Genomic DNA, 65,311 nt, shown 5'->3' with positions numbered 1-65,311 from the left:
GTTAGTCGACCGCCCCTGCTGAGTTTCCTTCTGGGACTTCCATGGAAGAGGGGACTGAGTAAGCTGGAAGGACTCCTCCTGCTGGATATGAGCTATGTAATTTGGGGGCCTAGTGCAGCATGAAAATGCAGAGTCCATCTTTAAAAATTATTCAGAATTTCAGATACACAAAATGTAGTGTATCTGTAAAATGGAACATTATTCATCCTTTAAAAGGAAGGAAATCCTCACACATGCTGCAACACAGATGAACCATGGTAAGTGAAATAAACCAGGCACAAAAGGGCGAATGTGGTAAGATTCCATTTACGTGAGAGCCCTGGAGAAGTCAAGTCCATGGAGACAAAGTGGAATGTGGGGGCCAGGGGCTGGGGGAGGGGATGGGGAGCCAGTGTTTAGTGTGGACAGAGTTTCAACTGAAGATGAAAAAGTCCGGGCGATGGTTGGTGCGGATGGTTGCAGGACAGTGTGAATGTACTCAATGCTGCTGAGCTGTGCACTCTTTTAAATGAGTTTTAGGTTATGTATATTTTACCACACTTAAAGGTTTTTAAAAGTCTGTTAGGAATTTCAAGACGACAGGACTTCCCTGGTGGTTCAGTGGTTAAGACTTTGCCTTCCAATGCACGGGGTACAAGTTTGATCCCTGATCGGGGAGCTAAGATTCCACATGCCTTGTGGCCAAAAAAACTGAAAAATAAATGAAAAAAAAAAGCAGACACAATATAGAAAATTCAGTAAAGACTAAAAATGGTCCACACACACACAAAAAAATCGTTAAAAAAAGGGGGGGTTAGTGTACCCCCCCTGGTGGTCTAGATGGTAGGATCTGTCTGCGAATGCAGGGGACACGGGTTTGATCCCTGGTCCAGAAACTAAGAGCCCACATGCCGCTGGACAACTAAGCCCACACACCACAACTATTGAGCCCGAGTGCAGCAACTACTGAAACCCACATGCCCTAGAGCCCATGCTGCATAACAAGAGAAGCTACAGCAACGAGAAGCCCGCAAACGGCAACTAGAGAGTAGCCCCACTCGCTGCAACTAGAAAAGGCCTGCACGTAGCAACAGAGTCCTAGCACAGCCAAAAATAAATAAAGTTATTTAAAAAAAAAAAGAATTTCAAGATGGCAGCCGCAAGGCATGAAACAGCAGGTGCTACCCTATGGATCAGACGTTGCCCCGTGGGCTGCCTACATCCTGCACCACCTGCAGACAGCAGACCTCCCAGTGCAGCCAGGTGGGGAGAAACCTGCTCACGGCTGGTGTTCTCATTACCTGGATGAATACAGTCCAGGTCTGTCTATGAAAATTCACAGCATGCCCTTGCTGGCAGACATAATCGGTACAATGAAAAGTAAGCTGGGTGGTGACCAGCGCCTAAGGGCAGAATTCTGGTTTCCCTCCTGACAAGGTCTGGGTGTTGCAGGCAGATGACTTGCCCTTTTTTGGGTCCCAACCCAAGGACCCCAAGGCGGGCCTTCCCTGCTGTGGTCACATGGAAAAGGGAGCATGTCAGCCCCACCTCTGAGCCAGGACAAAGTTTGCTCCCCTCCCACCATCACTTACCCCAAATCCCCCCTTACCCATGCTCCCACAGCTGAGTTAGGGGTCCCCACTGGACTCCTGGCCCTGAGGCAGGGGGTAGTAGGACCTGGGCCACTGATGCCTCTGTGCCCACAGCTTGCTTATCTCAATATCCTTCCAAGCATTCTTATATTCAATCCACACATATTCACCAGGTCAAACACTGCAGGATCATCCACACACAAGCAAAAACCACAATATAGTCCATCCATATGATGAAATATTGTTGTTGTTCTTCAGTTGCTCAGTCGTGTCTGGCTCTTTGCAACCCCGTGGACTGCAGCACACCAGGCTCCTCTGTCCTCCACTATATCCTGGAGTTTGCGCGTGTTCATGTCCATTGAGTTGATGGTGCAATTAAACCATCGCATCTCTGTCACCCTCCTTCTCTTTTTGCCTTAGTCCTTCCCAGCATTCAGCTGTAAAAGGAAACAAATCCCTGACACACCTGAGACAATGTGGATGAACCCAGAAAACATGATGCTCAGGGAAAGAAGCCAGACACAAAAGGCCACATAGTGTGTGAATCCATTGATAAGAAATGTCCGGAATAGGCAGATCCACGGAAAGTAGGTCAGTTATTACCAGGGGCCTGGGGGCGGGGGGGGGGCGCGGGTGGTGGGAATGAGACCTGCTGCTCACTGGGCATAGGGCTTCCTCTTGGGGTGAAGAAAATGTTTTGGAACTAGATGGAGGTGGTAGTTGCTGCAACCTTGTGAATGTAGGAAAATCCACTGAATTGTTTGTTCAGTGTGAACTGGAGAATTTTCTGGGAATTCCTAGCTGTTCAGTGGTTAGGACTGTTTTCACTGCCAAGGGCATGGGTTTCATCCCTGGTGGGGAAACTAAGATCCCACAAGCCACACAACATGGCAAATAAAGCAGAGTAAGACAAAATAAAACTAAAATAAGGGAGAATAAAATAGGCTCAGCGAATAAAGAATAGACCTGCAATGTAAGAGACACAGGAGACGCAGGTTCAATCTCTGGGTCAGGAAGATACCATGGAGAAGGAAACGGCACCCCACTCCAGTATTCTCGCCTGAGAAACCCCATGAACAGAAGAGCCTCGTGGGTTCATGGTGTCATAGAGTCAGACATGACTGAGTACATGAGCATCTTTTCACGTGACCATTGCCCATCTGCATGTCTTCTTTGGAAGCCTCTGTTTATTCTTAACAGGTAATGTTCACCATCCAAAGCATGCCATGTCCAAAGATGATTGAATGAAAACTCCCCTTCTCTCTGCTTTCCTTGCCGCCTGGCTTTCCTCTCTTGAGCTGCCTGTGTGCACATGCACTTTCAAATCAGCTGTGTGTTGATGTTTTATTTTAAATAGGTGGGTGGCGAAGCCACCAGGTCTGTGTTTTATACCCACCAAAATGCTGAGAGGGGCATGTTTTACTGCTTGTAGAGTGTCCTGCATTTCAGAAACTGTAAGCTTATTTAACAAGTGTTTTCAGATTCATCCATGCTGTAGCATGTCTTAGAACTTCATTTCTTTTGAAAGCTGAGTAATATTCCATCATATGGATGGACCACGTTGTGTTTATCCGTTCACCTGATGTCTGATTGCCTTATAAGCTCTGCATCTGCTACCTGACTGTTCCCCCCACAGTCTACATGGAATCTGATTGGCGCAAATAATCATGCTTCTACCTTTGGGTGAAGATGACTAATGCTGCTATGAACATGGGTCTGCAAATACCTCTCTGGTTCCACTGGGTTTTTTGTTTTTTGTTTTTGTTTTGGGTCTCTTCCCTTTTTCCCTCTCCACCTCCCCTTCCTGGATCATGGTAACAAAAGAGGGATTGATAATGGTCCTTAAGATTGAAGAGACAGACCCTAGCATGATAAGGCCCAAGAAATATGCCAAAATCGCCCATTGTGACTTTCATCAGCCCCACGCAATTTTGCCTTCATAGGTTCTATCCCCCATGGAAAAAGGAAGAAAAAAATACGTTTTACAACACTGTTGGCATAAAGATGACTGAAACTCCAACTAGATTATATATTTTTTCTTCTTATTTTAAAAGAAAGCAAAACATTTGCAAAAAGCCCCCAAGTATGGTAGGCCCTAGTCACCTGGGAGGAAGGTCACCCCTGCTAAGAGGTCAGGCCTGGTTCTTTTTTCCTTTTGTTTACCCTGGAAGTGTATTTGGTTTTGGGTGGGGGTAGTTGCGTTTTTGTTTGTTTCTGTCCACACGGCATGCAGGATCTTAGTTCCCTGACCAGGGATGGAAGCCACGCCCCCTGCAGTGGGACCGTGGAGTCTTAACCGCTGGACCATCTTGGAAGTCCCCGGGAAGTCCCAGCCAGGGACCATTTGAGAAGTCCCAGTTCTCGTTCTTTGAAAGGTCTGGTTGCCTTATAAGCTCTGCATCTGCTACCTGACTGTTCCCCCCACAGTCTACATGGAATCTGATTGGCGCAAATAATCACGAGAATAGAGATGAGGCTCCAAAGAGAGAGGATGAAGGACCCTAAGCACCACTGGAGATGCTAGAAGCCCCTTCCGATCAACTACCTGCTGAGGGCCCTGCACAGCACAGCCAAAGGCACCACCCTGCACCGTGCCTGGAAGCTGACGGCCAGGTGTGCCCCCGCCCTCCACCTGCACCATAAAAGACAGGCTTCTGTGACCCAGAGTCCTGAGAGTCCTGACCCCTGGCTTTTCCACAGGTCCATCTATTGGTCCCCCTCATTCGGGACACTGTGGTCTCCTAGCGACCACAGCGGCCTCAGGATCTTTCCACAAAACAGAGCTGATCGGATGGCTCACACAGCACCCCGCCATGCCCTCTTTAAAACTCCCCAGTGCACCTACTTAGGCAACCCTCGTGACCTGGGCCCCACCTATCCTCTCCAGCCAGGCTCTCCTGCTCCCCCTGACATTTCCATGATCTGTCACCAATCCCTGCTGGCACTGTCCCCACAGCAAGCTTTCCCGTCTAGCTGCTCCTTTATTTATCTTGTTTTGGTGGCACCCGGTCTTTGTTGCGGCACTCAGGATCGCTAGTTGCAGCATCTGAACACTTAGTTGTGGTGTGTGGCATCTAGTTCCCTGACCAGGGATCAACCCAGGACCCCCTGCTTTGGGAGTAGGGAGTCTTAGCCGCTGGACCCCCAGGGAAGTCTCTAACTGCCCTTTATGGCTTCTTTCAAACACCTTCGACTTCCCCATCCTGGCCCTTGAGTGGATCAACTTCTGGAGGCCTTTGCTTCCTTGATAGAAAAGGGAACGATAGTGCCAGCTTCACAGATTTTAAGGAGGATTCAAATCCTACCTTACCAACAGCCCTTGCTTTTCACATCACCCAGCCTGGCCATGGCCTCTGGGTGGGGGTCTACACTGTGACCTGGGCCAGAGGCTCAGCCCTAACTCTCCAGCTAGATTCTCTTTGTTGACGTGGTTGATGTGGGCCGCTTCCTCCCTGCCTGCGAGCTGTGGGTGCCTGTCTGTACAAGAAGACTAATGATAGCATCCGCCTTGGGGGCTTGTGGGCTGGCGCTAAATCAGAAGCTGCTTCCTGGAGCCTAGCGCGCTGTCTGGAACAGGGGAGGCGTGCCGCCAGTGCCAGCAGCTATTATTACTCCTGGGGAAGGAGAACAGGAGATGGAGAAGAGAGTCAGCCGGGTAGAGGGGGAGCAGAAGTGGGAAGAAGGCCAGACAGAAGGCAGACAGATGGCGGAGGTCCGTGGGCAGCAGAAGCTGGGCGTGGAATCTTAGATCCCAGGCCAGGGATGGGACCTGCGTCCCCTGCATTGCAAGGTGGCTTCTTAACCACTGGACCAGCAGGGACCAACATTAAGAAACGTGTAAGTGCACAGTACAGGACGATCAGCGGTAGGCCCTGAGCTGGCTGTATACCAGAGTTCTAGAATTCATGCACCTTGTCTATCCACACCCAGCCCTAGGCAACCACCCTTCTTCTCTTTGTTAAGCCGTAACATTTGGGGTCATTTGTTACAGAGCAGTAGATGAAGAATACACAGAGTCTTTCTGTGATCATCTTAGCTCCAAACCTCGCCCTTCCTGGGGTCTCAGTGCACACACTACCCAACATGGGTTTTCTGGATGCTCCCCCCAGAGGGTGACTCCCCCGTGTCTTGGTCCCTGTTCCACTCCTGGCTTCGCGGTGGACCGTGCCTGGTCGACTGTCACACGCACTCACCCGACAGCACTGGGAAGGTTTCCAGACAGCCTGGGGTTAGTCTACCATCTGGGAGAACTGACTGTTCTAGTCAGCTGGGGCAGCTATAACAAAATACCACCCACTGGCTGGCTTAGACCACGGGGTGCTGGTCTGCTTTGTAGGAACACGTAGATCGGGCACAATCACCAATGACACACCAAGTCACAAGGCGAGGCGGACGACCCTGTAACCGAGGTCTCCTCAGGGAGCTGGAATCACAACAGTTCCTTCCCTTTTACCTTTTCTGCCTTTGGTAACCTTGTGCCCGGGCTCCAGAAGACCTGAACAGACTTTTCTCCAAAGAAGACAAACAGATGGCCAATAAGCACATGAAAAGATGCTCAATATCACTATTAGAGAAATGCAAAACAAAACCACAATGAGGTGCCACCTCATACTGGTCAGAATGGCCATCATTAGAAAGTCAACAAATAATAAATGATGGAGAGGGTGTGGAAAAAGGTAGGTACAAACCTAAACGTTAGTAGGATTGTAAATCAGTGCAGTTACTATGGAAAACTATAGAGATTCCTTAAGAAAACTAAAAATAGAGTTTCCATATATCCAGCAATCCCCCTCCTAGGCATATATCCAGAAAAGACAAAAGCTCTAATTGGAAAAGACACATGCATCCCAATGTGCAGAGCAGTACTATTTACAATAGCCAAGACATGGAAGCAAGCTAAGTGCCCATCAAGAGGTGAATGGACAAAGAAGATATGTATAATAAGTAATGGAATATTACTCAGTCATATAAAGAGTAGGATAATGCCATTTGCAGCAACAAGGATGAACCTGGAGAATAGCTTACTAAGTGAAGTAAGTCAGAAAGAGAAAGACAAATACCATTTGATACTACATATGTGGGATCTAAAAAACAGTACAAATGAACTTATTTACAAAACTGAAACGGACTCATAGACATAGAAAACAAACTTCACTTACCAAAGGGGATGCTGCTGCTGCTGCTGCTAAGTCACTTCAGTCTTGTCCAACTCTGTGCGACCCCACAGACGGCAGCCCACCAGGCTCCCCCGTCCCTGGGATTCTCCAGGCAAGAACACTGGAGTGGGTTGCCATTTCCTTCTCCAATGCATGAAAGTGAAAAGGGAAAGTGAAGTTGTTCAGTTGTGTTCGACTCTTAGCGACCCCATGGACTGCAGCCCACCAGGCTCCTCCGTCCATGGGATTTTCCAGGCAAGAGCACTGGGTGGGGGGATGAATTGGGAGTATTGACTTAACAGATACACACCACTATATAAAAATGGCTTCCCAGGTGGAGCTAGTGGTAAAGAATCTACCTGCCAATGCAAGAGTTGTAAGAGATGTGGGTTCAATCCCTGGGTTGGGAAGATCCCCTGGAGGAGGAAATGGCACCCTACTCCAGTATTCTTTTTTTTTTTCCCCATACCCATAATGCTACTCCAGTATTCTTGCCTGGAAAATTCCATGGACAGAGGAGCCTGGTGGGCTATAATCCATGGGGTTACAAAGAGTCAGACACGACTGAGCATCTGAGCACATATATAAAAAAAGTAAACAATGACCTACTGTATAGCCCAGGGAACTATATTCAATGTCTTGCAACAAACTATAATGGAAAGGAATTGCTAAAAATAATTATATATATGTATATAATCGAATCACTTAGCTGTGCACCCCAAACTAACACAAATTGTAAATCAACTGTCAGTTCTCAGATGCTTAGTCATGTCCGAGTCTGTGACCCCATGGATTGTAGCCCATCAGGCTCCTCTGTTCATGGGATTTTCTAGGCTAGAATACTGGAGTGGGTTGCCATGCCCTCCTCCAGGGGATCTTCCCAACCCAGGGACTGAACCAGGATCTCTTATGTCTCCTGCATTGTCAGGCAGGTTCTTTACCACTAGTGCTACCTGGGAAGCCCTCACATGTACATAGCACGTGCTAAAGCACTGTGGCAAAACAAGCGTAGGTAAAGGGTGTACGAGTGTTCATTATACTATTCTTGCAACTTTTTTGTAGCTGTGAACATTTTCAAAATGAAAAGGTAGGGAAAACATAAACCGCCCTCACGCTACCCCATATGTACCTCCAGCTGTCATCATTTCACTTTCTAAGCACGGCAAAGATTCCTCAGAGGCATCTCTGTTCTCCTTCTCTATGTGCCTGTTAAACATTTAATAACTGACTCTCCAAACATGCCAGAAAGTTCTCGATCTGTAGTGTTTGTCAATTCCTATGGCATAAATACCCCCACCATGGCCAATTTCGGGCTACTAATGTGGTGCATTAGAGACAGAATTGGTGGGGACTTCCCTGGTGGTCCAGTGGCAAAGACTCGGTGCTCCCAATGCTGGAAGCCCAGGTTCGATCCCTGATCAGGGAACTAGATCCCACATGTCGCAATGAAGACCTGGCTCAGCCAAATTAAATAAACAAAAATAAATATGAAAAAGAATCCCTAACTCAGTGACCAAGATGAAGTGGACCTGTGACTTGTCTCCCATTTCCCTGTGTGGCACCCTGCAAATAAACCATTACTTTAGGGGAAAAAAAAAAGACAGAATTAATAAGAGGTATAGCACATCTAACATGGTATTTCCAGCCTACAGAAAAGACATATGTAAATAACTTCAGTAGCATAGACAGGGACATAATAAGAAGTGTTGAGTTTTGAGAATTTATTACCTTTATGTTAATATAATCCAGTTTATTGTAAGTTTACACAATCAGTCTTAAAATGACCGTGTTTAACGACTAGCTCCAAAATTCCTGAAAATTTGACAATTGGCTCTTGCCAGGCAGTCCAAGCTGGTTCCAGCACACCTCTGTAAAAAATGAAAGCTCAACCACTTGAAATCTGGCTTCCACAGCCACCATTCAACCAAAATCTTCTAGCTTCTCTACTCAGGGACCTCCATATTACAAAGTACAAGGGCCGATGGATACCATTCTGACCTGGTCCGCCTGGCCTGAGTTCTCTGCTGCATTCAGCACCGCTTACTCCACCTGTCTTCTCCAAGCGACTCCAGGTCCTCTTCTGACCTGTTGACCAGTCCTGCCCAGTCTCTTTTAAGGGCTCTTTTTCCTCCATCTGACTATGGAGTTTTGATGTGCCCACCTGACATATTCTCTCTTGGTGCCCTTGTCTAACTCCATGATTTCAGCTACAATTAAGAAACACTTAGACCTTCTCAGCGGCAAACCTGTATATCCCAACCTGTTAACTAGTTTGCTCCTCTTCAAATAAAGGCATTTCCAACAAAGCCAGAGTGGAAGCCCTCAACACTTCTTCTCACCTCCAGGTGGCGCTCCTGAGGGACAGAGAACGCAGATCGGTCCAACCCTGAAGCCAGGGAGTGTATGCTGCCTCCCTTCCAAGTCCCATAGACCTTATCACAGTTTTAGTAAATGACAAAGGTTTCAATAGGGCAAAGGCAACGTACATTAACTCTCCCCATGGTACCAGCGAGAACACCATGTGAAATGCTGGGCTGAATGAAACACAAACTGAAATCAAGACTGCCAGGAGAAATATCAACAGCCTTAGATATCTAGATGATACCTAACGGCAGAAAGCAAAGAGGAACTAAACAGCCTCTTGATGAAGGTGAAAGAAGAGAGTGAAAAAAAATGGCTTAAAATTCAACATTCAAAAAACTAAGATCATGGCACCCAGTCCTATCAATTCATGGCAAATAGATGGGGAAACAGTGGAAACAATGACAGATCTTTTCTAGGTCTCCAAAATCACTGAGGATGGTGACGGCAGCCATGAAATTAAAAGATGCTTTCTCCTTGGAAAAAAAGCTATGACAGACCTGTGTTGTGCCTAGTCACTCAGTAGTGTCCAACTGTTTGAGACCCCATGGACTGTAGCCTGCCAGGCTCCTCTGTCCTTGGGGATTCTCCAGGCAAGAGTACTGGACTGCGTTGCCATGCCCTCTTCCAGGGTATCTTCGCAAGCCAGGGATCGAACCCAGGTCTCCTGCATTGCAGGTGGATTCTTTACCAACTGAGCTACCAAGGAAGCCTAGACAGCGTATTTAAAAGCAGAGACTTTTTCCCCACAAAGGTCCATATAGTCAAAGCTATGGTTTTTCCAGTAGTCATGTACAGATATGAGAGTTGGACCACAAAGAAGGTTGTGCGCCAAAGAATTGATGCTTTTGAATTGTGTTGCGGGAGAACTCTTGAGAGTCCCTTGGACAGCATGGAGATCAAACCAGTCAGTCCTAAAGGAAATCAACCCTGAATATTCATTGGAAGGACTGATGCTGAAGCTCTAATATTTTGGCCACTTGACGCTAAGAGCTGACTCACTGGAAAAGACCCTCATGGTGGGAAAGGTTGAGTGCAAGAGAAGGGGGCCGACAGAGGATTAGATGGTTGGATGGCGTCATCAACACAATGGACATGAGCTGGAGCAAACTCTGGGAAATAGTGAAGGACAGAGCAGCCTGGCGTGCTGCAGTCCACGGGGTCAGGAAGAGTCGGATACGACCGAGAGACTGAACAACGCTACCAACGCGCCACCTCTTCCCAGCTGCACGACCATGTCCAGGTACCGCCACTTGGTGGTGGATTCTCTAAATGGAAAAGAGCATCTGAGCGCTGACGTGAAAGAGGCATGACCTTCTTCCGGTCCAGGTGTATCAATTCACACTAAATGGATGGAGGGAAGAGTGGCTCACACTCAGCCAGGTCTCAGCTTCCCGTTCCTTTTCTGGACCAAAACCAACAGGTGCCTTCCGAAAGTGCTGTACAAATGTGGGCTCATTCGCTCTTGCTCTTGAAGCAACTCACTTGCTCGTCTGTTAGTCAATGTCAGTCACTGTCAGTGAGTCAGAGTCAGTGGCAAAGGGTAGGCCCATCGGTCAATCAGTCAGAACCCAATTGAATCGGTTCTTATGGTGGGTCGCTCTGTACCGGTTTTTCCGGCCACGCGAACCCTGGGCTGTCTGTAGGAAAATCTTCGCTCGTGACAGACTCCACATCCTCAGGCTCCGCCTCTTCGCTTTCTTATCCAACCATAGGTCTCTGCCACACAGGAATACACGCCCCCCAGGTCACATCCAGTCATAGGCCCCGCTCTTCCGAAACTCTGCCCTATCAGAGGCCTAGCTCTCCAGGACTCTCCCGCCCGCTGTGAGGCCACGCCTCCATTGTGGACTCCCTCCACGGCCCCTCCTTCCTTGGGAGCACTGTCCAATGATACGCCCTTCCTTTCACAAACCCCGCCCCCAGGACTTGCTTTTCCCAGGCCCAGACCCTACCAGGCAGACGCGGCGGATGACGGTATCGAGTCGCGCCCCGAGAAGGTCACACGGGATCCTCCAGCATGGCGGCGGCGGCGCTGCGGGCAGGCTGGTGCCGCTGCCCGCGGGTGAGCAGATGTGCGGGGCCAGGAGGGCGGGGCTAGGGAGCTCCGGACCGGCGACCTCCAGGATCTCGCTGTCCTGAGATCTTTGACCTCTTTGCGCCTTCCCTGGGCTCCGCAAGAGACTCAGAGTTTGGTCACTGGGTCAGCCGAGGCCCGGGCGGGGGCCCGGTAACGTGGGGCCTGGAGCTAGGCCTGAGGGCTGGGGAGCCGAGACTGTCCGGCCAGGGGCAGTAATGCATGGAGCCGGCAGGGAGAGGATCACCCCTCATTTCTGGCTGACCCCACGTGTACCGAGGAGTGAATGGTGACCGTGGCGCTCCGTGAAGAAGCAGTGGCGAGGAAAAGGCAGAAACCGTGACAGTCACGGCTCGGCTTTATAAGCTTTGTCCGCGACCGGGAGCACTTTCCGTCTCTCCTCCTAATCCTCTGAAAGTACGGGAGGTAGTTGTCGCCCTGGTTGAGAATCTGGGCTCACAGATGCCTTGGGGGTCAAGGCGTATAAAATGCATTGGGACAATAGTACTCACGTTGCTACTGTTTGATGCTATCTCAACAGGTTAGGAGACTGGGAGCTCAGTCGTGCTAAGCAAGCTGCCCACAGTCTCAGAGCTAGCAGGGTGGTTGACCTGGCCCAAACCTCAGGTCAGGAAGGAACGAAACGTTATCTCACAGGAATCTGAGTGTTAGGAGAAACAAGGTATTTCTGACTCAGGGCAGAGCTTTTCTTCTGGACTGATTGTCTTTTGAGTCAGAGTTTGAAGGCTGCGTGTACAGGTGTTTGATTTGGGCACAAGACAAAAGAGGAGCCACCATCAGGTTCCATCCTCCTGTGGGGTTTTCCTTCCCAATTAGAGAGCGATCTGCTTCAACTTCAGACTGCTGCTGACATCGGTGGCTCCAGGACCAATGGCTGTAGGCATTTAGAAGAAGAAAACAACAAAGCAATTAAAAGTTTCGATAAGTCACAGGAGTTACTCTTGAGTAGCTATAGGAGATCATAGCATCTGTGTAAGTCTGTATGTTGCTTAGAGTTCCTGGAGACAGGAAGCATGGAACAGGATGAGGAGAGGCCCAGGGACTGTAGAAATGGAAATGTGATTTTGTCAGGTCACTGACATCCGTGTTACTGGCTCCATGCTGGGTGCTAGGATGCAGCACTGAACAAGACCTACATGGAGCTTCCCTCCTGGAGCTTAAGTTCATCATTGGGTCAGAGAAGAAATGCCTTTCACATGAGATTAGCAGCATCTCTGCCCAGGTGACTCCCCTAAGTTGCTCTGCTCTCACATCCTAACCCTGGATTAGGACATGGTAGGTTTATTGCCGGGTCGTGCCTGGGACAGTAAGTTATCAGTGTGTACCTCTGAAAGCCCAGGCCTCTGGTCCTCCAAGGCTGGCAGAAGTAGAGAAGGCTGGTGAGAGAAGACTGGTTGCCACCAGCATCAAGGCTCCGCATGCCCATTTTCAGACTAAGGCCTTAAATCAGACTGGCACATTTAGCCTTTAGTGTTCTTCCACCATAGGTTGGCATTTCCTAGGACCCATCTGGTTTCCCCTAGGTTCAGAGCCAGGAGGGTACATGTAGGCCCTGCAGCTACAGTTCCAAGATTTTCTACCAGATTCCACTGGCTTCTCAGAATTTGAGAAGATGGTCAAGCATCAGGCATGCAGGTGGCATGGGATAAAAATCGTCAGATGAGCCTTAGCAATCTCTGCTCTTTTAGGTGGCCTATGTCATTCCTTCCTCATCACCCTCTGGTCTAAATGGATCTTTATCTCTTCTCCCTCGATTAGAGATGTGTTGGCAGCGGAGTCCATCTCTTGTCCAGCCACAATCTAGTGCCACTGCCCCATGGTACCTACCAGCTGCCCCGGCCTAGTGGAGAGCTGACCCTGGTGAGTGACTCAAGACGTGAGCGAGCTGGCTGGAACGGGCAGTCTGAGGGTCAGGCATAGGTGAGAGAAGAGCCCTGCAGGATGCTGCCCACACTGCCGGGCATCTGATGGGCAGGCCTTCTGGAGTCAGAGAGCCCCAGGGCCTGGTGCTCTTGGTATCTGGAAGTGCTCGGCACACTTGGGGGCGGGGCTCCTGCCTCCCAGAGTGGAGTGGGATCCCTGTAGCGGAGCTGAAATGCACCGCCTACTGGGTCGCACGTCTGGGTCCTTCAAGCAAAGCTGGGCCTTGCTTCTGGGAGGCGGCCCCATAGGCATTTGCGTTCACAGAGTCACACATCTCCTGGACTGGGTTTCTCCAGGCTAGACCGTCCTTACCTTTATTTTTTTTTTAATTGTATTTATTCATAAAACTTACATTTATATTTTTGTACAAAATTTCTATAATTTTTTAATATAATTTTATGTTTATATATTTATATAATGTTAGTTTTTATATTTTTATAAAATTTATATTTAAAAATTGCATACTTTTATTTATAGCTATCCTGGGTCTTGGTTGCTATGCTTGGGGCTTGCTCTAGTTGCAGCGAGTGGGGGCTCCTCTCCAGTTGCCATGCACGGGCTTCTCGTTGTGTCGGCTTTTCTCGGTGCAGAGCATAGGCTCTAGGGCTCGGAGGCTTCGGTAATTGTGGCACCAGGGCTTAGTTGCCCCACAGCAAGTGGGATCTTCCCAGATCAGGGGTCAAATCCATGTCCCCTGTGTTGGCGGGTAGATTCTAAACCACTGGACCACTAGGGAAGCCCCGATATCTCTCTTACTCTTGGCGTTGTTTGTCAGAAACAGCATTTTCTAGAGCTTTTGCCCTCCCCGTCACTCCTCCTCAACCATGTGTCTGCTGGTGTTTCACCACCATGGGGAGGAAAGCCCCAAACCTCACACTGACTCCACTTCCACATCCTTGAGCAGCCCACACCCTCCCTTCCCTTTTGAGTCTCAGCACAACCCTCTAGTTACCTGTGCCAGCCTGTCTCCCCAGCTGTGTCCTGGGGCTGTTGTAGGTGTGGGACGTGTCTTTCCCATTAGTTGTCCACGTCTCTGATCTGCCCTGCCCCCCACCACTGCCACCCAGTCCCCAGCCCTGGGGTGAGTGGTGGGGCTGCTGTGAGCTGATGTAGTCCCTGACACTCTTGGAACCTGGATTTCCCGTGGAGAAGGGCTGGCCAGGACCCATCTGGACCAGACAGCTACGTGCCAGCACCAGATCTGGCCACCCCACCTCTGGGGCAGCACCCAGACTTTCCGCCTCTTTTGCTGGGGCTCGATAGCAGACAGGGAGGCTGTTGCCCCTGAAACTAGTAGGGTGAGTCCCTAGGCCTAGTGGTGGACGCCGTGCACCCTCAGAAGTGGGAGGCCAAGCGCCCGAGGCCATGTCCCCGTGACTTGAGTCACTCGCTCACAGTAATTTTTGAAGCTTTCTCTTTCCTGAACCTGCGAAGGAGGAGAAGCCAGGATCTAAACCCAGCTGTGTCTGACCCTAAAGCCCGTGTCTTGGGCAGGGCAGTGCATGGAGCGGGGCCTCATGTGGGATCTTCCTGGACCAGGGATCAAACCCATGTCCCCTGCATTGGCAGGCAGATTCTTATCTTCTGTGCCACCAGGGAAGTCCCTGGCCTCATTTCTTTTTATCGCTGAATAATAGCTTGTCGCCTGGGTGCCCCACAGTTTATCACCTAATAGTTTTTCAGTGTGCCTCTTCTACTCTTCTGCAAAGAGAGAGCTCTTCATTGTTAAACCTGTATCAACAGAAAATAGAAAATTAAAAAAAAAAATCCTTTGTCTCTTTCTACATTCTTTCTAGTCCAAACCCTATTCCTCTGGAAGCAGAAAAGGCTTTCTCTCCGGCTTGCTCGATAACATCAAACAGGAATTAGCCAAAAACAAAGAAATGAAAGAAAGTATTAAAAAGTTCCGAGACGAGGCCAAGAAGCTGGAAGAGTCAGATGCGCTCCAGGAAGCCAGGAGGAAATACGTGAGTCCCCTTCGTGATTCGTCTCTGAACAGACTTATTGGCCAACCCAGTATGTTAATCCCTGATCAACCTCTCTCACCTCTTACTTGCTCCCTGGAGCCAGGAATCCCTGTAGCGCAGGGCCCTGGCTGTCAGGGTCCCTGACGATGGGGAGTAAGGGGGCGGGGGCGCCACTCAGCCTGTCAGGTCTGTGGTGAGCCTGTGGCATCCTCTACACACAGAGCAGCACGTGGGGGGCTTTCTGGACCTCCTGCATCAGAAGCTGCATTGTGGGGGAGGCTCAAGAGAGGGGGACATGTGTATACTTATGGCTGACTTGCACTGCTCTACAGGAGAAACCAATACACCATTGTAAAGCAGTTATCTCCAATTAAAAATAAAAATAAAAGAATCTGCATCTCCATAGGTCTCTCAGGTACTAGGTTTGAGATGCATACTCTGGAGGGCCTCTGAGTGAAATGGGTAGAAAGTGGGTTCCAGGGCTAGTGTAATTGTTACATGGTCGCTTGCCCAAAAACTTGGATTTTTCCATTAGAGCGTACGGAAACACCCAAACAACTTTCAGCTGCCTGAGAACGGGCCTGTGGCCCTTTGTCTGCCGGCCTGTGAGGGCTCTGCCAGGTGGATGCAGAGCCCCGCCATCTCCTCTGTGGGCGGCTGAGCCTGGGGTGTGGGCGCTTGTCCCAAATGCCCCAGGTCCCTTGGTGTTTTGCTGTGTTGATCCCCGATCCCAGGCTGCTGGCACAGTGAGGCCTGTTCCCTCCGAGTCTCCGCTAAACTCTCTGTGGGGGATTCCACCCTATGGGAGAGCGCCCTTCCTTGTCATTAAGGAAGAGGAGTGGGCTGAGGGGCCACCTGGGGGCAGAGGAGGCTGAGGTTGGGGCAGGGTGCCTGGGTGGGGGCAGAGTGGGAACAGCACCCCCCCACTACCGCCCTCAACATATCGCTGATGAGAAGATAGGCAAGTTCACCCACTGCGACCCAGAGAGAGATTCGGGGCCTAGGGCTTTGTGCTCAGGCGGGTCCCTGTGCAGGCTTCATGCCAGGCTGCGGGGCAGCCAGGGACCCTGCCGGAAGGGAGGGACCCGTTGGGCAGGCTGAGGGGGAGGGGCAAGAGAAGCAGAGGTGTCTGGGGAGGAGGTGACTGCTGAGAAAATGCTGCTTTGGACTGTGCATCACAACGCGGAGACACAATGTCCTTCCCCCTAGAGAACCATTGAATCGGAAACCCTGCGGACAAGCGAGGTGATCAGGAAGAAGCTGGGGGAGATCACAGGCACCGTCAAGGAGGTAATGGCCTCAGGGCTCCCAGGGCCTCTTAGCCGAGGCTTCAGGCCCGGTTTGCTCTTACCTCTGGCAGAGGAGTTGGGGGGCGGAGGCAGCGCTGGGAGCCTCAGGAGGAACTGGCAGCCAGCACTGTGTAGGCTGGGGTGGTGAGCAGCCTGTCCACTCCAGAGGCTTTCCAGAGATAGAGTCCAGGATGCCCTCAGGAAGGAGGGCGAGGTCAGACCAGCCCACTGGCCTGCTTAAGTTAGAAGCCTCTGTGCTGCAATCAGGAGGGTCAAATGAGGATGTTTTTCTTCCCTCCTTAGGATAGGAGGGGAGCACTTTGCCTCCAAGGGTGGAGGTGGGAGTGACTTTCCTGGAGGGCTTTCTTTGTTGCTTCTGTTTGGTTTTTCTGCTCTCCTGGGCTGGAGAGAGGGACCTGCCTGCTAAGTCGCTTCAGTCTTGTGACCGATGGACTGTAGCCCTCTGTCCAGGCTCCCTGTTCATGGGACTCTCCAGGCAAGAATACTGGAGTGGGTGGCCATGCCTTTTTCCAGGGGATCTTCCCAACCCAGGGATCGAACCTGAGTCTCCTGCATCTCCAGGAGAGAGGGGCAGGGCTTTGAGGCCAGCCCAGCTCCATGCATACCTCCTCACCTTCTTCTTGCCTCCCTGCCACCCATGGCTGCCACTCCTGTGTATCCTGGGAGGCCTGGGGCTCCTGTCTGCTCAGTGCCTGCAGCCACAGGCCCAGTGCCCCAGAAGTCGTAGGCACCCTTCTCGAGCACACACATACCCCAGTCACAGCTCCACCAGCCAGACATGCTCAGGCTGTCTACTCCCACCCCTCTTCGGCCTGGTTGGCCCTTAACCCTGAGGGAGCTCCTGCAGCCCCCGGCCTGTGCCACGTTGACACCTCCCCTTTCTCCGTCTCAGTAGAGTCTTGACGAAGTCAGTAAAAGTGACCTTGGCCGGAAAATCAAGGAAGGTGTGGAAGAAGCAGCCAAGACTGCCAAGCAGTCTGCCGAGTCAGTGTCCAAAGGCGGGGAGAGGCTTGGCCGGACCGCTGCCTTCAAAGCCCTCTCCCAGGTGAGCTGGGCTGCGCTTGTGCCTGTGGGCATTCCAGGCTCTGTCCTGTTCCCACCCCCCGGGAGCTGAGTTCCCATCTCTGGGCTCAGCCCCTCCCAGCTGGGTGGTCTTGGGCAAATCGTGGCCCCTAGGGAGCTACGGATTAACAGACCGAGAGCTCCAGCCTGCAGTCAGTGGCTGACACCCTTAGGTCTGGCCCAGAACCCCGAGACTGTCGCTTCCGGTCACTTGAGGTCCTGAATTCCTTCTGTGAAGACCTGACCGCACACTGGGCCCTCTGCTGGCCACAGGGCCACAGGAGAGAAGGTCCGAGTTGCTGCTCTCGAAGGATCACAAGGCAGGCATGGGGACAGGGGAGGGGCAGGCAGTTCTGAGTAACATGACAGGAGCGTCCGGGGGCGGCTCCAGGCCAGGGGAGCAGGCATTGCCAGCTGGGGGCACCGGGGCCAACTGGCTGTGACCGGAGACACTGCAGGGGCCTGGGGGCCATACGGAAGAGTTCAGGTTTTATCCTGAAAGCACAGCCACCAGCGAGGACTCGGGCAGCGGCCCAGAGGTGGCTGGAGAGTGTGTGGGGTGGTGGGGCCGGGAGGGAAATGGGTTCCGGAGGTTTGGGAAGTCGGGATCCACAGACTGGGTCAGCCTGGATGGGGGTCATGGGGCAGGGGCCGCTCAGGATGCCCCACCAGTTGCTGGTTTCTCCCCACCTGAAGGGAGGTTTCCAGGGAGATGGGGGAATCGACCTCAGAATGTGAGGGTCGTCTGGGGGCTGCTCTTAGAGAAGGGGTTGATGGGGGTGGAGGGGGAGTCAGGGACAGAAGTCAGATAGCCAGGGTCTCCTCTCGGCAGTGAGCGTCTGCCTCCCCCTGAGGCTCTGACGAACCCTTGGCCTGCACCTGCAAGGCAGCTGACCTTGAGACCTGGAGCCAGGGTAGGTGTACAGCTTCTGGTCGGGGGTCGCCCAACTCCCACATGCCCGGCTGTGCTCTGCAGGGCGTGGAGTCTGTCAAGAAGGAGATCGACGAGAGCGTCCTGGGACAGACTGGGCCCTATCGGCGACCTGAGCGGCTCCGGAAAAGGAAGGAGTTCGCTGGAGAGAAATTCAAGGAAGAGAAAGTATTTGAGGCCAATGAGTAGGTACCAGACCGGTCAGGGGCCTTCCCGCCCCATATCCACCTCCCTTTCTAGCCACCTGCAGTGTTGTCTGTCTCTGAGGACCACACAGGGTTCCGACCCAAGTCTGCTTGTGGGGTTTCTTTCTGCCCAAGGTTCCCCGGCTCCCTGAGAGAATGGAGGTGGGGAGGGATGGGCAGGGGAAACGAGAAGGCAGGAGGCCAGGAGGTGAGGCCAGGGTCATCACACTGTCTGGCTGCTGCCTCTCCTCGTGGGAGCAGCCCCCGCACTGCGCTCACTGGTTCCCTGGTCTTCCCCAGAGAGGCGCTGGGGGTTGTGCTGCACAAGGATTCCAAGTGGTACCAGCAGTGGAAGGACTTCAGGGACAACAATGTGGTGTTCAATCGTGAGTGTCCCCATCTCAGAGCGGCCCAACGGCAGGGCGGTGAGAGACACTCAGAGTGCTCCCCGGGGGCGGGCACCAGACAGCGGAGGAGGCTGGGGTCTGAGAGAGCCAGGCACTGTGGCAGAGTCACCCAGCGTGTGCGCAGTGGAGTGCAGGCCTCAGGAGGCCCAAGGGGAAGCACCCAGTACATCTCGGGCGGCAGGGGCTCTGCCGTCGGGGCTGGGTCACCATCTTGACTAGAGCCAGTGTGGCTATGGGGCAGGCAGGTGTGAGTGCCCCCCGCCCCCCGACCCTGTCCCCACCCCGATGGTGCAGCTGTGGATTTGGCCCCTACACACCCCACCTCACAAGCCAGGAACCAGCTCAAGGCCCAGCGTGCTCTGCCCGCTCTGGGGTACCTGGCTTCCGTCGCGCTGACGGGGAGCCCTGTCCTTCATCCCGTGGTGATTCCCAGAAACCTGTGTTTCCTTTGCGGTGAAAGCAGCTGCCAGTGGAGATGGCCCCCCACAGTTCACACAGCCCCCCAAGCTCATGGTGGCAGGGTCTCCACACCCCCACCCTGAGGTTGACCCACAGGCCCTGGTCTCTTTAGGAAGAAGCAGCCTCGGAGAGGGCCCCTCAGTTACCATGTCTGCTCGGGGTGGCTGTGATGGAGGGGGTGTGTCTTTCTGGAAGGGACCCCTGAGCCCTGACCCTACCCGCCACCTGCCACAGGGTTCTTCGAGATGAAGATGAAGTATGACGAGAGCGACAACGCCTTCATCCGGGCATCCCGTGTGCTGACAGACAAGGTCACGGACTTGCTGGGTGAGTGGGCCACCCCAAGACCAGCCCCTTACCCTGAGCCGGCAAGGGGGCAGAGCCCCAGGCCCTCACTGCCCTGCCGGCTCGGCCATCCCAGGGGGCCTGTTCTCGAAGACAGAGATGTCAGAGGTGCTCACAGAGATCCTGCGTGTGGACCCCGCCTTTGACAAGGACCGCTTCCTGCAGCAGTGCGAGAACGACATCATCCCCAACGTCCTGGAGGTGGGCGTGCGCCACGTCCCTGCCCCTCCATGGCCGCCAGCCCTGGCTGGAGCCTGGGAGTCCTGCAGCCCAGCCCATACAGAGCCCTGTGGCGTGGCCTAGCGGGACTGCAGGGAGCACCCCCAGCCCCGCCCCCCTGTCCTCTGAGAACATCCGATCCCTCCTCTTGGGGCCCTTCTCCCTCCTCTGCGTTCCCAGTTTCCTCAGGACACTTGGGGCAGGGCTGGGAGGAGATGAAAAGGTAGCAACTCCCCAAAGCAGCAGCCCGAGCCAAGGCGGGAACCTCTGGGGTAAGGTCATCTCAGCCCCCACCCCCACTGTGCCCTGTGGTTCGCCCCCAGTGCCTCCCACCCCCTAGGACCCTCACCACATCCAGTTCCTCTGGCAGCTTCTCTCCTCGCACCCTGGGAGCCCTCCTCCATACTCCTCCTCTGCCCCCTCTCTGCCCCTTTCCTCCTAGGCCAGGCCATCCAGAGCTTTGTCCCCAGGGCTGGCAGGCTGTCCCTGCCTGGCCAGCTCAGCTCAGTTTCCTAGCTGGGACCCAGACCTCTGACCACTGCCGCCTTCCTCTCCCTTCCCGCAGACTCAGGGGACCCACCCTGGGTTGCCCCACTGTTAGCTGCGGGAGCTCCCCTCCCACTGCGCCCGCCTGGCCAGGTCTCCCCTCCCCAGGCTTGGACCTCAGGGTGGGCCTGGGAGGCTGCGGGAAAAGGGTCCCCCTGGAGAACAGTCTCCAGCAGTGTCTGCCTGCCTCCAAACCCCACTTTCATTCTCATACTTGATTTTTTGTCTTTCCCGTTTTAGGCCATGATTTCTGGGGAACTCGACATTCTCAAAGACTGGTGCTATGAAGCTGTGAGTGCTTGCTGGCTTTTTTTTTTGTCCTGTTTAGGCCTAAGAAGAAATAACAGTTCGGAGGAGATCTGCTTGGGTGGCTCCATCCAGGAAGAGATTGATGGGGATGGGGGTGTCGGGGGTGGGAGTGGCTGCAGGCTGGGGATCCAGGAGTCAGGGAAGTGGGTGGAAAGGGACACTGGAGAACCCTGGGGTGCATCAGATGTTCACTCTGTGTGTGGGGGTCACAGGTGCTGGCCAGCAAGTGGGGTGTGAGGCCCCACGGCCCCTCTTCCCGAGGCCAGGGTTACATCACTGGGCTCATCCCTTGGGGATCAAGAGGGTGCTTCGGGGACACCAAAGCAGAGCTCCCACACAGGCGGCATTGGATGGATTCATTAGCTGTTGTTCTCATCATGAGATCCTCAAACACAGATCCAAGCAGACATTGGTATATTTTTGCGTGGGTAAGAGCTGCGTGTCTTAAGGAGGCCTAGCTGCTCCTGGAGTTGGAGCTCCAGGTCTCAGGCCATGGGCAGGGCTGGGCTGCGTGGTGGCAAGTCACGCGGCCTCGGGAGCACCCCGTCTGCCCCGTCCCTTCCTGGCAGCCTGCTTGTCCCCACGGGACCACCTTGCCCCATCCTTCTGGCTCCCTGACCTGTGTCTTCTGGGAGTTTGTTTTTCTTCACCCCCAGCTTCTTGATACTAAATAATCCAGAATCTCTTTTGGTTGATTCTCTGCTGTACCCAGCTCACAAACAAGTTGGGAAAAGCAGAGGAGAAGATGTCAGGTTTTCTTTTTAAATACTCCCCTGCACGGTGACTAATCCAGCAGGCGTTTATGAGTGGGTTGGTTTTTTTTTTTTTACTTTGGGACTGTTGAGATGTGACTGGTTATCTCTACCCGCGAGCTGCTGTGGCTGCCCCTAGAAACAGCCGAGGTTGAAGCCACTCACCCCAGGGCGTTCTGAGAATGTCATCTTTAAGAAAGCATATCAGAACTCAAGATTGGCACCTTTTTTTTTTTCTTTCATTTGGTGGGTCCATTAGTGGCATAAAAAGTGAGTGCTGTTGGAATGTCTTCCATTGAGATGCGAGATTGCCATATTCCAGGCTTGGGAGTAGGCACGAGAGGGCTATGGTGTCTTTGCCCCATAGGAGGAACAGGCTGCCTGCGGCCGAGAGCCACCCACAGGCAGTGGTCAGGGAGAAGCGGGCAGACCCAGTCAGCTCACCCCAGTGCAGCCATGGGGCAGGATGAATCCTAGAAAAAAGCGTTTGGTTCCAGGCCAGGATCCACAGGAGAATGTTCTGCATCAGCCAGAGAGGCCTCAACTTACCTCTCTGGGAGCATGTTCCTGTTTGCGTTCCAGGCGCATTCCCGACCTCACTGATGAATACTGCTTTCAGTAGTGGTGATACAGTGCTCTTGGTAATGAGAGGGAAGTGTGTGACTCGTGCCAGCAAGAGGGTGGCACCAGCCTGCCTGCTCCTGGCATCTGTCACTCCTGGCGTGAGAGCCCTTTCTGGGAGATACATGAGCTGAAAGCCTGAAACCCCGCCTGTGAGCCTACTACCAGCCTGGGGTGTGTGGTGCCCCTGGCTCCTAGGTGCCTTGGGATGGCTTGCTTGAGGGTGGCCGGTCCCATGGGCATGTTCGGCTTTTTGTTGCAGACCTACAGCCAGCTGGCCCACCCGATCCAACAGGCCAAGGCTCTGGGCCTCCAGTTCCACTCCCGTATCCTGGACATTGACAACATCGATGTGAGTGCCTCTTCCAGGGTGGGGGGGAGGGGCAAGGGTGCTTCTCTGAATTGTGCCCAGCTGGGAAGGGTGAGTTCCTTGTCCCTGGAGGAGTAGGGTCGCTTTCACTGAAGGGTTTCCATAGTCCTGGGGTTGGGAATTCTCTAGCAAGTGGTGGCCCAGGGGTGCTGCTGCCCAGATCCAGGGGCTCCTGAGGCCAGGGCTCTCCCTGCACCTTCACTGAGAAAGGTGGAGGCTCTTTTGGGACCACTCAGGCCCCCACTGGTCTCTCTGCCACGACTGTGTGGGGAGCCCACACCCGTATGGAAGACAGGTGGCTCTGAGAGGCCGCTATGTGTCCACAAAGCCTCAGTGCAGGGATCGTGTCTGGGTCCTCAGCGATTCAGATTCTGCTCACAGTTGGGAAGTGCCCACTGAAAACAGACTGGTGGGCGGCAGTAGGGAGGCCTGGGGTGCTGAAGCTTGGGTCTGCCCCTGGACGGGGGCTGCAAGGAAGGCACCAGGGACCACTCTCTGAGGCCCATCCACCCTGTCCCCACCCCCTGCAGCTGGCTATGGGCAAGATGATGGAGCAGGGGCCAGTGCTGATCATCACCTTCCAGGCCCAGATGGTGATGGTGATCAAGAACCCCAAAGGCGAGGTGGTCGAGGGCGACCCGGTGAGTGGGCAGGAAGGGAGGGGCAGGGCACGCACTGAGTTCCTGCAGTGCAGGGCACCAGGACAGCACGTTGCACTGGGCCTGGTGGAGGTCAGAGGGCCGCTGATCTGTCTGGTTTGACCAAGTCCTGAGTCCAAGCCTCTACTCTGGATTCCAGACCCAGGCCAACACCCCAGACCCACTCTCTGCTCCCTCCCAGCCCTGATCTGGCTGCAGTACCCACACCCTCCTTCTGGTGTGGGTACCGGATGCTCCCTGCCTCCAGCCCTCATCCTTTCTGGGTTCCGCAGGACAAGGTACTGCGAATGCTGTATGTGTGGGCTCTCTGCCGAGACCAGGACGAGCTGAACCCCTATGCGGCCTGGCGGCTCCTGGACATCTCGGCCTCCAGCACAGAGCAGGTCCTCTGAGCATGGTGGCCATGCCCGGGCCCTCAGGGCTGACCCTCACTGTGGACATGCAGGGAACTGGCGTCCACCTGCAGTAGCCAGACCTCTGGGGATAGGACTGTCAGCTCTGCCCCTGCTCTGCCAGGCCAGCTGCAACACCCGGCTGGATGGGGCGGGGAGGGTAGGGGGCTGCATCGTCCCCCTGGTGGGCGCTGGCCTGTGGGCCTCAGACCAGGCACTCCCTCCCAGGACTGAGCAGTGGGGCCTGGGCCCACTGGCCACATCAGCCAGGCCATTTTAGCTCCTTTTTTTTTTTTAAACCGTGACCTTGTTATCCTGTATATAAGTGGAGATTTGGAAATAATAAATCACCAAAGTGCAAGAGAACAACTTGGGTTGTCTAGGGTGTCTGTCACTGGAGTGGGGGAGCTGGGACTGAGGAGGAGGTGGGGGGTGGGCCAGCCCAGTGGTGATGAGGAGGCAGTCGTGGTCACTAAAGAAGCTGCAACAGAAGAGGGGGCAGCTTTACCTGGGCAAGACCCTGCCCACCCTGGCTATGTGTGGGGATGAGGGGGGGCAATGACAAGGAAAGCTATGGAGGTTTTCGGTGACCTGGGTGGGGTCTCTAAGGTTGAGGTCCCTGGGGCCAGAGGACCTTTAGCGACGGAATGAGTTTTGGGGGCACTGGGATCCTCCAAACAGGGAAACTGAGGGGTCAGTTGCAGAGAATGGGGGTGTGGGAGCTGAGGTCGGGCTGGGAGGTTTAGGAGTACAGGTGGGGGTGGGAGGGTGAAGTCCTTGGTGCTCACGGTTCTTTGGGGCCAGTGGTCCATGCAGAGGCTCGGGGCGGGGCCCGGTTTTCCCGGTGGGCGGGGCGGGGTCGCGGGCGCGCCGCCGCTCCCTGCGCAGCCTCCGCCCCCCGCGGCGGCCCCGCCCCCCCGTCGCCATGGGAACAGCCGCGGCGGCCCGGCTCGCTCTGCTCGCCTGCCTCGGTCTCCGCGGTTCCAGGGGCGGGTGGGGTGGGCAGAGCCGGGGACGCCGCCGCGGAGAGGCCAAGAGCGGACAAGGTGCGGGTCCCGGAAGACAGCGAGGCTGCCGGGCGCTGGGTCCCGGTCCCGGTTCAGGCCAGGGTGAGGGGCGCGGCGGGACGGAGGTGGTGGGGGAGGGGGGTCCCCGGGGCGCAAGAACAAAGGGAGTGGGGCGGGGGAGCCGGGTCTAGCCCCCGCCACCTCCCCGGACCGCGCGTTCGCACCTGTTGTGCGCGGACCGGCCGGGTCGGGGTTTCCTCTCCTTGTTCATAGCTTCCCCACCTGCGAGCACGCCCGGAGTTGGGTGCCCGCGGGGCCGGGCATGGGCGTAGCCCCGGGACTGAGGCGCAGGGGGGGGCGGCGGCGGGAGGGGACGACGCGGGGGCGAGGGAGGTCGCAGCTTCATCCCCGCATCCCGGGCGGGCCTCTCCTCCCCAGGGCGCGCGGCAATGTGAGCCATGAGCGCGACGTGGACGCTGTCCCCCGAGCCGCTGCCGCCGTCTACGGGGCCCCCGGTGGGTGCGGGCCTGGACGCGGAGCAGCGCACCGTGTTCGCCTTCGTGCTGTGCCTGCTCGTGGTGCTGGTGCTGCTGATGGTGCGCTGCGTGCGTATCCTGCTCGACCCCTACAGCCGCATGCCCGCCTCGTCCTGGACCGACCACAAGGAGGCGCTCGAGCGCGGGCAGTTCGACTACGCGCTGGTCTGAGCTGTGCGGCCCCCCTGGCCGGCCCTCGGCGGGGTCTCTCTCGGAGGGCAGATCTGACGAGGGGCGCCGCCAGGCCTGGACCACGCTCGGGATCCTGCCCCGCGAGCCCGCAGCCCGAGTGGGGAGGGCATGAGAAGTCCAAGCCCTCCCCCCTCAGACCCCTCCCATCCTCCCTCCTGGCCAGGCCAGAGCCCCACTTCGTGCCTTTATCCTGCCTTGTACCACCCCTCCGCCCCCAGCGTGTAGGTGTTTCTCTGCTGTTGTCCTGCCGCCTAGCAGCATGAGTGTCCTGTCCACTCCTGTATTCGGAGACCCCCGTATCCTTTCCCTTCCTCCTTGTTCTGTGACCATCCTCACTCTCCACCGAGCGCAACCCCGCCCATAAGCGCTGAGCCCCTCCTCGGGCTCCGGCTTGCAGGGCAGGCTCTCCTTGGCTCACAGGGTGGGATACTGCATACCAATATGCCCTGCGCGGCCTGCCCCGGAGACAGAGCCTGAAGAGCGACAATGGCTGCTGTGTCCAGGATGGGTGGCTCCTTCCACAGGAGGAGAGGGCAGACAGGTTCCCTCCCGCCCCCAGCCCAGGCCCCAGTTCAGGTCAGCGCGCCCCTCCCTCTGTTACCACCTCCACCCTTTGGCTCCCCTGCTACCTCCCCCTGATCCCACTGCCACACCCCCTCCCCAGACCCTTCCCTGGCCTCTCAATCCTCCTTGCCTCTGAGCCCATGCTGTTAATAAAAGCTATTATTGAGCGCTTACTGCATGCCAAGCAGTGTGCTGAGGTAGAGACTCTGCACTTGGCCTCTTGTATTTTCAGGATCCTATTAGCATCATCATTCTACAGGCCTGGGGACTCGGGTCCAGACAGGTTCAGTGACTTGCCAGAGCTAGAATCTGAACCCAGGGCTGACTTTTACACACTCTTAAGAGCTGCCCAGGGCTGAGAAACACGTAGATGCATGCTCTGGGGAACTGAGGCTAACCATCTCTAATTCCCCCCATTCCAGAAAGAGCCAAGACCACCCTTCCTTCCCTTAACTTGGGGTGACTCTGGGGGCCATTGATGGAGTTAGCCTGGTAGGGAGCTGGGATGGGGCACCCTCAGCCAGCCCTGGAGGTTGTCTCCGAGACCTGACGTGGCCTCCTGGCACCGTGACCATACCTGCAGCCCCAAACCACTCTGACCTGATCCCTCCGTCCCACCATCAACTTCAGGAACCTCAGATCTGGTGTGGTGGGGCCGTGGTCACGGAGTGGGCTGGCTCCGTTCCACGACCCGCCTGGGAGAAATGCTGTGCGCCCCGGGGGAGCCGTGTGCAGTGTGTGTGGGGAGAAACTGAGTGTTGCTATAAAAGGAAGGTTGTGTGAATGCACAGGCTCCATGAACAGAAAATTCGCCAGCTCTTAGAGGACTGGTGAGATCTGGGGGAAGGCGGCACTGTGGGAGGACACCTGGTGCCCCGCCCAGCCTGAGCCAGCCTGTCCCTGCCTCCGCGCCCTCAGGGAGGCTGATGGAGGGGGCCGGGCAGGGAGAGACCGAGGAGTACCCCTGGGAACATAAGGCCTTTGACAGCAGCTGGGAGCCCAGCCCCACCCTCTGCCCAGCTCTGCTCCCTTCTCTGCTCCCCTTCCAGCTCTCCCTCCCTCCCCAAGCCCACCTCAGGGACTCACTCCCCTCCCTCCAACTTTCTGACACATGGGCGTACCCACCCCTCACCCTCCCCTGGCCAGGGATCTGACTCCCCCACCTCAGTCAGGCTCAGGCCAAGACCCTCCAAATAATCACCAAGGGTTGCTTCACTGCCCACCACACCCTCCTGCCTGGCAGATCCCCCTCAGACCCCAGGAACTCTAAGCTGTGGTTCTCTAGCTCAGATTTTCCCTCCAGCATTTTGAGCCCTCTCCCACCTCTAACTCACAGGAGAAAGAGAGTCATTCAGGGGGATTGACAAGAACTTTATTCACTGTTACAGGAAACAGGATACTGGGCTTTGGAAGGGACGAGGAACCAGTGGTGGAAATATTTGATGGTGGTGTTAAGGCAGCCAGTTCTGTGGCTGAACCCCTCCTTGTACAACTGGGCTTTGTCTCTGAGACCCCCGCTGTATCAAGCATGTTAAGGCCACTGCACATTGGCTCAGGGACCTTCCACCGTGGCAAGATCCTCATGACAATCCAGGGCCAGACCAAGCAGGATTGAGGGTCTGGGGGCTCACCGAGGTCTGGCGTGTCCCCTGCCTGCCAGGCCTCTACCTTGCCACCTGGCCCAGAAGCTCCAAGGGTACCAGGAACGGGTTCAGGGGGCACACCCCAGCTGCTTGCCAAGAGGATATGGGCTGGCTGGAGCCAGCATTCTCGGGGGCCTGAGAGCGGGCCTGGCCAGTCTCCTCCTGACCCCTGGAACCTGCCCCACTATCCTCAGTTCCCGACGCCAGGCCCCCAATGGCAAGGTCGCGCTGGGGGGCCGTCAGGTGTCGGTACATACCCAACATGTGTTGAACCAGGGTGGCGCAGGGCAGACGGGACAACTCCTCAGGAAGCGCCATGAGCAGGTCAAGGACCACAGCAGACTCTGGTGAGGGATGGAAAGGGATGAGTCGGGAGGGCGGGGCTGGCCACCAAAGAACCCACCCCAGAGTGCTGGCCACTCCCTCCTCACCAGCTGCGGAAAGCTCAGGGCCCTGGCCACCACGGGAGACGGATGATAGGTACGTGTAGATCTTTTCGAAGTCCACAGAAAAGTCTCCCTCAGCAGACTGGCCAGCCAGGGACTCGGAGGATGCCTCAGGAGCAGGGCCTTGCGTCTTGGGGGCAGAGCCAGGAACCTCACGCCCTCCGGGGGCCTCGGAGGTGGGGCTGGAAGCCTCAGGACTCAGGTCCTCCTGTCCTCCAGGGGCGCTGAGGAGCAGTGGCTTTCCGCAAGCCTGCGTAGGCTTGGAGGGCACTGAGTGCAGGAGGCTGACGGGCTCCGTGGCAGCGATGGCGAGCACCTGGCAGGCAGAGAAAGTTCAGGGAAGGAAGGGCAGAAGTGTCCCCGTGGGTTGCTCCCCTGCCCTGCAGGAGACAACCTTCAAATCCTCCCTCCCACCCTGAGGAAGGCTGACAGGGTGGACATGGAGGCTAGGGTGACCAGTGACAGGTCAGAATCACAGAGCTGGCAAAGGGAAGGGATCCAGGTCCAGCTTAGACTCATATATATGACCCTGTCCTCTGGGACACCCCCATCCCGCCTGGTGGGGGGGGGAGGGGGGGATGGCTGTACCTGTGAGAAAGCCACAGTAAGCGCCTCCTCCAGTGGGCCTGTTACCTTCTCAGCCAGATCCATCCACACCTGGGTGGAACAAGCAGAAGGTACTTCGGGATCAGTCCTCAGGAGTCCCCCATACCCTATCCCTCCCTGGAGCTCCCCTGTCCAGATTATCCCCCGGAACTCCCACTTCATTCCCCAGGGGCCAGCCCTGGGGAACCTTGCCCCATCTCACCTCGATGGGGGCTGGGGTCTGTGTTTCCCAGCGCCTTGGACCCTTTGGGCCACCTGAATGTATCCTCTGAATGGCCTCCCGGGCCACTCGGCCCTTGAGCTGCCGGAGAAAGTCCTGGATCTGGGAAGTAAGAAGAGGCCAAATGGACCTTCTAGAAGCCCAGGGCTAGGCAGTCCTGCCTGTTCCAGGGCTAGCCACTGCTCCCTAACCTCCCGCTGGCCAGTGGTCGAGGGTCATAGGGACTCTGCCCGGGGTTCTCGGGCCAAGGCCCTAGGCATGACCAGCTACCTGACAAAGATACAAGGCCCTGGCCGGTTCTGGCTCCTCCCCGCAGCCACAGCCCACACCCGTGGTTAAGTACTATCCTAGTCACCTACCTGCTCCTTCCACTCCGCTCTATTTCTCTGACCCTCACTTCCTGACTCCCACTTCAACCTCATTCCCGTCCAGTCCCGCTGCGACCTGCACCCATTCTGGGAAGTGAAGGAAAGTGTTCGTCGCTCAGTCGTTACCGATTCTTAGCGACCCCATGGACTGCAGCCCTTCAGGCTCCTCTGTCCATGGAGTTCTCCTGGCAGGAATACTAGAGTGGGTAGCCACTCCCTTCTCCAGGGGATCTTCCCGACCCAGGGATCGAATCGGTGCCGTCTGCATTGCAGGCAGATTTCTTCACCATCTGAGCCAGCAGAGAAGACCCATTCTGGGGCCTCCTTTCGAACTCAGAGCTCGCCCCGCCCCTAAATTTGGCCTTCGCTCCGCCTCTCAGACTTCGGCGACACGGCCTCCTCCTAGCCTCGCCCCTCGACTCACTCTGTCCCGCCCTCACCCCGCCCTCAGCTTCTCGCAGCCACATAAGGCCCAGCCTTGCACTAGTCCCGCCTTCTCCGGCGTTCTTCCGGTTCCTCAACCTCTGCCTCGTCCCCGCCTCACCCTCGACCGGCCCACTCCAAGGCCCCGCCCCCAAGCCTCACTTCCGTCCAGCCCACCCTCAGGACCCGCCCCTATGCCAGCCCCGGACACATCCTAGCCCCGCCTCCAGCCTTGCTCCCATCTCGGGACTCTTACCTCCGTCTTGCTCCGGCCCGGCAACTCTTGGGCCAGCTCGGCGGCGTCCAGCTCTGGTTGGCCCTGTCGCGCCTGCAGTAGTCGTAACAGCTGCCGTTTCTCGCTGGCTCTCCAGGCCGCGGGGCCAGTCACCTCAACCAGATAGCGCCTCGGGATCGCTCGCCGCCGCTGCGGTGGCTTCATGCCGGTGAGGCGGGTGAGGGCGTCGGCGTCGTTCCGGAGTGTTTCCTTGGTGGGCGGGGTTACGGCGGCCTCTGGGTCCAAAAGACCCCGCGCGGAAGCAGAATTGGATGGGGGCGTGGCTCTGCGTTTGCCGGCCCGTAGGAAACTGCCTACCCCGGAAGCGATGGGGACTGATATCTAACTGAAGCTAAGGAGAACGAGACCCCACCGCCCGCATTGTCTTATTCGTGAACTGGAGCCGAGACCTTAGATCTCATCCCTCCCCTCCATTCCAGGAATAAGTTTTGTGAAACTCCTGTTATGTGCTTTGTAGCCAAGAACCTCAGCTGTGGGGTCGGATAGCCCAGATTGGTGATTCAAGTGATGTGGCCTTTCGAGCCTCAGTTTCCTCAGCCGTAAAATGGAGCTAAAATCCCTTGTCTATGCTGTGAGGAGGGTGAGGTCAGGCAGGAGGGATTTAAGGACCTTAAGGCTAGACGGAGAGGAGCTTGGAGCAGAGACTTGAGCTCGAGGTCTTAGCAAGGGCAGGGTCCGGGCGGTGGGAGTGGAGCGCGGAGAGGCTTTGAGAAGGCCGGTGTGCTGGTGCAGGTTTGGAGGAGGAGACGAGGCTATTTAAGCTGGTAGGATTGGGTGCTCCCTTTTGTTAGGGACAAAATGCCCGTGGGCGGTATCTGCACACGTGTATAAGGGCGTGTGAGCCCCTACTCAAAGCCCCACCCTCCAGTCTGGACCTCTTCCTGCCCGGAATCCCCACCCACGCGCCACGCGCACGCGCGGACTTCAGAAAGCTGCAGTCCAGGCCAGAGGTTTATTTCGGGCTCAGGTGGGAGGGTGCTGGGTGGGAGGAGAAGCAAGGAGGGCGGGCGCAGTGATCGTAGTCCCAGCGAGTACCGTAGTCCCCCGAGGCGGGCCTGATACGAGGCCGTGGCTGGTTTGTGTCCGGACCCTGCTGGGGGCGCGCCATCTCTGGAAAGAGACGACTCAGGCTGAGTGGGGAGAGGACGCTAAGGCTGGTCACCCCCTTCTCAACCCATCGCTGGCCGCCTCATCAGTCTGCGTGGCCGGGTGAGAGTGGATGCTAAGTCTGAAACCCGAATTCTCTTTGCCTAGTGCCTGTGTGAGGTGTTGAGAACCTTTCTCACGACACTAAACCCGCCGTCGGCTACGGGTCACCCACTACCTGAGTTCGAATCCCAGTTCCACTAAATTTTTGTGACCTTTAGCAAGTCCATTTTAGAGAGTGCCTCATTTTCCTTCTATTATGGGGATTACAGTAGAAAGTTGTTACAAGGATTAATATGCGTTAATCATTTGGAACTCCACCTGGCAGAAAGAACGGGCTATGAAGATCATTTATCATCCCCTCCCTCCTCCATCTGCCCTAACCCGCCCCAGGTTACACTCCCCCTCCTTCCTACGCCCAGACACTTACCTGCCTCACTGGGGCCTCCTGGGCAGGGGGCCGCTGGGCGAGGCTCTCGGGGGCTGACCGGGGAGTTGGGGCGCTGGAGAAGAGAGGGAAGCTGAGGGGTAGGGGTTGCGGTGCGCAGGGCCGGAGCTAGAGCGACCCCTGGAGGCTGCTGCGGGTGTAGCGGAGGCCGGTCTAGGGATGTTCAGGGCGGAGCAGGCCGACGCGCTGGAATAGACTGGGGGCCAGGCTGAGATCCCGGAGGGCGGAGGTTGGTACCTGAGTGCGCGCACACGAGGCTGAGGCCGGCGGCCACAGCGGCGCCCAGCACGAAAGCGGCCAACACTAGTGCTACCACCGGCGCGGGCTCCAGGGCCTCCGGGGCCGGCGCGGGAGACTCGGGGCGCACAGCTCTGCCGGGGAAGCCCTTGGGTAGCCCTGTGAGAAGTACAACGCTAAGACTGGGATCAGGCCTCAGATGTCCTCCCCACCCCTCTTCTGGACCCCAGAGATCCCCTCGCGGAGGACTGCTGCGCGCTCACTGGGGGGCAGCCGTGGCACAGTCACCACGATGGGCTGCGTCAGTGTGTGCAGGTGGGGGCTGTTAGCACCCAGGCTCTCATCGTTGCCACTGCCGGCGCCCGCGCACGCCTCATCCTGAGGCAGACACTGCAAGGAGAGGGGGCACAAGAGACGAGAATGTCAGGGGCCGAACTCCACGGACTGGGCCGCAGGCAGATCTAAATGTCCAGCACTCTGTTGCAACTAGGGATCGCATCACTAGAACCCTGGAAATCTGGCCCCTTCGGACGTCTCTAACCCCCAACCGCAGCCTGAGACCCAGTACCTACTCCCAGTTTCGAGATACCACCGCCCCCAGGTCCAAAAGCGCCCAGATGCCCAAACCCTAAGGAGTTTCCCCCTCGGATGTCAGAGGCACTCGCCCAACCCCTGATGGGCCCCGGCGCCCAGGTTCCCGGTCCTGCGCTCCTGCGCCCGCGCACCGGCGCCAGTGGAGGCAGCGTCAAAGGCGCAGGCGTCCAGCGGGCTCGGCGGAGGCGGCGGCGGCGGCAGCGACTCAGTTGGCAGTGCAGGAACTGCACAGAGGCGTTGAAGACCGGGCGCAGGCGGAAGCTGAAACGCGCAAGACGGGCGGCACCGAGGAGCGGCCGCGGTGGCGGGAAGGTGACCGAGGAGTCGGCGGAGCAGCCCCCGCGCAACAGCGCCAGGGCGGGGCCCAGGGCTGGGCGCGAGGACGGTGTTACGGAGCAGCGGTGCAGGGCCAGGCCCCAGCGCGGGGAGGGACGGGCCAGGGCAGCCTGGGGGGGCGGGGTCGCCGTCAGGATCGGCAGCCCCCATCGGCCCTCACCCGGCCTCCGTGCGTCCCGCGTCTACCTGCACAAACACGCGGCTGTCTGCTGGGACCTCGAGCGGCCCCGCACGGCGCGGGAAGGCGTCCTCCGCGTCTGACAGCTCCAGACTGAAAAGGGGTTGGCGCAGCCAGGGCCCGGGCGCCGCAGGGAACGGGGGCTCTGGAGGGGAGAAAGAGCGGCACAGGAGAGGGAGGACGCGCTGTCTCTCGGTGCCCCCGGCCGACCTCCCCGCCTCCCCCACCTTCTTTGGAAGATGGGTGCAGTTGTGGTGGAGGATTCACCTGTGCCTCAAGCCCTCAGCCATAAAGCTGCTGTGATGTACCCCCTGGAGAACCCCAGGACGTTCAGCCCAGCCCCTGAGCCTGGGCGCAAAGCTGCACCTTCCTGAAGAGGCGCCCTTTTTCCCAGAGCTCGTCTTCTCCACCTGCAGTGGGCAAAGGATCCCTGGCGGGGAAGGGGCTGAGGGCGCCTGGCAGTGGATGGTCAGTCTGGGTGGGCGCAGAGGTCTTCCCCTGTCCCCACCCACCAGGGACTGCTTTGGGGTCACAGCAGGGCCGTCTAGCGGGGATGATGCTGACCCCACCCTTTCCTTTCTAACAGTTGGGGAGAACAGCAAGGTGGTCTTCCTCCAAACCTTTCAGCACCATGGAAGCCCAGCCTAGCCACCAGGGTCTGGGGCTTTTCCCCAAGTCTGGTTCCTCACTTCTGGACTGAGGGCAGCAGCAGCAATGGAACCCTAACCCTATTGGAGTGTGTGATCACCCTGCTACCCGCATCTGCCTTCAGGAGGCACTCAGCTATGTTCTCGAAGGATGTTATCTAAACGTGCAGCACTCCGAAGATATTTGTGCAGACCACTCCCCTCCCACAGCCCTTGGCCTCACCATGGCTGCTGGGGACTTTGAAGTTGGGGATCCAAGACAACCTGGAATGGAGGGTGGGGGAGACCCCACCTTCCACCCACCTACCTCCATTCCCCCAGGCAGGGTAGATGAGAGGTTGCATTGAGATAGGGCAGCACAGGAATGGGGGTGTGCTGGGCCATGTCCCCTTGCCTGTACATACCAGGTGGCTCACTGGGTAAGGCGGTGGTCCCCGGGAGCAGGGCCAGCAGCAGGAGCACGGTGCCCAGCATGCTGGCCTGGCTGAGGTGAGAGCGTACAGGGCTGGTGGCAGAGGCAACAGCCAGGCCGCACCCACACCCAGGAGGTGGGCAGGCAGCCCTGTCCTTGGCTGGGTGGCCACTTCCGGAGGCAAGGAGCGGGGGCGGCAGACTGTTGGGTCAACATCAGAGCTGGCGCCCAAGGCCTGCCAGGGATTAAGGGCTCTCCCACTGGACCTATGGCTATCAGATTAGGGGGAGGTCCCAGACACTGGCCATTAAATATGAGGCAAGTTGCTACAAACTACCCCTCTGGCCCCCACCTGCCTCCCCTCACTGCATAGGCCTCTTCCACTTGGATGGCCCCCAGCCCCCCACTTCCAAGGTCAGGCCTCAGGACCCCTTCCCCTTTTCCCACCTTGCTGCCAGGCTCAGGACACACACCACAGACTCAGTGGAAGAAAAGGGAGGGGTTTTATTCTCAAGCGTCTAAGGATTTACAAACGAGGGCATTTTGTTTTAAAAAGGGATGGGGCAATACTGGCGGCCTGAGAAGGGGTGGTGGGCCGATGGGCTAGGCCAGGCCGCCCCAGGCCCCTGGCTGCCCACTCTGCCCTCTGCCTGGTTGAGAGGGGGTGGCTGGTGGCTGGTGACTGGGGGGCGGTGGGAGGGAGACATAGGAGAGGGAGGGGGGAAGGAGAGGCTCCCATTTAACACTGAAGGGGAGGGGGGACATGGGTGGACACTTACACACGAAACAGAAAGTTAAATAAAAATTAAACCCAGGCAGCTGGCCTCAGGCCTGTGCGGGCCTTGGGGCTGGCCACGCAACCTTCCTGCTACCCAGAAAGGCCCCTGGCAAGGGAGGGCAGAGGCCATGCCTACTGGCCCCACACCCTGCCCCCCTCCCCTCACAATGGGGACTGGAGCAAGAAAAGGTGGCCACCCCCTGGGGCGGGGGACAAAGATGACTTTGAGTCCTTTTAAAACATGCGGCGTTTTGTGACTATCCTAGTAGTAACTAGATTCGGTGAGATAAATGGAGGGTACAGTGATGCCTAGTCTAGATTGCTTCAGCTACATCCAGCGAGGTTCCTCACCTTTGGTGTTGGTTGATTTTTGTGGTTTTTCTGGGGTTTTGTTTTTTCCTTTTTTTTTTCCTGTTATGTTATTTTGTTCTACTGTCCACTTGATTCGCATGCATCACCAACAACAAGGAAACACGGTCCCTCCTGCTCTGGCTGCTTGCTGCCCAGGGCCCCATGGACGCTGGGGCCTCAGGGTGGGCTGGGGACTGGCCAGCTCCGGGTGAGTCGAGGGGCACTCGTGGGCCACTACGAGGGCGTGACTGCCTGCACACGCCCAGCCCTTGGCCTGCTCCCACCTCTGTCCCTGTCAACACATCCTCGAACCCCCACGTCCAATCCGTGCACCCTCATCCCTGCCTCCCGGGGCCCCATGGACCCCCTTCTGTCACCCGTTCCCTCCGCCACCTCCCTGCCACACCAGCGCTGGCTGCCCTCCACCACGCCCCGCGCCTACTGTCCCTGAAGGCCACCCTGTGTGGCCACGGCCCCTTGGGCTTCCTCCGTACCCCCTGAGGTCCTCCACTCACCCCTGCAAGCTTGGCCAGTCTCCAGCCCTGAGGGAGGAGCAATCCCCCATCCCCAGAGCCTACCTTTGGGACTAGTCTCTCCCGGGTGGTGGCCCGAGCCCCCACAGCTCAGCCCCCAGCCCAGCCCCCCAGTACCCACAGGCGGTTCAGGGGGCTGCCGCCACAAGCAGCTAAACACGACTTTGGTAAAAGTTTCTGAAGGTACCAACAAAGCCCATGAGAACAAGCTCTTCTCCTCCCCCCACCCCCAAACACCCCACCAAGTACAATAAAATACAATAAACTCCAAAAAGGACCCCCTGAGATCAAAGAGAGAGAGAGACCAGCCCGGGTCCGGATGCAGTCACAATGTCCAGCCCGCCTGCCGGGGGAAGGGCACCCGCCAACTGGCTCATCACTGGCCAGAGACCTAAGTGGACCCAGGGGTCCTGCCGGGGGTGGCAGGACCTGGGCCAGGAGAGAGGCAGAGGCGGGGAGGGAGACGGGGAAAGCCAGAGAGGTAGAGAGGGAAGTGGCAGAGAGGGAGATGGAGCCAGGGTGCATGTGTGCATGGAGGGGGTGGTGGGGACAGCGCGGTGTGGGAGGGTGCAGGGAATGGCGGCTCTCTCCCGACCCCTGGGGGCCGCCCCAGCCCAGAGGTTACAACTGAATAAATAGCAAGACTGCTCGCGGCCTGCTGTCTTCCGTTCACAGTGTCTGTCGGGGTTGGGGGCACGTGTACGGCCGGCTGATCCCAGGATGGGAAAGGGCTGGGGCCTGGCAGGCCCATCTGTCCACGGCTGGTGGGCAGGGAGTCGGGGGTGGGTCGGCGCCCCCTACTATCTGTCCTCAGCCCTTGTCGGCCATCCGGGTCCCAGGGCTCCCCTGGTGGGTAGCTGGGGGACTGTGCAGGGAAGTGGGGGCCTGAGGCCGTGTCCCCCAGCGGGCCGGCCGCCACCGTGCGGCTACCTGAAGAAGGGTAGGTGGTGCTGGCTCAGGACCCCGCTTGTCCTCGGTGACTCCGTCTTCGCCATGACATCCTTGAACCAGGAAGCCACGTCCACCTCCAGCGTTTCGTAGCGCTTGATGAAGCTGTGTTCCTGGGGGCCCAAGGGGGTGGGGCTCAGGACCAAGGTGTCTCTTCCCTGGCCTCCAATGGGGTAGGGGTTTTTGGATGGGGGCTGGGAGGGGTCCTGGGTACTCACAAGTAGCTTATTATACTTTGGTCTCTTCCTGTGATCTTTAGTAAGGCTGAAGAGAGAGAGAAAGGAGAGAAATGAGAGCCAGGAGGCGGGGCCTGGCTGCCCGCCCCACTGACTCAGGGCCGCTGGATCTGTGGGCCGGAGCCCACGTCCTCGCCCCTCAAGCCTTGTGCCGACAGAGGGGCCAGGGTTGGCACTCAGGCCCCTTATCTGTGACAAAAACCTGACATGCACCGTGAGACGCCCATGGGAGAAGTAAGTAGGTGGGGGGGATAGGTAGATGGGTGGGCTTCTCACCCACCTCTCCACCCTCCCCCCAGAAAGCTCCTGTGCGGACACCCTGCTTATTGGTATGGGACCCTCTGAGCTCTCAGCCCTGGGACACCTGTGCTCATTCACAGTCCCCTGGTGAAGCCCAAGGACCACCCTGCCAAATACTCCAGGGCTAGGGGTTCCCTGTGGCTGAGTCTGGACCCAACTCCTAGCCCCTAGAGCTTGGGCTCTGGCTGGAGTCTGCAGCCCCCCCACCCCCATCCCAGGGGGCCCTTTGCCCCACCCCAGTGGCCTAAGCTCAGGGTCACGTCTGACCTTGCCCTGCCTTCCAGACTGGAGGGCAGGGCTGGGGGTGCTCACCAGTCTTTGACGAAGGACTGGAAGTCCCCCGAGAAGCCCATGTGTCCGGGCAGGAGCGGGGGCTCCTCTTGGAGGACTTTGGTGAGGACCTCAAAGTCCGTCTTGCAGTTCTTGTAGGGGAACTGTCCTGTCGCCAGCTCCACCTGGGAGAGAAACGGGCAAGGCTGGGCCGGCCAGGGAGGACGGGGCCCTGCCCTTTCTGCTGCCACTCCCTGCCTCCGGGCCCCGAGAAAACCCAGCCTCCAAAAGCCGGGGCCCCAACTCACCAAGGAGATGCCCAGGCTCCACACATCGGCCCGGATGTCATAGTCAGGCTTGGTGGGATCCGGGGGGTCGATGCGCTCAGGCTGCAGGTGGGAGGTGGGAGAGGGTGATGAACGAGCCCTGGGCCCGGGGTGGGTGCACCGCCCCTCCCGCCAGCACCCCCGGTCCCCCTACTTACTGCCATGTAGGCGGCACAGCCTGCGCTCCGCGTTTTGGCTTTGGAGTCGACCAGGCGGCCGCTGATGCCGAAGTCACAAAGCTTGATCTGGCCTCGCTCGTCCAGCAGGATGTTGGAGGGCTTGACGTCACGGTGGATCACGCCATGCTTCTCCTTCAGGTAGTAGAGCGCCTTCACAATCTGCAGTGTAGGCAGGGGAGGGCACTTATCGGCGGCGTGGAAGCCGAGGCTGGGGGGCGCCTGCCTGCCCACTCGTGCCTCCAGGCCACTCACCGCCACCGTCATCTTGCCCAGGATCCACTCGGGGATGGGGCCCTGCATCCGCTTCTTGAGCTTCTCTGCGCACGTGCCCATGAGCTCCATGGCGATGAAGACATCCGTCTGCAGGGACAGCAGTGGCTGTACCCCTCTGCCCACCCGACAGGCTCAGGGCCCGGGGGAAGAGATGGGGGCGTTGGGGGAAGCCCTCGTCTCACGTTGGTGATGAAAGTCCCGAAGCACTGCACAATGTAGGGGCAGTCGTGGCTCTTGAGCACCACATCCAAATCCATGAGGATCCTCTTGTTCTCCTCCTTATTCCCCGAGCGCCGCATTTGCTGCATGGGACAGCCGAGGGCTTAGCGCTGAGCCTGGGGCGCAGGGGCCCCATGGGACATGGAAGGGGGTTGCGCTCCCATGGGCAGGGTGGGGTGGGCTCACCTTGACAGCGATGACGTGCCCTGTCTTCCGGAAGCGCATCTTCCACACCTGGCCGCACGTGCCGCTGCCCATCTCCCCCAGGTTCTCCAGGTCGTTGATCTCCGCCTGGTAGCGCTGGCAAGGAGAGCCAGGGCTGGGGATCCAGCAGGCCTCTGCCCTCACCCCTGGCCCACATCTCCCAGCTGTGTCGTGCCCACCCTCCCTGGGGCCACCAAGGGAAGTGCGTTAGGTTACCTGGCCCCCGATGGTCAGGTAGCCCGTCTGCTTCATGATCTCCTGCAGCTTCTGGTCAATCTCGATGCTGAAAGGAGAGGGAGGGAGTGCCGGTGGAGGGGGGTCCTGACCAACGTGAGGTTACCCCAGCCTCCAACATGCAGAGGGTTCCACAGAGCTCACCAGTGCCACCCTGAGGCTGGCCCTGCGCGCCCTGACCTCCCGACCATCCACCAGGAGGCTCACCTCTCCATGCTGCGGGGTGTGAACAAGGTTGATGGCAGCCCCAGCATGTGGCGGGGCCGGGCGGGGGGCGTGGGGTGCTGCGGGGAGCTCTCGGAGGACGGTGAGCGGCTGCCCCCATCGTTGGCCAGTGGGAGCTGCAGGGCTGGGGGGTGGTGAGAACCAGGGGTGGGGAGGGGGTTAGCTCCTGGCTGGCCCCAACTGCAGGCCCTGGTGCCCCCATCCTTCCCTCCCTGGTATCCCTTAGGTGGGCCTGCACAGCCCCCAGCCCTGGCAGACACGGAGCGCCCCGATCCTAGACCACTCTCGGGGTGCTTTCTCCCAGCCCCCATGACTGGGAAGGGCTTGCAGTGGGCTGGTGGGGGAAGGGGTGGTCCCCAGAAGCTGAGGGTTCACCCCAAGTATTCCCTGATAGAGAAAGGAGGCCCTGAGGCTGCCAGTGGACCTCGGGCAGGTAGGCCGCCCCTACCCTGGGGCCCCTTCCTCCCCACTCTGCCCAGGAAGAGGCTCAGGGCCACCACCCCCACAAAGTGGCAACGCTGAACTGGGGAGAGTGGGTGAGAGACCCAGGCTTCCAGCTGCCTTGCCTGTTCTGTTTCAGGGTCAGGGAGGGCTGCCCTCTGGCCAGCAGACTCTGTAAGCCTCCGGCCTGGCCTGCAGAGCTGGGGCCAATGCGGCCAGGGCAGGAGCCCAGGCTGGACCTGTGTCCTTCAGGTGAAGGGAGCCAGGTGACCCAGCCCCTCCAGGGGCTGGCAGGGCTCCAGGGCCAGGGGCCGGGCCAGGTGGGGAGGTTGGTTCTTTCCAGAAGCCTGCATGCGGACAGCTTGGGCATGCTACAGGCAGGCGGGCAGGCAGCGGGCAGGCAGCGGGCACCCCAGGATGGGCAGGCGGCGTTAGGGGGCGGGAGGGTGGGAGACAGACAGATGGGAGCTGAGACTTGGGCCCAGCTGCCCAGAAGAGGCGCTGCAGAGACAGGCCGGAGAGGGGCTGGGGACCAGAGAGCAGGCCCCTGATGGACAAGGAGCCTCCCGGTCAGGCAGGCTACACAGTGGGAGCAGAGGCCAGAGTGGCCCTGGAAAAGGTGGACGGCCCTCCAGCGAACCCGCAAACCTCAGAGACCCTGGCACTCGGCCTCCAGAAGGGAGCCCCTGGCTGGGGAGGCCGAAGGCTACAAGCACCCCCCAGGTCCACCTCCCCTTGGAGAGCGGGCTGGGAGCTGGGCGGGGGGGCGGAGCTTCTCCCCTGCAAGTTCTCCAGGCGCCTGGTGGCGTGGGCCCAGTGGCCAACAGGCACAGACAGATGCAGTGTGGCTCTTGGCGCCTGGGCACTTTCTGTGCCCTGCTGGCCTACGACCTTGGTTGCAGCCAAAGCGAGGAACAGACCTATAAGCCTGGCCTGCCAGTCCCAGGAGGGCATGGCGAGAGTGATGGAACAGCTCTGGGAGCCCGAGGACGTGGCTGAGCCCAGTCCCCTCCACTGGCCCAGAGGCCTCTCCTCCGGTGCCCTCCCTGCTCTACCATGGCCAGAAGCCTGGTCCTAAACCCTCCCTCTCTGGCTGGACACTCTCCAGGGCTCCCAAAGACCCTGGATCCCTGGCAGACTGCCCCACACTGTCTTCGGCTCCCTGGGTGAGGGTCACACCCCTCCCCTCCCCTCCCCAGGCCTCTCTGTGCCCTGTCACCCCCACCCCCCACCCCCCACACAGTCCACTGGGCCCTCTGAGGGCTCCCCCAGAGCCCGGGGCCAAGGCAGTTTGTGGGGGCAGAGAGGCTTCCAGCCGGTCCCACAAACTGAAGCACGGCAGGTATTTAAGAGGAGCCGGTGCAGGATGGCTAAGGGGGGTAAGGCGGGAGGAGGTATACAAAGGCCCTGAAAACAGAGATCACACAGGTGGTGCCGGGCCCACGGCAGGTCAGGAAGGCCAAATGAGAGCCAGAGACTGAAGGGGAGAGAGAAAAGAGAAGGATGAATGAGCAAGGACGAGGGAAGACACAGGGCGGTGGGGTGGGGGGGGAGCATGCAGCCTGCCAGGCTGTCCGTGAGCACACACGCGTACACACACAGGGCACGGCACAAACCCACAAGCAGGTGCAGACGACACGCCACGGGCCCCCCAACAGAGCCGACTCTCCCTCATGTTCTTACACACACACACACACTTCCCAACCCAGTCCTATTACGCACACAAGGATCAATGAGGCCAGCCCGCCCCCCACCCCTCACCTTCCCCACAGGCAAGTCTGGCTCCCTCTTGGGCCCTGGGGGGCTGTTTACTTCCACTGTTGTGCTCCCCCACTTCCCAGGGGACTTTGCTCAAATGCCACCTTCTCCCCAGGCTTCCCAACCGCCGCCCTCCCCCACCCCCCAACCCTGCAGAATCCATGACCCTGCTCCACTGGGCCTTTCCTCCAAGGCACGGGGCCTCTTCCACTTCTCCCTGCCCGGAGGACCCCCCAACCCGCAGGGCCTCCCACCCCCAGGGGAGCACCAGCCCCTGGAACAGATGGGCTCAGTCCAGGCCTAGCACTGCTCAGCACAGGGTGGGAGGCGACACGGGTCCACTGAGCTGATGAAGTGGATCAGCAGGTAGGGAGCCCAACCTTCCTTCCCTCCACTCACATACATGCGCGCACACACACACAGATACACACACACGCCTGCAGGCACACGCACGGACACTTGGGACCCCCTCAGCAGGCGACAGACTCCTGGCGGGTGAGGGAGTCTGTTTCCTCCTGTGGGGAGTCCAAACCTGAGCCCGAGAGGAAGAGAGGAGCAGGAGGTGACAGGACAGAGGAAGTGGCCGGGTGGGCCAGACGCTGACCGTGTGGTTGGAGAGAGTGAGGGTGGGATGGGGGGACGCACACGCACACACGGAGCATGGGGGGGGGGGGAGGAGGGATGGCATTCTGCGGCCAGGGCAGCGGTTAGGTCAATGGTGCAGAGATCCAAGCAGCGATGATAAAAAGGCTGGTACCTGCTCGTTGGGACGGGGCAGGAGCAGGGCTTAGAGTGATCACAATAACTGGATGGGGAAAAGGAAGAAAAAAAAAGAAAAACAACACCACGATAAATCACAACAGAAACAACTGATTTGTCCAAAAGAAAAGAAAATCAAATCATAACAAGGAGGAGGGGGGAGGCACGCGGCACCAAACTGCAGAGAACAGAGATGGGAGGGCTGAGAGGATGGGATGGAGCTGACAGACACAGGCACCAGGAGGGGGCTCCCCAGGGCATGTTCTCCATGGGCCTCCCTGTGCCTCCTGCCCATCTGGGACAGCCACCCCGCCAGGCACCCCAGGCCCTACCCAGGCCTGTCTCATCCACGCTGGGGCTGGTGGGGACCCTCCAGTCCTGGCTGGGCTTCCTACCCCAGGCAGAGTCTAACACAGCACTGCTGCCTCAGGGTTCTTCCTGGGCCCCTAGAGACCCCTCCCCACTCCAATCAGGAACCCACCTGGATCAAGGGCAGAAAAGGGAGGGTGGGGAGTGGACCGTACACCAGAATGGAGGGTGAGGAGGGAGTGGTGGGAGTACCCAGATGAGGAGATATCTTCCCCACCTCTCAAGATGACCCGACAGGGAGCCACAAGAATCATATCAGAGAGGTTAACAAGGGGAATTTGCTGGAGGGACACAGAAAGCACGTGTGGGAGGGGACTTCCCTGGTGGTCCAGTGGTTTATATTCTGCACTTCCAACACAGGCAGGGGGCACGGGTTCCATCCCTGGTCGTGGAACTAAGATCCCAAATACCTCAAGAAGTGGCCAAAAAGTTATGTAAAGAAAAGAAAACGTGTGGGGAATGCTCTTCATCAGGTCATTAGGAAGGGGGAAAATCTGACTCCCTGTGAGCTTCGAGGATGTGGGGAAGGGTTCCGGAGGACGTTACAAGCAGACTAGATGTCGCATGGTGATCCCGGGCCAGATGCGGGTATTGAGGGGCAGCTCTTGATGCCAGAGGACAGGATTCCGGAGAGACAGGCACTGAGATCATGGGATCACAAAGTAGCGGTACGTGTATATCCTGGGATGCCCAGGTAGCCTCACACTGGCTTTGATTCAAGCTGACAAAGTTGCTATGCTTGGAAGCTTCGTATTTATTTCTGGAGAATCCAGAAAGATGATGGCAGTGAAACTAGTCCGCGGAGTAGGAGGAGGGGGCCTGGCTTAGGTGGGTAAAAAGGTAGGTGGCAGGGAGCCTGCTGAACCAGTGACAAGATCCCTGAGCGGGGAGAAGGAGGCACCAGACACAATCACAGGAGCAGTTATATATGGTCCAGCGATGTCGGGTGTCCCCAGGTCAGCTGCACTTGTGTCATCTGAACCCGGCTGACAAGGACCCAGGTGGCGGGGGAGGGGACCTCTCGACAGTCTCTGAGATGGCGACAGTGGAATCAGCTGGTGAAAAGGCATGTGTACACGTATACGGAGGAGCTGGATGTGGTCACGGCTGCATGGAGTAGGCGCACCAAGGCTTAGAGTAGGTGACAGAGGCTCCGAGGTTCCCGGTGATTGGGGGCGGGTCATCAGATGGAGGGCCTCGCCCTGGAGCCGGTAACTAGGTTCCCAGGCCCCATTAGGGGGAGCCCCGAGGCAGGGTGAGGACTGACGGGGAGCTCACGGGCCCCACGCCCCCCGGGTCACCGTGACCCTCTCCCCGCCGGGCGGAGAGGAGGAGGAGCAAGAGCGCCCCGGAAGCGGGGGCGGGGCCTGGCGGCGGGGGCGGGGCCTCCCGCGGCGCGCGCCCCGCCCCGCCCGCCCCCTCCCCCACGCCGCCGTGCTTACTGGGCCTGGGCCGCTGGGGGCTGATATCCAGGTTGAGGTCGATCCTCCGCCGGGCCTCGCGGTTCTCCTGCTTTAGCTTTGCTTCCAGGCGGGACAGCTTCTGCTCCAGGGAGGACGCCGCCATCTTCCCCGCCGCCGCCGCCGCCGCGCACCGCCCGGCCGCCCGTCAGTCCGGCAGACAAACACCGCACTGCGCCTGCGCTTGGATGACCCCGCCGAGCCGCCGTCTCGCTCTGCATGGCGCATGCCCGGGACGCGCACCCGCCCTTCCCGCGTGCGAACCTCCGCGCGTGCGTGCTTCGTTCCAGCCGGAGGGAAGACGCCTCCCAGAGCTCGCGGGTGGCAGCGTACACATCCTCCCAGTGTGATGCGCATGTGCAGATCCCCGAGAGCTCCGGCAGGAGGCGATGTTTGAAAACCCACTCACCATTCAGTTAAGAGCGGTGGGCGGAGAAAGCAGCGCGCAGGCGTACAGAAGGTGAGACGAGAGCACACGAGTGCCGTCTGCTGCGCATGCGCACTTCTGGTCTCTCGCTCTCTTTTTCTCTATTTTTAATTTCCTGCCGCTGTCCCCGGTGGTCGCCAGGCTGTGTCCTCAGCCTCGTTCTTTCTCTTCCCGGCCGGCCCTAGCTGGCACCCACGCCTTCCAAAACTGCCTTTCTCATCTCGGACAGTGCTTCGTTACGGTCCCTGTTGTGCTTAATTGCTGCCTACTCACCATAATTAGGCACCTGTGGGAAGCCCTTTCCATTTCAGCGGGGTCAGGGTTGGCCACGAGGACTTGAAGGGGTGGGGTAGGGTTTGGGCCACTATCTGGACGGTGGGAATCCAGCGGCGTGATCCCTATCCTCAGCGACATGGGGCCAAGGTCAAGGCTGGAGAGTTCCAAGTCAGATTGGCCGTGGGAAATTTGAAGGCATCCCTCATCTGTTTAGCTCCTGGACAATGCAGAAGTTAGGACCTGGGGTTTGGTTCCTCCACCTAGTGTCTTCACCACCTACACATTTTCTTCAGCTGGCCTGAAGAGCGCTGGGAAAATGTCCCCAGTCTGGAACCCTGGGGCGCCCAGGTGAGCAGCTTGCTTCTGCTCTCTGGTGCCTGGAGGAGGCTCACATGTTGGAGACACCATGGGGGTGGGGAATCCCAGGAAGTCAGGGTTGGGCAGGCTGTGCCAAGGCCCTGCCCACTCTAGCACGAGAAAACTGAAGGTTTCTGATGACTCCCCTGGTTGACAACTTACAGGTGAAGCAGATCCAAAATTGTGGAGCCATGAGAATAACGAAATGTAAAGGACAGGCACTTCTACGGGAAAAGGCTAGGTAGACGACCACCTGATGTCTCCTGGTTAACTGAGGTCTCTCTCTGCCTCTGCTCCCAGGGAAGAGGCTTATAGCCTTGATTCTGGAACCTGATTGTTGCCACTTGCCTCTACTTGGTCTGGTGGAATAGAAGACTTAGACAATGGCTGGAGTGGACACAAGGGATCAAACTTATTCTCAGACTTCCCTGGTGGCCCAGTGGTTAAGAATCCACCTGCCAATGCAGGGTACATGGGTTCAATTCCTGGTCTGGGGAGATTCCACATGCCACGGAGCCACTAAGCCCTTGTGCCGCAACTACTGAGCCTGTGCTCTGCAAAAGAGAAGTGACCACAATGAGAAACCCATGCGCCACAGCTAGAGCCTGAGTGCAGTGAGGAAGGCCCAGCTAAACCAAAAATATATATATAGTTCTCATAGTGTTATTTATTAAGCACCCACTGATATACACTCCCTCACATAGGGAACATTGAAAGACAAAGTCCCAGCCTACAGAAAAATGTACCTCCCCTGCAGGAGTTCCAATCCTTAGCACAGGCAAGAATAGCCCCCTGGGGGGTTTAGGGGAATGTTGATTGCTTGAAGTTGTCTGCAGAGCTTTTAACTTATGTGAACAGGAGCATTTTCCTGAGGAAGGAGGTGCCCAGCTTTCATCAGATTTCTCAAAGCATCTAGGGATCTAAAACCAAGTTCAGAATCCCTGCTCTCGACACCCAGATACCTACTCTGTAGGTCAGCATTTCCCAACATTCAGGCCTGGGATGGTCTGAATCAGAATTACCTGGGATGCTTCTGTTTACCAGCAAGTTCCTGGCCTCCAGCCAACATCCTGAGTCAGCCTTTCAAGGGTGGGGCCTGGGATGTTTTGTTTTGGAGATGTTGATTTCAGCCAAATATGAGAACCATTGCTTTCTGAGTTCAGGTGTCCATAGCAAGCAATTTATAAATAAGGGATTAATATCAAAATTGGGGGTGGGGGGGGAGGTTGGTCCCTTGTGTCTGTGTCCCCTCATTGGGAGAAAACCCCAGATGTAAGCTGTTTTGGTCAGGGGAAGAGGGTTAAATCCCACTGGGATGAGCCTCCCCCACCCCAACCCCCATATGTGGTACTGTGGCTGCTGTCTGGGGGAGGGCAGCATCTCTGGCCCAGGGCTAGAAGCAGGTCAGCCAAACCAAAGACACGGGTGTGGTTTTGGTCTGAGAGTCTTCTGACTGAGTTAATCCCTCCAGGATGTTCCACCCCAAATCCACAGCCTCCCAGACAAACCCGTCCCAGGATCTTGCCTGGGCTCCATCAACCTGACATGTCTGTTCCTTGTCTCCTGGATGGGGCCCACTTAACCATCTCCCTCGAAGATAATGGTAGAGATTCCAGGGCGGTAGCATCCAGGAGGCATTGACCTCAACCTGTCCTCCCTCCCCAGCTTCACTCTGCCTCCATCCGGTCCCGAACCTCGGCCGGCAGCCCATCGTAAAGGGTGTCCTCCACCAGGAGCCCCGACTTCTTGAGCCCCCCACAGTTGCCGAGCTCTTCCGGCAGTGCTTCCAGCCGGTTGCCCTTGAGCTCCAGGCGGCTGAGGGCCCTGAGGGCCCCCACCTGGGGTGCAAGCTGGCTCAGATGGTTGTAACCTAGAAGCAGCGTCCGCAGCTTGCGGCAGAAGAAGAGCTCGTCGGGTAGAAACTCCAGGGCATTGTAGGAGAGAGCCAAGTGCTGAAGATTCTGCAGGAGACCCAGCTCGGCTGGCAGGGAATGCAGCCCATTGTGCGAGACGTCCAGCAGGCGGAGGCTGGAGCACATGCCTAGCTGGGTGGGCAGCGTCTCCAGCTTGTTGTGGCTCAGATAGAGCTGCTCGAGGCCCCGGAGCTTCCGCACATGCTCGGGGACATAGGCAATCTGGTTGTGCCACAGCCGGAGCGTGAGCAGCTTGCGGCAGTGCTGGAAGCTGAGGATCTCCTCGATGGAACGCAGGTGGTTGTCCCGGAGGTCAAGCTCCTGCAGCGCGCCTAGGCTGAAGACGGCGTGGGGGATGCGCTCCAGCCCGCAGGCCACCAGCTCCAGTTCCCGCAGCACCGCCAGCTTCTTGAGGCTGTTCAGTGCCAACAGACGCGCCCCATCATTGTGCAGGCTGAGCCGCTGCAGGTGGCCAGCCACATCAGTCACGCTGGCAGGAACCTTGCCAGCGTTGCTCCGCAGAGACAGCACCTTCAGCTGCTTCAGCTCCCGGAGGCTCTCGAGGGTGGCTGCCCGGGCCAGCTCTGGGGGGAAGAGCCCCTCTAGATGCAGCTCCTCCAGACCACGCAGCCCAAACACCCAGAGGGGCACCTCCCGCAGCTCCTCGCACTTGATTCGGATGACCTTCAGGCGGTCCCGCAGGAAGATCTGCGAGGAGAACGGAAGCCTGGCGGGTGAGTGGAGCAGGCTCAGCTCCTGCAGGTGCACCAGCTGCGAGAGGCCCGGGGGGAAGGTGATGTCGCCAATGGCCTCCAGCCGCAGTGCCTCTACCTCGCTGAGCTCGAAGACCGTGTCCGGCAGCCCCGGGAGCATGCAGAGGGCCAGTTCCAGCCGGCCCCGGGCATTGCGCTGCAGCTTCTGCCGCAGCTTCTCGGCAGTCCACTCGTGGTTGAGGTTGAGCTGCTTCAGGCGGCTCTCGCTGACCTCAGAGAGGAAGACAGCAAAGCGCTTGGAGTACAGCGAGTCGTACTGGTCGATGAGGTGCAGCATAAAGGCGAAGTCGTTCTTGACGTCGGGGATGTCGCCCATGCCAGTTTCCTCCCGAACTGACCGGAAGGAGTACTCCTTGAGGGGCCGGTGGAAGAGCCAGTAGAGGGTGTAGAGACAGGTGATCCCGTAGACACACACGAAGGAGATATAGCAGAAAGCCAGCTTGGAGAAGAGGTGGGCTTTGGTGTGGTTGCAGCAGAAGCTGGCGTAGCCCGTCACCTCCGAGGTCTCCACCCTGCAGGCCACCAGGAAGCTGATCTTCCCCACATAGACCAGGTTGTAGACCAGGATGGCCAAGAACTTGCAGACCTTGAGCACCATCTGCCGGATATACATGGTGTACAGGATGTCACCCTCCTCCACGTGCACACGGAATTTCTTGACCTTTTCAAACAGGGCTTTGGCCTGCTCCCCCTCCTTCTTGTCCAGCAGGGTGACAGCTGGGGGCTCTGTCACCACCTTCTCGGGCTCTGGCAACACCTTCTCCTTCTCGCCCTCCCCTGCCGTTGTGGTCAAGGTCACTGTCGCCTGCCCAGCTGTGGTGGCGGCAGGGCCCTTGTGGTTCTCCCCGGAGACCTCAGACAGTGCCCGAGTAGTCCATGGCGAGTCAAAACACTTGCCCAGGATGGAGATGAAGTGCTCGATCTTGGAGCTGGTGCCGGGGAACTTGAACCAGAAGCTGGTGCAGACCATGAAGATGAGCGTGTGGATGACAACCAAGTAGGGAAAGTACTTGGCATACCAGTGGAGGGCCGTCTCGTAGCAGAGCTGGTTGATGAAGCTGTACTGCTGTAGGTCCAGGTTGTTCTTGAGGCCACTCAACTCCCGGAGGTCCCCCATGGGCTCTGAGACCCCCCGGGGCAGCAGCTGTTGGCACGGGGCTTCAGATAAATTCTCCCGGGGTTCATGACTGGGCAGACAGATTATCTTGTCCTGCGTCACCTGGGGATGGGGGCGAGTGTATGAAAGAGGGTGAAGGATCTGGGGTGGCTGGGAAGTTACAGGGAGAGGAAGCAGGCTGCAAGCAGGAGAGGTCTGCCTTGATCCCCAGCTGTCCTCAGCTGGCTGTAACTTTGGAAGAGTCATTAAACCTTTGAACACGGGACTTTGTCTGGAAATAAAAGAGCTGGGTTGATTCGTGTTCCTCAAAAAGATGTTAAAGACCTAGGGAATTCCCTGCTGGCCCAGTGGCTAAGACTGGGCACTCTCAATGCAGGAGGCCTGGGTTTGATCCCTGGTCAGGGAACTAGATCCCACATGCCACACCTAAGGGTTCATGCTCCAACTTAAAAAAAAAATGAAGATCTCACAGGCTGCAAGTAAAAATGCCACATAAGGCAACTAAGAACTGGTGCAGGTAAATAAATATTAAACAAAAAAGATGTTGAAGTCCTAAGCCCCAAATACCTGACCTGTGATTGATGCCTTATCTGGAAATAGTGTTTGCAGAGCAGATGTAATCAAGTTAAGATGAGGGAGAAATTTGGGCACACACACACACTCACACTGAGGGAAGATGCTGTGAAGATACAGGGAGAGTGTCCTCTATCATCCAAGGAATGCCTGAGGCCACCAGAGTCTAGACGAGAGGCACAGCCTTCGCAAGGAACCAGCCCTGTCAACACTTTGATTTCGGATGTCCAGTCTCTAGAACTATGACAGGATAAGGGAAGACTTCCGGAATCTCCCAGACCCCGCCCCTGGGAAACCCCGCCCCATCCAGGCCACGCCCCGCCCCGCCCCGCCCCTTACCTGGAGGGTGCACCCGAAGACCCCGATCATGAGCATGGCCACGGTGAGGTACTCGGCCAGCACGTCCCACCAAGGTTTGAGCACCTTGAAGGCGGGCTGCTGCTCCGTGAACTGCTTGAACTCCGCCACCGGAATCATCCTTCCTATGAGGACAGCAGGAAGCTCAGGAAAGGGCGCCTTGTGAGCCAGGCCCCCAGAAGAGCCAGAATCAACGCCTCTGCTCCCAGTATCCGCGCTCCGCCCCGCCGAACTCCGGCAGAACCCACGGCTGTGCGCTCCCTTCCCCTCCCCCGTCCCCTAGACCTCACCTCCTTCCTGGAGCCAAGCGACTAAGACTGAATGCTTGGCTTAAGGTGGTAAGTACTTACTGCTCGGTAAGTCCTCACCACCTCTGTTCCCAGGCACCCTTGCCCCGATGGGACTGGGCTTGACCACTCAGAATTCAGAAGGGGCATTCCACGAGGCCGCTGCACCACCGCTCGTCGGTGTGGCCTTCTCCCCAAGCCCAGGCATCTCCTCCCACCCTTGACGCCGGTCCCAAACACTTCGCTCTGCTTCCTTGACTCCAGACACCCGGTACCCAGGCGGCTAGCCCCGGATCCCTCCGTCACTGGACCACAGAGTCCCGAGATTCGGGACTTCCGGGGCGTGGACCCCCACCCCCTTCAGGGGCGCTCTGGGCACCACCTCCAACCTCCAACCGGAAAAGCCGGCTGGAGCCTGGCTCTGGTTACCGGCCCCAGGGGCAGGGAGTGGCGGAGCTAAAGGCTTGTTGGCCCTGGGGGGTGGAGGGTGGCAGTGACGAAGACACCTGGGTTTCTGGTGGGGCCAGTGTTTAGGATCTGCGGCGGAAAACCGATACCTCAAAGGCAAGGGCTGAGGGGCAAAGAATCAGGAAATGGAAAACTCACAGGGAGAGAGCCAGGGTGACACCTACGACTACAAAGTCTAGGACGGGGCTGGGCTGCCAGGCTCCTGGGCGGCTAGCCTACTCTGTCTGTCCCTGGGTTTCATTTTAGACCAAGGTATCATTATTCCAGATACAGCCAGCCAGGCGCAAGTCACTCGGGGGCGTGGACCACAAGCTGGAGCAGCACCCTCCCAGACAGGCAGCCCTGGAGCCTCTTCTTCTCAGGTCTAGAAGGGGAAAGAAAGGGAGGCAGCAAGGCCTCCACTGTCTCCGAGGGGGCTCCTAGGCCGGTCCATCCCCCCTCCCCAGCACCCATGCTCCCCAATATAAAGCCCCTGTTTCTCATCCTTCTCATGCTTTCCAGATGGCACAGTGGTCAAGAACCTGCTTGCCAATGCAGGAGGTGCGAGAGATGCGGGTTCAATCCCTGAGTGGGGAAGATCCCCCGAAGGAGGAAATGGCTTCCCACTTCATTATTCTTGCCTGGAGAATCCCATGGACAGTGGAGCCTGGGGGGCTATAGTCCATGGGGTCGCAAAGAATCGGACATGACTGAGCACGGAAGCCTGTTTCTCATGTAGGTTTCCTGGGCCCTGTGGTCCTCATCCTGATAGCTTGTCACTGGCTGGGCAAGGAAGGGAGGCGTCTGGGTCATTGGATCATCGTCCAGTCTCCCACCCATCTCCTGGGGGGCAGGGCCTGGCCTCTGTCCCACACCTCAGCCAATCGCTCTGATACCTCCGTGCCTCCCTCTTTGGTCCCCATAACCCTGGAAGGCCTCCCATTGCTACTGAATGAGGACAAGGTGGAAGTGGGTGGGGCTATAGGATGCAGGCCCCGCCCTGCAGGCTGAAGTCAGGGCAGTCGGCCACACCCCTTAATCCCACTAGGGATGGCATGCAAGGGAAGGGACACACCTGCCTACACCCAGTCTCCAGGGGCCCCTGACTCAGGCCCTGACTCACCCAGCACCAGGTACACGCAAGGGGGTACACAGAGCACAGGATCCCTCACCCAATGACCCAGCCCTTGCACTCAGTTTCACAACCTGTCCTCAACAACAAGCCTAGTAAAGGTGCCCCCCCCCCCCCCCCCCCCAGTGCATCACAGGCTTCAGGCACCAGGGAATCTAATAGAAACACACCCAGGGCAACTCCACAGCCCCCAGGGGCCAAATTGCAGCCACCGATTGGGACAACCTTGGGGGCATTCTAGTGTGTACACACCAGTGCACGTGTGTACAAGCTGAAGGGAGACTCAGTACCAGAGACACAGCCATACACTCTCTTCCAGTTCTGGCCACCCACTATTCTCCCTGCCCTGGCCACCTGCCCCTGCAATGGACACTGCTTCAATTAAGAATGGTGACTCTTAGCAGAAATGCCACACAGACAGGCAGGGAGGACCAACTTCCTGCCCCTGAGGCCCTGCCACCCTTCAGGACACATCTCACAATTGTGGAAGCTCTGCTACTGGTCATCCCAGACCCACAATCAAAAGCAAGAAGGCAGAGACACCCAGAGTCCCCAACAGATGGGTCAGAGGCTCCCATGGAGCAAGGTGTATACACAACAGCCTCAAAGGCAGACATGGGGTTATCATTATCTGTCTCCATGACTCAATCTTGATTGTTTGGAACCTGCCATTAAGTTTCCCCAGACACAAGACTGGCCCCCCTTTGTCTGAACCAGGCTGGTGGGAGGGCTAGGGGGGAAAGCATCATGGGGGTGTGGGGACAGGGAACTTAAGGCCACCAGATGTTTTCAGTGTCTTGTTTGACCCCCAACTCCGGGAGCATGGATATGGAGACCCTTATTTCCCAGACTCGGGGAAGTGAAATAACTCATTCAAGGTGTCCCAGCTTGTGACAAGCAGCATTTGAGGGAGACCCCCTGAGTCCTGTCCGTCTGATCACAGGCACTCTGTTCCAGGTTGAGCAAGAACCTCTCACTGGGATGAAGCATCTTTGCCAGGGGGCCTCAGAAGGGGGCTTCTTCCGGTAGAGAAGAGATGACGGGAGGATGTCTGCTCTGCCTACCAGGCTAAGTTGTCCTTGTCAGCCTCTGAACGGGAAATTGCCCCCTGTGTAGCCTTAGCTCCGCCTACCCATGCCTCACCCTTGCTTCTCTCTCAGGCCTCCCCCAAGCCCCCACGTTGCCTCTAAACACTGGCAGCGGTGGTGGGTGCCCCTGATCCCCCCACCCCCCATTTCTACCCACTGTCCAAGCTAAGCGGCAAAGAACAAAGAGTGACAGTTGTCAGCCCCGAAATGGGCCTTGGAGGGCACTCGGTTTAACCTTTGACTTCTACACGAGGGAGAAATTATGGTCAGGGGTGTGGGGAGCAGTAGCAGCAGAGCCAGTTCTGGGCCTTAGGCCTGGGGAGTCCCAACCTAGAACTTTTCCAAGCTGCCCTTCCAGAACTGGGGGATCTGGGCAGTCTTTAGGTTCAAGGGACCCGGAAGGGACAGCCTGGGGAGGCCCCCACGTGTTAGGGCTCTGAGAGGTGAGGGGCTCGCTGGGATGAGCTGTCACCGCCAAGAGGAGAGGGGAACAAGGTATCAAGATGCCCAGGGTGGACCCTAGCTGTTCGATCTTCACTCTGTCCTTGGTCAGGCCTGCCGGGCTCCCTGGATAGGCGCCCTTGGGCTGGCCAGGGCCGGGCCTCTCTCTGCACCGCCCCCTCTCACCACCGCCCCCCCTCTCCCCTCAACGCCCAGCTCCTCTGTGCCCCAGACGGCTTAGGGCTCAGGTCGCAGGGCCAGCCGCATCTCGGGCTGTCCTCCTGTGGGCCAGGTCCTCACCCCGCCACCCGGTGCCCAACCGCGGAGAGCCACCTACTCACCTCACGGGCCAGACGCTGTTTCCAACTCCTGTGTCCCGGGGAGCTGAGCGGCCGGGACTCCCGCGGAGTTCGCGGGCAGGACTGGGTGAGTCAGGGCGGGCGGGACCGGAGCCGCGGGCTGCCCCGCCCCGCCCCGCCCACCAGCCGTCTCGGCCCCGCCTCCCTTCGGACGCTCCCGGACTCCCGGTACCGCCGGAGAGCCGGAGGTAGGCGATTCTTGAGGGGAGGAGCTCGTCGGAGGAGCAGGAACGGTAGAATTCTGCGCTCCACTGCAGTGGGGCGGACCTGGCGTGGGGGACACTGAAAGGGGCTGAAGACGCTGGACGCCCAAAGCCAACCTGAGAGTAGCTTTCTGGGATCTAAGCTGTATAGGCCAGTCGGGAACAGGTGGAAGCCCTCCTCCTCCCTTCACTCCCAGGTGCAGCTACTTGGCTTTGAAACAGGGAATCAGTGATCTGGGCCCAAGGGAGGGCGGGGCGCTTTCTCCTTCCTGCTCTGACCACCCAACCAAGGGAGGCTCTCCACTGGGGAGGAGACAGAGTCCGGGATCAGAGGGCTCTGGGAGCCAAGGTTGGAGTCCAGTCTGGGAGATCTGCTTCTCAAAGGGAGACCCTGCTGTTCCAACCCCCACGATTTCCTCCCCACTTTGGGAGGCCTGACCTAGATCTCAGACAAGACTTTTACCTTGATCTGCTCTGTCTGCTAGATTCAAGAGAGAGGAGACCTGAGAAGGTGGGAGAGTGAGACCCCATCTCATGGGGAAAAGAAGCCCACAAGTTCACCAGATTAGAGATACTCTGAAACCTTGAGGGTTGGGACCCCCTAAGCTTAGGTTCCTCTGTGAAATCTGGCAATGGGCGTGACCCCCTTCAGAAGTCCCTGTGGGCTTGGCCATGGGCCGCCCAAAGATAAACCTTTGTGTGGACAAGATAAGTGAGGCTATATCTTCTCTCTCAGAGCTTCTGCTCTATTGGGGTGTGTGTGGGTGGGTGGGCGGGTGGGGGTGGGGAGAGGGAGAGGGTAAGGATGTGTATAATTAAGGAACAAGATAATGTCAATTTGTGACAAATGCTTGTGTATATAGGGGCTTCCCAGGTGGTGCAGTAGTAAAGAATCTGCCTGCCAGTGCAGGAGATGCAGGTTTGATCCCTGGGTGTGGAAGGACACTTGTAGAAGGAAATGGCAACCCCCTCCAGTATTCTTGCCTAGAGAATCCCATGAACAGAGGAGTCTGGTGGACTACAGCCCATGGTGTCTCAAAGAGTTGGACATGACTGAGCGATTAAGCATGCACTTATGCTGTGTATATAGCAAAACAGGGTGAGATGAAGTGGTAGCAAAGGGGCCTTTTGAGATGAATAGTTTCTCCTTTTCCTCTAGCCTCTGGAGTAGCTCCTTGAGACCCATGCCCTGAGGGTTTGTTCTCAGCTATATGCTGGGATGTGTGTCTTGTTACACACTGCTTTGCACTTCTGTGCAATAGTCTCTGCAGTCATTGGAACTGAAGCCCCATGAGCCCTAGACACATATCTTTTTTGACACTTCAGATGGTGCCTGGCACACAGTGGGCATTCAGTAAATGATGGATGGATGCTTAGTTCAGGCTCTTCTTGATGCAGACTCCGAGGCAAGGAATTAGATGGCAATAGTTTCTCTGGAAGGTGAACTCAGGAAGCATTAACGGTGAGCCAGTGGGGAAGAGAAGGAAGCCAGTAAGTGTTAATGAGGGTAGCTCTGGGAGATGATGGCAGATGCACCTCCAAGGTGTACCCACCCAAGGGGCGGGGAGTGGAAGCATTGTCGCACCAGCTTCTGTCTGTCGTGGCTGAGGGCTTCTCTGGAGACGGGGGTGGAGGGGGCGTTCACGCCTTGGGACTCCTGACTTTCCCTGCACGTGGGGACTCTGGGTGCTCAGAGGGTATGGGAGGGGCTGTATGGGATCTGCCACAGGTACAAATGCTTGAGTGGGATGTCTTAGCCATATGACATACATGCAATGCTGCCCAGTGGTCCTCCAGAAAGACTGCCTACTTTACATTCCCACTGGTAGTTCATGAGTTTCCCCACATGCACACTACCCAGGCTTTTTAACAATTGTGGTAATGTACACATACGTAACAAAGAGTTTGCCATCCTAACTATTTTTAAGGGTACAGCTCACTGGCATTAAGAGCTTCCCTGGTGGCTCAGAAGGTAAAGAATCTGCCTGCGATACAGATTGATCCCTGCAATGCAGGTTTGATCCCTGGGTCAGGAAGATCCTCTGGAGAAGGAAATGGCAACTCACTCCAATATTTTTGCCTGGAGAATCCCATGGACAAGAGGAGCCTGGAGGGCTATAGTCCTTGGGGTCCCCAAAGAGTCAGACATGACTGAGCAACCAGTACTCTCACTTCAGTGGCATTAAGTAATTTCACAGTGTTGGGCAACCATCCCCACCATCCATCTTCACAACTTTTTTCATTTTGCAAAAACTGAAACTCTGTCCTCATGGAACACGAATTCACTATTCCTCTTCTCCAGCCCCTGGCACTCAGCATTATACCGTCCATCTCAATGAATCTGAATCCTCTGGGGACCTCATATAAGTGGATCACAGTGGCTATATCGTTTTACATTCCCACTAATGGTACACAAGTGTTCTTATTTCTCCATATTCTCACTAGTACTTGTTTATTTATAACCAGCTTTTAAGGTTTTGTGAACCTGAGGTAGCTATCTATTGCTGTGTAACAAACTGTCCCAAAACCTAACTCCTTAGGACAACAAGAATTTACTGTCTGACAGTTACTCAGGACTTCCCTGGTAGTTCAGCAATAAAGAATCTACCTGCAATGCAGGAGACAGAGGAGAAAAAGGGTTCTATCCCTGGGTTGGGAAGATCCCCAGAAGAAGAAATGGCCACTCACTCCAGTGTTCTTGCCTGGGAAATCCCATGGACAGAGAAACCTGGTGGGCTATTGTCCATAGGGTCACAAAGAGTCAGACTCAACTGAGGGACCTGAGCTCACATGCAGCTTCTCAGGGTGAGGAATCAGTGAGAGTGGCTACAATGAGTGGTACAAGTCTCCCTTCCCTGGACCCCAACAACCCTTGAGTTGCTTTCTGTCACTGTCTATAGATTAGCTTGCAATTTCCAGAAGGTTGTATGAATGGGACCACGCAGGGCATTCTCAAGCTCTCTGTATGAACAAAAGTGATGGGGACGAGGTGGGGCAGAGGGAGCTGGTTCTTTGGAATGGGATAGTGAGTAGCTAAGAGTCTGGAGAGATTGGGCTTGAGAGCAGAGAGCCCAGTGTTTCTATGGGGTCGATGTGGTCTTTTATTTTTTAATTAATTGATTTGGCTGCACTGGGTCTCAGTTGCAGCACACAGGATCTTCAGTCTGTGTTACGACACACGGGATCTTTAGTTGTAGCAGGCAAACTCTTAGTTGCAGCATGTGGGGTCTAGTTCCCTGTGTTGGGAGGGTAGCCACTGAACCACCAGGGAAGTCCCCAGTGTGGTTTTGAGTATAAGCAGAGGTGCAGGAGGGTGCCTGGCACTGTCCCCCAGCTCAGGGCGGCTGAAGACGGCCATCTCCCTCTTCATGCTTCTATCCCCTCCATGCCACAGTCCCCTATCAAGGTACTCCGGGTGGCCCCTGCACCAGTTGTCAAGTCACCAAAATGACACCCCTACTCCCTCAGGCTGGGCTGGGAAACCTCGAACGGGATTTCTTCAGCTCCTTCATGCACTGGTTTTGACACCTCCAGCACCCTCCCCCACCCCCCCAATAATCTCATCTCCCCAAAGCCTGGCTCTATCCAGAAGCTTTTGCTGACTTGACTTTATCTGACCCGAGAGGGTGTGGAGAGTGGGGGTGCGCTGCCCTGTAGAAGGTTGGGTCACTTCTCACCAGCCTCGGTCTCTCTCTCCCCCTCATTCTTTTTTCCTCTCTTCCGCCAAATCGGGGCCTACCCCTACTTTCCCAGGGCTTCATTCTCCCACCAGTCTCCCGAGCTCAACGAGATAGGAGGTTTCCTGGGGTCTGTGAAAAAGCTTTGGGTAAAAGAGAGGTGGAAGCCCCAGGAAACCTGGGTCCGGGGGCAGCCTCTGCGGTCGCGAAGGCAAAGACTGGGCCAGGGACATCAAGAGGCCGGATTGGCGAACTGGGCACGAGGCGCGATGGTCCCGCCCCTCCTGGTTGCCAGGGCCCAGCCTATCCGCGGTCAGGCCGGCCTCGGGTCTCCAGGTGGTTGGGTGGGGGCCTGGGCAGGTGTGTGTGTGGCAGCGGATGGGGAAGAGGGGGTTAGACTGGATCGGACACCCCAAGGGGTTACCCCCTCCGCGAAGCCCCTCCGGTTGGGTGTCTGAGGTCCTCAGGCGCAGCCGCAAAGAAGCCGCCTGTGGCTCCCACGCGCTCCCCCCTCCCCACTCAGTTCCGCGCGCTCCCGCCTGCGCCTTCCCGGTCTGGATCCAGAGCACGCGCCCCCTTCTCCCCCGCCCGCCGCCAAGGGCCGGGCCCGCCTCGCGGCGCCGCCGCCCGCCGCCCCCTCCCCTCGCCTGCCCTCCGCTCGCCGCAGCCACCGCCGCGGCGCTCCCACCCGGCCCCACCCCAGGCGACCCAGCGTGGAGCGGAGGAAGACCGAAGGCCGAGGTGAGCAGTGGCGCGAGCAGGTGGAAAGGCGGCGCGGACCAGGGCCCAGCTGGCGCAGGGGGACGGGCTCGGAACGCGGCTCTTTGTCTCCCAAGCCCGTGCGCGGGCTGCCGGGACCGCTCCTCCTCCCGGCAGGTGCCGGCGTCTCTCCCGGAGGCCCGGGACTGCTCTGGGGGCTGGCGAGGGGACCCGGGTGTGTGCTCATCCCTTCATATGGAACCTGTGGCAGGCCCCCTGGCCCGACGCTGGTGGTCAAGGCCCTGAGGGGGCGAGGGGTAGGTGGGTTGATCTCTAGTCCTGAGAGGGAGCAGAGGCAGGCGTGGCCTGGAGGAAAGGCGATAAGGACGAGACTTGGGGACCACCATGAGCAGCTGCACTGGTGAGTGGTGGGTGGGTGGAAGGAAGTGGATCCAAGCAGAGAATTGGGCACCCATGGGTGGTGACGCAGGAGGAGCAGAGAGGTGCCAGGACCCAGAGCCTTGCAGGCAGCATAGCGGTCCAGGACCTGGGATGCTGATTAATCTGTTTCTTCGTGAGGTGCTGGATGGACAAGAAGGACAAGTCCAGGGCAGCGGCCGCCGGTCGCCTGCCCGCTTCTCGCCCTCCCGGCCTTCCGATCCCCAAGTCCGCAGGGTCTCCACGACCCCCTCCTCCAGTAACCAGCGCGGCTCTCCGAGTTCTGGGAGCAGCAGCCGCCGCAGGGCGAGGGCCCCTGGCAGAGAGAACTGGGGGCATCCGGGGAACCGCTCTCCCAGAGGTTACTCCCCAGTTGGGACCAACGCGGAGTGCTGGGACAGGCCCCCGGAGCCCAGGTACTTCAGCCTCTTTCCCTGATTCTGACCCTATCTTGCCTCCTCTCCTCTGAGGCACCAGCATCCCCTTGATATCTGGGGCACCTGTGTTGACTCGGCCTTCTCCCCACAGCCTCCAGGCCCCCAGCGGCTGGGAGAGGAGAGCGGGCCCCTGCCAGGACCCCAGGCTCAGGCTGTATCTCTAGCCCCGGGCATGCCAGCGCGCCCACCAGGTAACACACAAGCCCCCCTCCGCCCCCCCCCCCCCCCGCCCAGTCCCTTAGGCAAGGGTTAGTGTCTCCATCTGGAAGCCTTTAATTAAAGTGTGTGGGAGCACTTGCTGATCACTGGGCGCAAATCGGTGAAAGCTGTTATTAGCTGGCAGAGAGAGCATATGCCCCATTTTACAGATGGGGAAATGTAGACTTGGGAGAGGAAACAGGAGCTGGAGCTTTGCCCTGATCGCAGCCCCTCCTGTCCTCAGACCAGGCCCTCTTGGGCAGAAGGGGCTCCGTCCCCCAACTGAGGAACCTGCGGCCAGAGGAAAAGCCACAGATTCACCCAGAAGAAGCACCCTGAGTACCGGGGCACGGAGAGGTATGTGACCTGGGGGGAGGAACCGGCGGGGTTCCTGACCTGTGAAGTATTGGTGACCTTTGGCCTTCGGTTTTGTCCCCAGACTCTTCTGGGTCCACCCCAGCCATACCCTCCCCGGTCAATTCCCGTCGGCCTCGGGCTGCGGGCGCTGAGGTGGGTGTCCCCCGGGCAGCTCCAAGTGCCCGGCTCCGGCCCCCGACGACTGAGGCCTCCAGGAAATCCGTGAACAGCGCCCCAGAACGCAGCGCGGCGGAGCCGAGCCCTGCCGCCAGGAGGCGACCCAGCGCCGGCGGGAGCCTCCAGAGGCCAACCTCGCGCCCCCTGGGCTCTGGCGTCACCCCTCTATCCTCCCCTGTCCGCTCTGGAGCCTCCCCGGCTGGAACACCCCGGGCTCTTGTTCAGCCCAAGTCGAAAGGGCTGCAGACCCTTCGTGTCCCACAGGCCACATCCCCCAGGAAAGGCGCAGCCCCAGTGAGGGGCCTTTCTCCTCTGGCCACATCCTCTCTACCTTGTCCTACCGCACCGCCTCCGCGTGTCCCAGCCACTCCCTCTCGGGACGCGCTCCCTCCTTCTCCACCGACCACGCCCCCCTCCCAGGCCCTCAGCCGGTCTTTGACCACGCCCCATTCACTAGCCCCTCCCTCTTCGGCTCCACCCTCTCTGCTGACCCTCCCCTCTCCCCCGGCCACACCTCCTTTGCAGGCTCCACACACACACCTGGGTACATCCTTTCTGGAGGGGTCCGCCTCTCCTTTGGCCATGGCCCCTCTCCCTCCAGTTTCACCCGCTCTGCATAATGTACTCCCCACCGAGGCGTCTTTGACTTTACCTCCTTTTCCAGCTCTCCCCTCTCCCTTAGCCACACCACCTTCGGCAGGTCCTCTACCACCAGCCGCTGCCCCCATACAAGCCCCTCTGTCTCAAGCAGCATCTGTGAGGAACCTGTCCTCTCCCCTAGCCACACCCCCTCCTCAAGCTCCTTCCGCTCTGGCCACGCCCCCTCCGCAGGCCAGTCCTCTGTCTCCACCTCTTCAGGCCACGCCCTATACACTGGACACGCCTCTCACACCCTCTCCACAGGCCTCACCCTCTCAGACCACACTCTCTCTGCAGGGTTCTCCCCGTTCAGAGTCTCCCTCTCCCCTGGCCAGGCCTCTGCTACAGACTCCACCTCCTCTGGCTACTTCCCCTCGACAGGCCATTCCTATACAGACCCCATCTCCAGCCTCACCACCTTTGCGGGCGACCCCTCCTCCGCTGGCCGTGCCTCATCCGCACTCTCCACCTTCTCTGACCACGCCTTCTTTACAGGCCACTTCCCCTCAGAGCCTGCCTCCCCTGCTGGCTCCACCTTCTTTGGTCTCACCTCCTTTGCAGGCCCCACCCTCTCCTCCCCCTGCTTCATCTCCTCTGCATGATCCTCCCTCTCTTCGGGCTCTGCCCCTACAGAGGGGTCCACCTTCTCTGGCCTCGCCTCCTCTTCAGGCTTCCCCTTCTCCCCCTGCTTCATCCTCTCTGCAAGACTCTCCCTCTCCCCAGGCGACACCCCCTCCGCAGGCTCTACCTTCTCTGAGCACGCCCCCTTTACAGGCCACTCCTCCTCAAAGCCTGCCTCCTCTGCAGGCTCCACCTTCTCTGGCCTTGCCCCCTCTTCAGGCCCCTCCTTCTCTCCCTGCTTCACCCCCTCTGCAAGACTCTCCCTCTCCTCTGGCCACACCCCCTCCGCGGGATCCGCCTTCTTTGAGCACGCCCCCTTTACAGGCCACTCCTCCTCAGAGCTTGCCTCCTCTGCAGGCTCCACCTTCTCTGTCCTCGCTCCCTCTACAGGCGGGTCCCTCTCCTTCTGCTTCACCCCCTCTGCAAGACCCTCCCTCTCCTCTGATCACGCCCCCACCACGTGCTCCACCTTCCCTGGCCTTGCCGACTTTGCAGACCCCTCCCTCTCCCCCTGCCTCACCTCCTCTGCAGGCCCCACGCCGCCCTCCAACCCCAGGTCCCGATGCCCCCATCTCGGGCCCACGGCTGACCCTGGCGCTGGCCCCGGGCCCACCGCCGCCGCCGTCGCGCAGCCCATCCAGTACGCTGAGTGGCCCGGACCTGGCGGGCCACAGCAGCAGCGCCACCAGCACGCCCGAGGAGCTGCGCGGCTACGACAGTGGGCCCGAAGGAGGCGCCGCAGCCTCTCCGCCTGCCGATGCCGAGCTCGCCGCCTGCCACCCGGCAGCTTGGAGCCGAGGTTCCGCGCCGCCTCTGGCCATCCGTAGCACCCCGGGTAAGCAGTCCTCCGGACTCTGCGGAGCAGTAGAAGGGGCGAGGGTCTGGGATGTGAGAGGGCGGGGTCGGAGGCTCGGCTCGGGGGCAGGACAGTTGGGTCTGAGGGCGGAGCTGAAGGGAGGGGCGGAGTCTCGTGGCGGGGGTGGGGCTTCCCGCTCTCGCTGTGCATCCCGGCCCCTCTCCCTCTGCTTCACCCCCTCTGCAAGACCCTCCCTCTCCTCTGATCACGCCCCCACCACGCAGGAGCGCCCCTGCCTTGGTCTCCTGCATCCGGGTCGGGCTCTGCTGATGGCTTGTGCACCATCTACGAGGCTGAAGGTCCCGAGTCGGCGAGTCCCGCCACAGACGCGCTGGATCCCGGGCCTGGGCCCGGCGCGGGCGGTGGGAAGGCGGCGGCCGGAGCTGCGGCTGGTTCGGCCTCTCGTGGCGCGAAGCCGGCGCGCTTGGGAGAGCTGCCGCTGGGGGCGCTGCAGGCGAGCGTCGTGCAGCACCTGCTGAGCCGGACGCTGCTGCTAGCTGCGACCGAGGAGGCCGCGGGAGGCAGCGGTGGTCCAGGGGGCGCCGGAGGTGGTGGCAGCGCGGGGGGCGCCCGCACTGCGTTGAGCGACGCCGAACTGGGCCGCTGGGCCGAACTGTTGTCTCCGCTGGACGAGTCCCGCGCCAGCATCACCTCAGTCACTAGCTTCTCCCCGGATGACGTGGCTTCCCCGCAGGGTGACTGGACCGTGGTAGAGGTGGAGACCTTCCACTGAGCCCGACCCTGTCCCCACCCGCCCACCCCACCCGACCCCTGCCTTAGGATTTGCCCCTCAGGTTACACTTAAAGGTCTTAGATTTCCTCCTCCCTTCCTCCAGGAGCCTGGCTTCCCATGGAATGGTCTCAGTCCCTTTAGAGCCCTAGAATTTTGGTCCAGGCTTGCGACCCATTGGGGAAGACAATGGCACCCCACTCCAGTACTCTTGCCTGGAAAATCCCATGGACGGAGGAGCCTGGTAGGCTGCAGTCCATGGGGTTGCTAAGAGTCGGACACGACTGAGCGACTTCACTTAACTTCACTCTTGCGACCCAACCACACCTTTGGCCAAGGCCCTCCCCTTGAGCCCCTCGCCTTTGGCCTAGAACGCACTCCCGCACCCCTCGAGCCCCGTCCGTTCCTCGGCCTAGACTCTTCCCGGTGTCCAGTGTATTGTCTTCCGCGCAGCCCGAGTTTGCAATAAAGCGAAGACTGAGGCCTGTTCACTTTCTCCTTCGCGGTCTCGGGCTGGGGGGGCCTCCTGGGTGCATCCGACCACAAGGCGGCGCGAGCGGCCAGGCAGGCCATGCTGGCGGCTGTGCACGGCAGGTTGTAGCTCTGGTTGAAGGCTTTCCCCAGAGTTCCTCCACTGAGGGTAGGGGCGTGCAAGGAGGGGCTGCGGTGGGATCAGGAAATGCTGAGAGTTCCCGTGGTCCAGCGCCGTGCACCCACCAGCGTGCGTGAATGTAGGCATTCTTATGCCTGACTTCTCATGGAAATATCAAGTGCAGGAGGGGCCCAGGTGGGGCTGCGCGAGAAAGTGAATGAACGAGGTGTGCCCGGTGTGGCCAGCTGACCAAGCTCTTCCTATACTCTGCCACGGGAGCAGGCACTCCTTGCAGGGCTGGGGGAGACACTTGGGGAGGGATTGCTTGGATCTCAGGAGAGGGTGCAAGCCACTTCCTGAGGTTCTTCCTCACAGTGTGCACCCCTTTACTTTCTACACCCTGGGGTGTTGGAGATAGGGGAGGCCTGAGACTGATGGCCATCTCAGGTCCCTCCAGGGTCTCCCAAGAGGGCACACTGTTCTCTGCTCACCAAGGAGGCTGCAGTGCAAAGAGCAGCCCCGCAGCTGAGCCCTGGGCTTGGGAAGGGGAGTCACTGCCTCCTGGGCGGACCGCATTGAGGAGCACAGGGAAGGAGAAGCCTTTCCAAGGCTGATGGGAGATCTGGGCATGCTTCCGTTGCCCATTCCTCTCCAGGTGCCCTCACCATGCCCCTCTGGGCCTGCCTCCCAGCCATGGGCCTTGCCTTTCATCCCAACTTAGGATGTCCCCCCTAAGCCCTCTAGCCAGGCATCCTTGCCTGTGCACCAATGTCGAGGGTCCTCACCAGAGCCAACCACTGCCTTTGCTTGTCTCCCCGAGTCAGAATTCCTTGCCCTTCCTCCCACAGTCCAGTCATCCTGACTCTAGCTCCTTTAAACCACAGCCCAGGCCCTCCTTCTTCCCAAGTACCTGTGCAGGAAATGGATCCCCTAGGCCTTTCCTCCCCAAGGGTGTCCTGCTTTACACCCAAAATGATGGCGGCCCGAGGGGAACCACAATCCTCAGGACAGGTAGATGGACAGAGAGGGACCCCATGTGGGGCTATTTCTCTGCCCACAGACCCAGTTCCTGAAGCTGGGTTCCTGCTGGTCCCCACCCCAGAAGCAACTGCCTCCCAACCTAGGATCTGAAGAGAAATTGGCCCAGTCTTGATGGGATACTGTCACCTCCATCCCTGGGAGCTGATCAGTTAAGGTGACAAACTCCAGAGGTTCCTTTTCTAAGCTGGGCCCTGGTGAGGATCTGGGTGTCCTTGTTTCCAGATGCTGAGACAAGCCCAAGGGTAGGGGCTGACTCGTGACATGTTGGGTAGCTGAGGCCCCAAGGCCAGCCCTCGAGAAGGAGCAGGGCAGAGCCCCAGTTCTCCCAACTTCCTGCCCCATGCTGGGAGCTAACCGGGTAGAGTTACTCGGTGGGAGCAGGAGAGGCAGGCAGCCATGGTCAAGGTCTCAGTGTTCAAACTGTGTGGTGGGGATGGTGATGGGTCTACAGGAGCTGTGGTGTGAGAGGGGCGCAGCTGTCCCGGTGCATGACAGGTGTTCTGCTTGCTGCTCTGCAGGTATCATGCAGCAGAGCAGGGCACACTTTGTGGGTCCACACCGGGCGTAGAGGCCAGGGCCAGGCTGGTATCTGGCTGGACCCAGTTAAATGTCTCCCCCAGGAAGCCTTCCTTGCCATCCCTGGATCTGACTCCCTGCGCTAGCTGGGAGTACGCCTCAGCTCTGTGGGCAACCCTAAAAAAACCCCTGCCTCTCTGGGCCTTCTTTCCCCAGAGCAGTCCCCACTGCCTGGCTCAGTTTTGTCTCTGTGCTGACCCCCAAGACTGTAGTCCCTCTGATGGTGCCCCTCTCACCTAAGCCCTCCATGGCTCCCCAGTACCCTCAGTTCAAAGTGCAAAATCTTTCTTCTCCTGATTTGAAAACCCCCTTCCCAGTCTGGCCATGCCCACTTTCTCCTGTTCCTTCTTCACAGATCTCACGTGTCTTCTGCTGATCCCTCCACATCTCACCCTTATGCTTCTGCCCTTGGAGATGCATCCACCCCCCACCTCTTCCAAGAAACCTTCCCTGATCTCCCTACACATTCATCTAGGCACTTGCCACTCTTAGTGCAGGCTTATCCCTGTCTGTCTCCTCCACTGCACTTGGGACCCCTCAGAACCAGGCTCAAAGCAGAAAACCCTGAAGGCTGCGGGAAGTACATGCCAAATGGAGGAAACTAGATCCTGAATCCTCCTGAGGCCCCAAGCCCAAGCCCCTTCATTCTCCATGACTCTCAGGGGAGGCCCTGGCTGAAATGCCCTGATGGGAAATCATGGCCCACTCTCTCCATGTCC

The 65,311-nt window shown here is 58.1% G+C and overlaps 7 protein-coding genes across 19 annotated transcripts; 3 read left to right on the top strand and 4 right to left on the bottom strand.

The window, feature by feature from the left end:
* Positions 1-11,006: 11,006 nt before the first annotated feature.
* Positions 11,007-24,012, top strand: TIMM44 (translocase of inner mitochondrial membrane 44). The gene is made up of 13 exons (XM_069589358.1): positions 11,007-11,153; positions 12,945-13,046; positions 14,906-15,076; positions 16,286-16,366; positions 17,282-17,431; positions 18,425-18,564; positions 18,865-18,950; positions 19,665-19,757; positions 19,852-19,976; positions 20,781-20,831; positions 22,485-22,574; positions 23,123-23,233; positions 23,524-24,012. Exons 1-13 carry the CDS (start codon positions 11,109-11,111, stop codon positions 23,641-23,643), a joined length of 1,365 nt encoding a protein of 454 aa, XP_069445459.1. The 5' UTR covers positions 11,007-11,108; the 3' UTR covers positions 23,644-24,012.
* Positions 24,013-24,558: 546 nt separating this feature from the next.
* On the top strand, positions 24,559-26,142 carry CTXN1 (cortexin 1). Of its 2 annotated transcripts, none has more exons than XM_069589357.1 (2): positions 24,559-24,689; positions 25,089-26,142. In XM_069589357.1, exon 2 carries the CDS (start codon positions 25,109-25,111, stop codon positions 25,355-25,357), a length of 249 nt encoding a protein of 82 aa, XP_069445458.1. In that variant the 5' UTR covers positions 24,559-24,689; positions 25,089-25,108; the 3' UTR covers positions 25,358-26,142. The 2 variants fall into 2 exon arrangements, with proteins under 2 accessions (XP_069445458.1, XP_069445457.1); XM_069589356.1 differs by having other exon boundaries at positions 24,559-24,752.
* A 1,150-nt stretch (positions 26,143-27,292) lies between these two features.
* On the bottom strand, positions 27,293-30,746 carry SNAPC2 (small nuclear RNA activating complex polypeptide 2). Of its 2 annotated transcripts, XM_069589355.1 has the most exons (6): positions 29,905-30,199; positions 29,217-29,312; positions 28,840-28,959; positions 28,620-28,688; positions 28,017-28,347; positions 27,293-27,929 (listed from the first exon to the last, which is right to left on the bottom strand). In XM_069589355.1, exons 1-6 carry the CDS (start codon positions 30,085-30,087, stop codon positions 27,607-27,609), a joined length of 1,122 nt encoding a protein of 373 aa, XP_069445456.1. In that variant the 5' UTR covers positions 30,088-30,199; the 3' UTR covers positions 27,293-27,606. The 2 variants fall into 2 exon arrangements, with proteins under 2 accessions (XP_069445456.1, XP_069445454.1); XM_069589353.1 differs by lacking the exon at positions 29,217-29,312 and having other exon boundaries at positions 29,905-30,746.
* Positions 30,747-30,876: 130 nt separating this feature from the next.
* Positions 30,877-34,136, bottom strand: TGFBR3L (transforming growth factor beta receptor 3 like). Its single transcript, XM_069589352.1, has 7 exons — positions 33,934-34,136; positions 32,891-33,027; positions 32,500-32,814; positions 32,038-32,164; positions 31,775-31,933; positions 31,520-31,592; positions 30,877-31,053 (listed from the first exon to the last, which is right to left on the bottom strand). Exons 1-6 carry the CDS (start codon positions 34,001-34,003, stop codon positions 31,525-31,527), a joined length of 876 nt encoding a protein of 291 aa, XP_069445453.1. The 5' UTR covers positions 34,004-34,136; the 3' UTR covers positions 30,877-31,053; positions 31,520-31,524.
* A 289-nt stretch (positions 34,137-34,425) lies between these two features.
* On the bottom strand, positions 34,426-44,021 carry MAP2K7 (mitogen-activated protein kinase kinase 7). 4 transcript variants are annotated; one of them, XR_011256971.1, is made up of 13 exons: positions 43,787-44,011; positions 41,974-42,021; positions 39,000-39,141; positions 38,775-38,841; positions 38,541-38,654; positions 38,318-38,437; positions 38,115-38,222; positions 37,842-38,021; positions 37,666-37,746; positions 37,400-37,542; positions 36,770-36,815; positions 35,649-36,664; positions 34,426-35,257 (listed from the first exon to the last, which is right to left on the bottom strand). XR_011256971.1 is itself a non-coding variant. In XM_069589350.1 (12 exons), exons 1-12 carry the CDS (start codon positions 43,908-43,910, stop codon positions 36,530-36,532), a joined length of 1,308 nt encoding a protein of 435 aa, XP_069445451.1. In that variant the 5' UTR covers positions 43,911-44,021; the 3' UTR covers positions 34,426-36,529. The 4 variants fall into 4 exon arrangements, 2 of the variants coding, with proteins under 2 accessions (XP_069445451.1, XP_069445452.1); XR_011256972.1 differs by lacking the exon at positions 41,974-42,021 and having other exon boundaries at positions 43,787-44,021; XM_069589350.1 differs by having other exon boundaries at positions 34,426-36,664; positions 43,787-44,021.
* Positions 44,022-45,511: 1,490 nt separating this feature from the next.
* On the bottom strand, positions 45,512-53,652 carry LRRC8E (leucine rich repeat containing 8 VRAC subunit E). Of its 7 annotated transcripts, none has more exons than XM_069589348.1 (4): positions 53,334-53,393; positions 49,580-49,722; positions 49,333-49,480; positions 45,512-48,769 (listed from the first exon to the last, which is right to left on the bottom strand). In XM_069589348.1, the coding sequence occupies exon 4, from the start codon at positions 48,665-48,667 to the stop codon at positions 46,532-46,534; it is 2,136 nt and encodes a 711-aa protein (XP_069445449.1). In that variant the 5' UTR covers positions 48,668-48,769; positions 49,333-49,480; positions 49,580-49,722; positions 53,334-53,393; the 3' UTR covers positions 45,512-46,531. The 7 variants fall into 7 exon arrangements, with proteins under 7 accessions (XP_069445449.1, XP_069445446.1, XP_069445448.1 ...); XM_069589345.1 differs by lacking the exon at positions 53,334-53,393 and adding an exon at positions 49,888-50,206; XM_069589347.1 differs by lacking the exon at positions 53,334-53,393 and adding an exon at positions 49,948-50,191.
* A 4,773-nt stretch (positions 53,653-58,425) lies between these two features.
* Positions 58,426-62,865, top strand: PRR36 (proline rich 36). 2 transcript variants are annotated; one of them, XM_069589340.1, is made up of 6 exons: positions 58,426-58,784; positions 58,897-58,996; positions 59,248-59,360; positions 59,443-61,632; positions 61,878-62,368; positions 62,490-62,865. In XM_069589340.1, exons 1-6 carry the CDS (start codon positions 58,517-58,519, stop codon positions 62,652-62,654), a joined length of 3,327 nt encoding a protein of 1,108 aa, XP_069445441.1. In that variant the 5' UTR covers positions 58,426-58,516; the 3' UTR covers positions 62,655-62,865. The 2 variants fall into 2 exon arrangements, with proteins under 2 accessions (XP_069445441.1, XP_069445442.1); XM_069589341.1 differs by lacking the exon at positions 62,490-62,865 and having other exon boundaries at positions 61,878-62,481.
* The last annotated feature ends 2,446 nt before the right edge of the window (positions 62,866-65,311 follow it).

Source organism: Ovis canadensis, chromosome 5 (assembly GCF_042477335.2).
Source record: "Ovis canadensis isolate MfBH-ARS-UI-01 breed Bighorn chromosome 5, ARS-UI_OviCan_v2, whole genome shotgun sequence".
In the NCBI taxonomy this organism is placed as follows: Eukaryota; Metazoa; Chordata; class Mammalia; order Artiodactyla; family Bovidae; genus Ovis; species Ovis canadensis.
This window is presented reverse-complemented; position numbering and strand designations above follow the sequence as displayed.

Excerpts from the sequence above, each read along its gene's own strand:
- TIMM44 (XM_069589358.1), top strand. The coding sequence starts at position 11,109 with ATGGCGGCGGCGGCGCTGCGGGCAGGCTGGTGCCGCTGCCCGCGG. Across the intron at positions 18,565-18,864 it reads AAAGTATTTGAGGCCAATGA|AGAGGCGCTGGGGGTTGTGC; the intron begins GTAGGTACCAGA and ends GGTCTTCCCCAG. Across the intron at positions 19,758-19,851 it reads CAAGGTCACGGACTTGCTGG|GGGGCCTGTTCTCGAAGACA; the intron begins GTGAGTGGGCCA and ends CGGCCATCCCAG.
- CTXN1 (XM_069589357.1), top strand. The coding sequence starts at position 25,109 with ATGAGCGCGACGTGGACGCTGTCCCCCGAGCCGCTGCCGCCGTCTACG.
- SNAPC2 (XM_069589355.1), bottom strand. The coding sequence starts at position 30,087 with ATGAAGCCACCGCAGCGGCGGCGAGCGATCCCGAGGCGCTATCTGGTT. Across the intron at positions 29,313-29,904 it reads CGGGCCGGAGCAAGACGGAG|AATGGGTGCAGGTCGCAGCG; the intron begins GTAAGAGTCCCG and ends TTCACTTCCCAG. Across the intron at positions 28,689-28,839 it reads AGACCCCAGCCCCCATCGAG|GTGTGGATGGATCTGGCTGA; the intron begins GTGAGATGGGGC and ends TGTTCCACCCAG.
- TGFBR3L (XM_069589352.1), bottom strand. The coding sequence starts at position 34,003 with ATGCTGGGCACCGTGCTCCTGCTGCTGGCCCTGCTCCCGGGGACCACC. Across the intron at positions 32,815-32,890 it reads ACAGCCGCGTGTTTGTGCAG|GCTGCCCTGGCCCGTCCCTC; the intron begins GTAGACGCGGGA and ends CCGCCCCCCCAG. Across the intron at positions 31,593-31,774 it reads CCTCGTGTGCGCGCACTCAG|CGCCCCAACTCCCCGGTCAG; the intron begins GTACCAACCTCC and ends TCTCTTCTCCAG.
- MAP2K7 (XM_069589350.1), bottom strand. The coding sequence starts at position 43,910 with ATGGCGGCGTCCTCCCTGGAGCAGAAGCTGTCCCGCCTGGAAGCAAAG. Across the intron at positions 39,142-41,973 it reads TGCCCCGTCCCAACGAGCAG|CCCTGCAGCTCCCACTGGCC; the intron begins GTACCAGCCTTT and ends ACCACCCCCCAG. Across the intron at positions 38,655-38,774 it reads ACCTGACCATCGGGGGCCAG|CGCTACCAGGCGGAGATCAA; the intron begins GTAACCTAACGC and ends TCTCCTTGCCAG.
- LRRC8E (XM_069589342.1), bottom strand. The coding sequence starts at position 49,717 with ATGATTCCGGTGGCGGAGTTCAAGCAGTTCACGGAGCAGCAGCCCGCC. Across the intron at positions 48,770-49,579 it reads TCTTCGGGTGCACCCTCCAG|GTGACGCAGGACAAGATAAT; the intron begins GTAAGGGGCGGG and ends CCCCATCCCCAG.
- PRR36 (XM_069589340.1), top strand. The coding sequence starts at position 58,517 with ATGGACAAGAAGGACAAGTCCAGGGCAGCGGCCGCCGGTCGCCTGCCC. Across the intron at positions 58,785-58,896 it reads GACAGGCCCCCGGAGCCCAG|CCTCCAGGCCCCCAGCGGCT; the intron begins GTACTTCAGCCT and ends TTCTCCCCACAG. Across the intron at positions 62,369-62,489 it reads GTGACTGGACCGTGGTAGAG|GAGCCTGGCTTCCCATGGAA; the intron begins GTGGAGACCTTC and ends CCCTTCCTCCAG.